General features: G+C 37.8%; 1 long non-coding RNA gene across 1 annotated transcript; it reads right to left on the bottom strand.

Annotated features, from left to right (window-relative positions):
* Positions 1-28,793: 28,793 nt before the first annotated feature.
* LOC128089337 (uncharacterized) lies at positions 28,794-70,768 on the bottom strand. The gene is made up of 3 exons (XR_008210491.1): positions 70,584-70,768; positions 29,937-30,027; positions 28,794-28,856 (listed from the first exon to the last, which is right to left on the bottom strand). It is a non-coding gene; the product is annotated as an uncharacterized LOC128089337 (long non-coding RNA).
* Positions 70,769-72,089: the final 1,321 nt, after the last annotated feature.

Below are 72,089 nucleotides of genomic sequence, written 5' to 3'. Positions count from 1 at the left end.
CTTAAACAATTTAAATAGCAGTCAAAATGTATTTTAATCCATCTTCATGCTGTTAACAGTGTGCAAACAGAAATATGAACTATGATCAGTGAATACATCATTTGTAACAAGTACTTGTTCAGCTCCAGCATATTGTTAGAAATGATGGGTATGTGATAGCCGTAAAAACATGAGTCAGACCCAGGGAATTAAAATCTCCACTAATACTAAATCTACACAGAAAATTGGACTTAGTCAATACCATTTGTAACACAAAATAAATGTATGCTCATCTCATGAAGGAGCAGGAATGCAAGACTGCTGGTGTATACCTGGTTCCATTACAACCTCATCTCCAGCTTATACTCCAGATGGGTACAGGAAAATGCACAAGTAAAGCAAACAAAAGTTTTGGGGTCAGGGTTTCTTTGACATGACGTGGGAAGTTAATAATATTAATGTGGCACATTACTGGGTTCGCACTCTCCCCATAAGAAGCATTTGTCTCATCCAAGAAAGGCCTTCAAGTTTATAATGCTTATCATAAAAATTTCATTAGATATCTTGCTTGGTTAAATAGCTCAGCATGGGGATCAGGCTTTCCAAAGCTGCAGGTTCTCAAAATGAAATCTCATTTTGTCTCATAAATCTCATAAATATATCACAAAGAAACAAAAATCTTAACACCAGGTTCAGTATCTCTAAAATGCTATAGTTACTCAAAAACATCAATACCAGAGCAGAATATCCAGGATTCTGGAAAAACTTTCCTACTAGGCTTTGCATTTTCTGTGTCAAGGCTACATCATTCCATTGCTTCAACCACTGTTAGTTTATGCAGAAGGTGAGAATAACAATGATTTATCAAAGGAATGGTGCTGTGATATAGAAGACTTTTTCATATGTGGCTTCATAGTCATGAGGACTAGAGTCCTTGAAATCTAACTTATTCTCTTCAGTGTCAGACAGTGAGTAGGTGCAACAACATTTTGTAAACACTGTGTTGAAAACTTGATTTGGAGAGGAAAGAAAAGACTTGAGAGAGTCCACGGTTAACCTTGCATGAGAACATTTTATTAGCCAGGCTCAGCTGGCTCCTTATCAACTGTTACTGTGTGAGGAGTCTGATTCTACCCGCTGAGCAATCCCCGAAGCTCAATATAAAGAAAAGCCTTTATGTTTCTATTGTACCCACATGCTTTGAGAATGCGTATCCTCATAATATCTTTTCTTATTTTATTTTTCTCACTAGTTGTTCTAGTATATATTTATGCCATGCAGGTATGTTCCTTACTGTATTAGCAGAAGTCTATGGATTCCACAGTTTCCAATTTCTTTTTATTATCCATTTGCCATTTTACTTGCATAAGTGCGGAAAGAAAAATAACAGGGAAAAAATGCCCGAGAACTCAGTATTATACAGTGAAAGGAAGACCTGGAAATGTAAGGCTTGCTAACAGAGTATGCACTCTCTACTAATACACTCAGTTAAATATTAAGACTGCAGCCACGGTAGCTAATACTGACCAAAACAATTAGTATAGATTGCTTTCTATTTGAAAACAAAATACCCTTCAGGTTCAAAGGCTGCTGTAAATGCAAATATCTCTACTGAAAACAAGAACATTTATTTGTTTTTAAAGATTTTTTGTTGTTGTTGTTTATTTGTTTTTTAAAGAACTTATCTCCATGCACAAAATCTCTTTTGGGTTTGTATGTGCACAACTGACAGCTCCAGTGATAACAAAATATAGATTTTTTTGCTTGTTAGTTTAAATAGGAATCTGTGGTCTACATGTACTTATGTGGACAGCTGTATGACTTAAACCTATGGCTGCTATTGAGGACAGCACGAAAATAAAGAGGAAAGATTTGAGACAACAAATGAAATTGCTGTGCGTGTGTACACATACATGCACTACTATATCAAAACAAATCCTTTTCTTTGGTTTCACAGTGTTATGTCTCTTGCTCTTTTATATTTTCTATTAAATTCTTCATAGCAGAGAGTGCTTTCAGTTGAAATCTTTTCATTACTGAACACATCCTCAGAGCTCCATAAGTAGTCTATGATGCTGTGGGGATTTTTGGCTCACTGAGTGGGAAGTTCAGAATGGAAGTTTACAGAGGAATATGAAAAAATGTTCAGACACAGAAAAGGCTGCAGGATGGGGATGTGGGCAGGATTGTACTCTTCATTTAGGTTTAGGGGACGCAGTAGCTTCTGATCTGAAGGCGTGCAGCATATGCACCTGTTGAACAAAGTTTACAAATAGCTTTCTGGGAATATGTAGAAAATGTCAATGATTTCTTCGTGTACTGAGAAATGTTAAAATGCTGAAATGGAAGCTTAATGAGCATAAGTTAGATAACAATTCTTACCAGATTATTTCTAATACTGTACATTGCATGAGAAGGACGGGTGCAATCCCTTTCCCTTGCTAAGCAGAATACTTTTCCCATATATTTCTAGCTTTTCAGTGGGGATTTGTCCCCATATCTCTTGTCTTCAAAGGACTGTAGTCAAAAACTTCATACCTGGGAAATAATGGCAACAGAGTTGTAAAATTAGACAAGTTCAACTCCCCAAAACAAAAAGCAGAACAGATTCTATCTGAATCTGCTTTAATCCTGAAGATATCAGTCAATCTCTGCATGTACATCCCTCCTAAAGGAAAACTAGTGAGAAACATCAAAGAAGCAAAGCATATTTTGTTCCTCTGTCAGCCTTAAGACAGGAAAGAAAAAACAGAACAGAGCAAAAAAAAAATACATTTCGTGAAGAAAATTGGAACCAGCTGCAAAGATGTAAAACATTCCTTTTGTGTGTTTTTAGTTCATTCAGACTTGAACTATGTCATCCAGCTTGGCAGCTTTGCACAAATGAAAATAGAGTATTTCTCTTCATCCCTCATGCCTCAATCTGATCTAAAAAGTTCTTTGCACACAAATCAAAACCAAGATCAAACAAAACAAAACCTCCCAGGAAGGATTCTTGGAGAGATCATCCAGTGATTGATGGTGCTGTATAACTTTATTATGATATCATTATCACAATAAGCATGGAAGTAAAGGCACAATCAGGGACCGGCACTGTGAAATCAGGGTTATCTCTTATCTACACTCTCCTCTGCACATGTAGTAACTGGCTGAGGTTGATACCTCAGAAGACAGGAATCTCTGCAGTTCACTCCTGATGTCACTGTCTCACCTGACTTCAAATACTGTCAGTCGCCAGCCTTCAGAATTCAATATATAAGTAGATGGCTGATGTAGAAATGCAAAGAATAAATATGTGACTGGATGGACAGAAGTTTAAGGTGGGAGCTCTCAGGTTTGGTGTAGTAGTTCTCTGCTTTGTTACTGGAAAGAAAGCAGGACAGGACTGGTGTGCTGAGAAAAGTAATTTGAGATATAAAAGTTGCTCAGTTCATTTGAACACCAGCATTATAAATTTAACAATACTTTTATAGTTAGAGTGATATGAATCCCTCAGAAGTGAATCTGTCACACACATTTAGTGTTCTTAATTTCATGTTCACTGCTTGGAGAAAGCACTGTCTTTTTCTTATCTGATTCAAGAGAGAGCCTCAGCGTTTATAAACTCTCTATAATGCAGGCACATCACTGTATTTCAGATATGCCTATGTTTTGTAATTGCTGTGTTCAGCAACAGTTGCAATGGGAACTTCTGAGGAACACAATGCTCATTACGGTAGTTGAGAAAGCGTTTGCAGATAGGTGTGAGATTAGCATTTTCCATGTCAATCAGAGAGCTGTTTCATATTTGAAGGATAAATATTCTTTTTGCCTCTACCTCAGGGCTTCGAAGCATATCATAAAGGTATAATGTCCTGTCAATGTCTAGTCATTCTGAACTGGGTGGTAAACACACATTTTACATCTAACACTGTCTGATGAGAATTCAGCAAAGCATCTATGTTGTTTCAGAAAGTGAAAGGGGAGAGGAAAGGGAAAGGGAATGGGAAAGGGAAAGGGAACAGGAGGGGGAGGAGAGGGGAAGAAGGGGAAGCACTGCTGATACCTGATAGACATTCAGTGCCCTTATCTGATCTGGATATATGAAACTGTGTTTTGCCTCCAGATTTTATTTTCTCCTGTCTGTCATTTTCTCTACTGTTACTATGTATGATATGACATGCTGTGCACTGATAGATATTGGCAGATCCTGATTAAAATTCACTTTACATTGCCTGCATTCTTCAAAGGAACAAAAGCCCTTTTTTTTAATTTCTAAGAATAGAAAACCGAAGTTTTCTTTGAGATGCTGAGTGTGAAGACTATGTTTTCATTTTATAAGCAACATCTGATGATTTGTCTCTTTTCAACTCAACAACTGGTCACTATAGAGAACCTGAAAATACTAGGTTTGGTGTTCTCAACTCCAGGTGTTGCTGACAGCTTACAAGCTGCTATTTGACAAGTCCTTATCTTCACCAGTTTCTTAAGGTGAAATACACAGGGAGATACCACAGCTTGAGACACAGAATTTTTCCAGCTGGCTCTTAATGGAATCTGCTTCATTTAAATGCAATTCTGTTCAAATCAAGGCCATAAATTGGTAGTTAAATCCTGTTCCCATTCCACTCTGCTCACAAGTAACATCTTCCTTTCCCTGTCTCTAAATAAGTTTAAGCCAATGTTGTGTTACTTATCACCTAAATGAAGGTAAATTAGTAAAAATCTGAAACTGGACATTGTGCCACATAAACCTAAATCAAATACTTTGCTTGCAATTATTCTGTGATTTCAATAAATTTTCCTTGATTTCCAAGTAGAAGAATCCTAACTCCTGTCACCAGGATGATCTCATGGGTTTATCCACCATGGACATATGCAACCTAAGAGTTTAGACTCTTAGATCTTGCCTTTCCCTTTAACTAGCACTCTATGACTGAATGCTGGCACTGAGGATACAGTGTAATTGAAAACTAAGATAAGAAAGACTTATTTAAATAATATAGTGAGTTTAGAAGAGATTTGAATCCCATATTTGAAGGTCTGTCAAGGAATTATAGTGGAATTCCAACACAATATTTCGCTTTAATAAATGTATTCCTTTGGCCACACTGAAAGCATTCAGCAAGCTGGTTGAAAATCTGAAATCTGAGCAACAGAACCTCGGCTTAATAGCTGAGACCTGCCTTCAGCAAAAAGTCCTCCAGGCTGCCAATCTTTCCTGGCACTCAGCCACTGAAGACAACTGTTTTTGGCACAAAAGCTTATGGGGAACAAAGCAGTCTTCCATTACTATCCCCTAGTCACTATTTAGATGGTCTGTGAAGGCTGCTTGCTGCACCCTACAGCACAAGAGGCATCTGCCAGGATGATCTCCCCTATAAAAATGGTGCTTCCTCTTGCAATGAGATTCAGGGAAGCCCAGGTCCCAGAAAGTGTTATGTTTCCCATTAGGGAAAACATTAAAAAAAAAGTTGTCTGCACTTTGGATCCATCAGTAGCCGGGGTCAGATCCTCAGTGCTTAGTGCAGGCTGGAACATGCCACTAATGATATTGTAGGGAGGTGAAAAAAAAACCAAAAAACAACAACACAGTCCTAGGTGAACTCATAATTAAGGCCTATTAGGAAAACAAATAGTCAAAAAAACACAGTCAAGTCTAGTTTAAAGCCCTGGTGATGAGCCACACCAGTTTGCTGCCTGGTATATTCATCATAAGGTACAGCAGGTTGAGGGCCCCTGTTAGCACCTTGTCCCTCTAACTTATCTATTCTATCCTACATATCCTTGTCATGAGCATGCTCATTGTCACCCTCTTTCCTCTTCAAAACTAATTTAAAGCCATGTCAATGAGCCCACACAGCTCCTGGGCTGCAATTATTTCCCCCCTACGTGGAATCTAATAATTTTCCCCCTAAGTGGACCCCATCAGCAGCCACTAGGACAGCTCCTAAACAGGTAGCAATTAAAAAGGCATGATTTCATAGGGCTAACTTTAATAAACAGTCAGCATTTCCTTTGTCTTCATAAAAGAGTGGAATCACCACTCTTGTGGTGCAGTTTTTAGAATAACATTTATTATCTAGGAGAGATTTAACCTGCAAATATCATAATCATGCCACCATAATTACCAAGGAAATGCTGCAGTCCTCCTGTACTTACTACCATTCTAGTGCAGGCATACACAGGTATACTGGCAAAGGCCGCAAACTCATGACACCTTAGTTCAGTAGAAGACGAGGCAGAAAGCGACTGTGTAGAAGCACAATAGTGGCTGCAAATTTACTGTTCTTTTACTACAAAATTTGCCCTTTATGAAATACTGAATATCTCACAAAGCAATCTTGAACTTTTTTCCAACACATTCAGTATCCAGCAACAAATCCTCTTCAGTCACTGGTTTCCAGGTTACAGGTTATTCCTTGTCCCACAGTGTTACAATTATCACAGAAAGGCTTAGGAAGGGAACTTAAAGCCCATCCAGATCTGAACCCCTGCCATGGTGTGGTTGCCACCCACCAGATCAGGCTGCAGAAGGCCCCATCCAGGTCTGGCCCATGAGATCAGCTTGCACAGATGACAGCCATCTCTGCTGTCTTTCCTATCATTGTAAGTCATTTTCTTTTGCCCTCAACTTGTACAAGACCTTTAGAGTGTCCTGTAGACAAAAGACTCTTTACCTCTTGCAGGAGATAAACACCTACCCTACAACCCCACTTCATCTTAATTCTAATAACGCTACTTATCAGAAGCAGGCTCCAAGTAAATGCTATCCAAGTGATAACAACAAGGCACTCTGGGAGACCAGCAGCAGGCATGGCAGATCAGGGAAAAGAGGGATCAAGAGGAAAAAGACAGGGTATTAATAGTTAAGATCTGCCAGTTGACCAGATCCTGTTGCTGAGTGGCAAATATTCTACTAATCAGCAGCCAGGGTAAGAGTCATTTGAGGTGGCTGAGATGTATTTTATTTGCCAGAGTAACCACATTAACAAGGGTCAATAGTCACAACACCTCTAATGTCCAGCACATAAACCATTATCTAACTGCCTGACTTACTTATCACCATCTGTCCCTTGAAGAGATCTTATTTGAACTCGACTACTGCCAGTTTCTCATAAGCGTATTTTTATAATTATATCCTTAAATTACATGGAAAAAAAAAAAATAATAAGATTTCTGCAGGATTTTTAGTTTGGTGATGATTCACAAAAAGGTGGTACTTTTGCTGGCTGCTTTAGTGTAACCCTTTTAATCATCAAAAACAAAGTTAGGAAAATCTATGCTAACATCTACGCTAACAGCTTTGAACAAAATGCTGATTATTGTAGTTGTATTTGCATCTCAGTGCCTCACAATCTGTGTAATACTTGAAACCAAAAACCTACATATAAAATAAATAACAGCATGCACTTAAACATGCTTACAGAATTATGAGGTTCTGAAAAATGACACGGCATTCTGTTAGAAGCTATAAAAAATCCCAGCTGTTTGATACTGTGAGTGAAATATATTGGTTTTACATTTTATAATTTCAAACCCTGTTGTCAGCAGGCAACTTATGTTACTTTATATTCCACTCACCGCAACCAACCATAATTCTTTCTGGCACAGCCAAGTAAAATATATCCCTGTGTGCTGACACTACTTATTGTTTCTTGTCTCCTATAAATGATTTGTGGCTGTATTTTGAATTTTTGTAAGAGAATTTCCAGAAGATTTTAAAAGAAACAGTATATTCAGCAGAGCAGACATACCAATATTTCAATACATGGGGGAAAACCTTCAGTTCGTTGTATGTCCCTGCTTCATTTTCCTCCTTCTGCCTCTTGCCAGAGTCCCTCTGGCCCTTCTTTTTGCTCAGACTCATCAAGTAGTCATGGAATCTATTAAACTGATTGCTTCGGGCTATATGAGCATGTTAGTGCTGCTCACTCCAGCCCATAAGTCATATATTGAAATGAATCGAGAATCACTTTTTCTTTTTCTGTATAATGAAGTATTGGTTAGGTGCACCTATGTTCCATCCACAGGGGAAGGAAATACTACACACAATGAAAGCAGACAGACATATGAACAGGGCTGCCTTTCATCTTGGCACCTTTAGCTAATTAAGAGAATACTAGCAGTTCCTAGTTTCAATCATTTTCAAGCACGTTATTTGTTACTAAAACATTCATCCTGAATTTCAGACCCCCACTTGGGTTTGGCAAGTCTGGCAGACAGATAAAATGTCTTTTTACTCATCAACAAGGCCCACAAGATTTAAAGCCTGGAAATATATTTTTTCAATGGCTTCTGAGGCTACATTACTTTTTAATTTTTTTATTTTTTTTTTTCTCAAATGCCCTCATTTTCGTGCTTCCATTGTTCCTGTGATGAAAGCACAGCATCCATTTTGCACCTCCTGCACTACAAAAGAGTTGCACAGTTTTCTTGATTTTTCCATGCCAAGATATTGGAAACGAGAAGTCAGAACAATATCCACAACAAAAACAAATATCTTCAGTTATCCCAGGAGTTTTATTTTCATTAGTTTTAACATAAGACATAGTGGAGATGGGACGATTGGCTGATTTAAACGCCGTCAATATCTGTATAATTAGACTAATATTTACAGAACTAATATTTCAATATTAGCAGAAGGTTTCACTACCAAAGTGGAAAAAAAAAAAAAAAAAAAAAAGTATTACCTCCACAGCTGATAGATTCATGCAACTATTTTACCAACCACACTAGACATATTACCAGTGTTATGATCTTTAGCCTTTGATACTTTCAGGGCTTGTCCCTCGGGAAATCTTCTGGAATGTTAATCTGTTGCTTCTCTGACCTACTACACATGTACCACATTATTATTACATCCCACATGCTTCCCTTTTCATGCTGTCATTCTGACAATGGGGTCAATGAGCAATTCATCTCCAGACCAGATATTTGGAACAAAGTGCTTACCAGTAAATCAGACTGGAAAAAGATATTTTTTATATCACAGTAAAACTTCTTTTCTGACAGAGATCCAGCTTTCTAATTACATATTAAGCTAGGTAATAGTTAAGTGGCACATACATAACAATGATTCAAAGACAATTCATGGAATTGTCACAGGTCTAGCATTTCTTTCAAGCTTTTCACAGAGTTTTCTTAAAACACAAATTTCCCTCTGACTAGATTGTGGGAATACGTATCACCAGAATTTTCCTAGCCCACATCATAATTTTCCCACTTGTCAGGTATTCGTTTCATCCTCCAAGTTTAGCAGAAGAATGCCTACATCTTGATGGGCCTTAAAAATAAAAACAACAATAAGAAGGTAATTAGCAACAATAACAGCAATAAGAGTTACTGATGACCAGAGAGTTGTTTTTTAATTTATTTTATTTGTGCTTGCAGCAACAATATGCTGTTAGAACTTCTTTGTGATGATCCCTTGTACAGAAGCATACATTCTCCAGTGTAGTGGGAGAATAAAACATACAGTTTTTACCACATACCCATCAACCCTCAGAGGAGGAAAGAGGAACAGGGGAAACGTTTTTATCACTTTGAAGTCCCTGTGAAAATTATTCTGAGCTCCTCTGACCCCAAATTTCCTTGCTCCTTGAATTTCACCTTTGCCCATGATTTGCTATATCAGTCACTATAGTGACTAATGACTGAAATATAGTTGGAAGGGACAATTGGAGGCCATCAAGTCTAACCCCCTGCTAAAGCAGAGTCCTTACAGCAAGTTGCATGGAAAATAATCAAGGAGAAACTTGAATATGTCTCTAGAGGAGACTCCACTGCCTCTCTGGGCAGCCTTGTTCCAGTGCTCTGTCACTCTCACATTAAAGAAGCTCTTCTTTGTGTTATCATGGAACTTCTTGCATTCCAGTTTCCACCTGCTGCCTCTGCCCACTCCCTATCCACTTTACTCCCATCTTTTAGATATTAATACACAGTGATGAGATCACCTCTCAGCTTTCTCCAGGCTGAGCAAACCCAATTACTTAGTCTTTCCTCATACAGGAGATGCTCCAGGCCCCTTTGTGGCCCTCCACTGGACTCAATAGATGTCCTTCCCTGGACACTTTTTTGAACTGTGGAGCCCAGGAATGGAAACAGTATTCTAAATGTGGACTTACCAGGGCAGAGGAGAATGGGGGATAGCTTCACTCACTCTGCTGGCCGTGCTCTTCTTCATACACTTCAGGAAATCATTGGCCTTCCTGGCCACAAGGGCACACTGCGGGATAATGGCCGAAAATACCCAAATATTTTTGTGTTTAGATCTGTTAACCTCATATTGGTTGGGAGACTAAATATTTTGATTCTATTTTATCCAACAGATATCCACTTCAAAAATCTTTCCTTATACTACCAATTCTTGAAAAACTGTATGAAAATATCCTTTATAACATAATCAAATTATGTAGATTATTCTGAATTTATGCATTCTTATTTTGAATTGTAGATTGCTAACCCAGATTAAAGGGTTTCTTTCAGTATGTTTTCTTTCTCCTCTCATGCCTAAGGGAGGTTTAGTGGTTTAGTCCTCAAAGCTGTATAGCAGTTTTTTGGGTTTTTTTTTTGTAATCATCATGATAATTTTATTCAGCACATATAATATTAATGTTAGATTCACCTTCTGTTAAACAGACAAAAACTTTACACAATAAAAAAAAAAATCAAAATAGAGTTCATATCTTGGCTGCCTGGAGCGGCATGAGCATTATAAATAATTTCCTGGCATTCTTTTCCCTCCAAAATAGAAACTAAGATGTTTCCTAAGTCCTAACTAAAATAATCTTTTGAGGCTTTTTATTTTGAGATCACAGAGGTGAAGAAAAAAGGCTTCTCAAGAAAAAAAATGGAGGATTAAAGGGTAACAGAAGACAGAGTTCAAATTACATAGCATGGACAAAAAAAAAAAAAAAAAAAAGATGTTGCAGGAGAATGACAAAAATTCCAGGCTTTTGTCCCACTTTCTAAGAAAAATTTCAAATAAATGCACTTCTATTATAACTATAATATATTTGGAAGACCTTCTAAATTATTAAGAATGTAGTCTTAAGTTTGGGGGCCTGAACTTACAAACCAACATTTCAGCACTTTTGAAAATTTCTCTAATCTTCCTTTTAGGGAAAGTAATAGCAAATCTTGTTGTCTCATCCCACTCAGTGGGTTGTGAGGAGGGATATTTTGAATCCCCTGATAAGGGCATTCCCTGGTCAGCAGAGGTTTTGCAGTAATGGAGTCAGGCAGTGACACAGAGGAACAAACCAAAATATGTTGAGCGCTCCACCACAACTGGTCAACTGCCTTGAGGTAAAATTAGGCAACTTTCTAACAACCAACATTGTGGGTGATGGATACTTTAGCATAGATATTACTCCACTAGAAGAGCCACTAAAGAAAATGACTGAAAAAGATCATGAAGAAAAAGGAGAAGAGGATGGAAAGAAAGAGAAAATGAAAGAGATTTTTAACCTCATCCTCAGATCCAGCAATGTCTTGAGCTGGGGTCTTGGTCTGCTGGTGGCAGATTGACTCAAAGCCAAAATGTATGTGTTCAGTTAATCTATTGGTTTGGACCATCCTCAAGGTGGCAATTCCCCCACATCTCTGCAGATAGCAGTCCAGAAGGTTCAGGAGCTTTTCCTGAGGGTCTCTGGTGGTTGTGCACACTCTCATCACTAAGTTGCCATCAGAGGAAGTGGCAAAATGGCTCACTGCTTCATTTCTGCAGGACCTGGTCCACTTCCACCACTTTCTCTCTTGAACTTAAATTGCTGAATCAAGTTTTCCATTGGTCACCCAGACTTTGTAAATAGTCAAAGATGTATATCTGGTACAAAATTGGTGGCAAAGCTCCAGATCAAATTTAATAATGTTTTATCACTGATTAGGGGATGAAATCTTTTGGCTGAGTTAGCATGAAATTGTAAAAAGAGCATAAAAGTAAGAAATGTTCTTCTAACACTGTTCCATGAAATTGAATGAAACCACAGGAAACATTTGCAAAGATTGCTCCAAAAGTAATGCCTCCTATTTTGTTATGTTGGCCCATGACATCAGAGGTGGATGTTGTGGTATGCAGGTAGAGGCTGAACTTCCCACCAATTCTCAATTACATTTTGTTGCCATTCAACAGTAAAGTTGTGGCTTTACTGCCTTTACATGGCAGTAAAGGAGCAGTCTGACAGAATGATGTCTGACAGAGATGCAGATGAAGTAAAGGTGTGGAATTGAATTCTTGTATGTCAAACACAAGGAATCTACTGACATTCATTGATGCTTGCTGAACATTTGTGGGGACCAAACAGTGGCTGTGAGCACAGTGAGGCAGTGGGTGGGCATTTCAGCAGCGGTGACAGCAGCAGATGCTAACCTCTTCTGGTACAGATTTTTATGAGCATGGCACTCAGGCTGATGAAAACACACAGTTAATGGTGATGACCTTGTTGAAAAAGAGTGTTCTGTAGCTGAGAATTTGCTGTATCAAAAAGTGCTATTGTGCTCCTTGTATATGTTGTAGCTTCCATTGAAATGAATAGGAGGCACTACTTTCAGGGCAATCTGCACTAATGAGAACATTAGAATTGCAAAATGACCCTGCAAATGGTGACAGATAGTGAAAAATGGAAAATTAAATAGAAACCGTTTGAGAAATACATTTGGAAAGAGGAAGTTTTAAAGCTGTTGGTCTTCTAGGTCAGAAATTACAAGTAGAAGAATTTGTTAAAGCAGATCTTAAAACTAGAAATAATTTTTTTCCTGTCCACACTTTACTGTAAAAGATAAGGAAATCCCTGGCTACAGATTACCAGATAAACTAGAGGTTCTTGCCTTGAAAAATATTTAAGTCACAGGGAAGAAAATTACTGACAAATGTGAGAAACTGAAGTCATTTGACATTTCTAAAAAGAACAGCATTAAACCATGGAGACATTGGCAAGCATACATCATGTGCTGCTGCTTCCACAGAAACAGCAGTAAGTACTCACAGAAAATGGAAAATTATTAATCAGGGACTTTTTTTGATACTGTAACAAAGGGTGTCATAGAAACTACAAAGTCATAAGATAAATCCATGTATTCTGGAAAAAAAAAAAAAAAAAAAAACTAAAAAAAAAAACCAACAAAACGGCTGACAGCCTACCTAAGGATAAATCATACAAGAGCAGAAGAAGAATAATTCTTGAAGGTCAAATAAGCATAGTCCAGAAGTGAAATCACATTCGTATCCTTCTGAGATAAATCTTTTTGTCTGTACTGTAACAGAATTAACAGCAGTAACAGGGGGGCTGGCATTCATTTGGAATTTCTGAAGGCATTTGAAAAGTGTCTCAAAAACAGATGATTAAGGAGTGTAAAACCAATGAAAGTGATCATATAATATTGTAGGCAAAGTATATTAGATTAGAAGGAAAGTTATAATGAGTAAGCCATATCAAACTTAAGTCTCTCATCATAGATAATACACATAAGTCTCCTCATCACCAGACAATGAATACAAATGAATAAAGACACAATTTACAGCAGAGAACAATCTAGCCATCTTTTCAAAGAATCATAAATCAAGCCATGTGAAGCATCAGATGGTTTTACAAGTTTTTATACCTTGAAAAATCATAAAAAATGTTTATTTACTTAACTTCTGGTTTTGGGTCCTTTAAAATTGAATGTTTTTTGGCTTGGTTGTCTTTAGGAAAGTCAGAAGTGCTGTACTAGTGTGTAGAGATAGAATTAGGAAAGCCAAGGCGCAGGTGGAGCTGAAATTGGCAAGGGATGTGAAAGAAAACAAGAGGGAATTCTACAGGTAGATAGGCATGAGGAGACAGGCCAAGGAGAGTGTTCTCTTTCTGATGAAAAGTAATAGGGAACTGGCTTCCTCAGACATAGAAAAAGCTGAGGTACTCAATGAGTGCTTTGCCTCAGTCTTCACAGGTTGTCAGGCTTCCTGTGTCTGCCAGGACTGTGAGCCTATAGGTGAGAGTGTGGGGAGTGGTTTCAGTCCACTGTAACAGTGGAACAAGTCCAAGACCTCCTCATGAAATTGAACATGTTTAAGTCCATGGACCCAGATGATATCCCTCCTAGGGTTTTGAATAAGATGGCTGATGTGGTTGCTGAGCTACTCTCCATCATATTTGAAAAATCATGGCCATCTGATGAAGTCCCAGGTGACTGGAAAAAGGGAAATATTACTCCTATTTTTAAGAAAGGGGGAAGGGAAGATCATGGAGCAGATCCTCCTAGAAGCTATGTTAAGGCACATGCAAAAGACATGATTCAAGATAGTCATCATGGTTTCACCAAGGGCAGATCATACCTGACCAATCTGGAGGCCTTCTATGATGTGATGGGTGATGGCTTCAGTGGAGGGGGAAAGGCGGTGGATGTTATCTATCTGGACTTGTGCAAGGCCTTTGACATAGTTCCTCACCACATCCTTCTCTCTAAATTGGAAAGGTGTGGATTTGAAGGACAAACTATTCAATGAATTAAGAATTGGTTGGCCGGTTGCAGCCAAAGGATTGTGGTCAGTGGTTCTGTGTCAGGGTGGAGGCTGGTCACAAGCGGTGTCCCTCAGGTCTTGGGACCAGTGCTCTTCAACATCTTCATCAATGACGTAGATGATGGCATCAAATGCACTGCTCAGCAAGTTTGTAGATGACACCAAGCTGAACGGTGCAGTTGATACATTGAAAAGATTCATCCAGAAGCTGGGAAGTACCAGGCAGTATGAGATCTACAATACAGAAGTGCTATTCATTTGGAAAATAGATGATAGTGGACAAAGAAAATCTGAATGACATCTACTGAGGTGGACAGCAGAAGGCAAAGTAAATTATAAGATATGCCTTTTAGACCAGAAAAGACTTCCTAAAAGACCCCTGCAACACTGCTGTGCAATCACAGGCTGTTTTCCAGGCTGTTGCAGACAACACTTGTGTTTGGCTGTGCCTCTTAAATAGTAGATATTCATCAGTCAAATTTGTGTGTCTTCCCTAAAGGTCATGCCCGATCCTGCCCTTGATTTCAACCTCCTTTTGGGAAGATGCTCCTAGAGAAGAGCACCAGGACTCTGCCAGAAAGTCCTCAGTGTGTGACTTAAGAACAACCTATAACACCTTTTCAGTGTCCTGTTACTTTTCCTGTGATACACAACAGTATAACCATGCTGTTATTTCCATCTGAACTAGTCAAGATACTTCTTCTTAGTGAGATATTTAGCTGCTACCATACATAGCCAAACCTTTTCAACAGTCTAATTGAACAGCCTATTTGCTGCCTGGTGTCTCTGCTCATCTATTCATCTCAGGATTTCAGTTGCATTAATACCATTGTGTGGGTTCTGTATTTCCATTGTGCACATTTTGTTCTTGCAAAAAACAGCATTTATTTTTGTCCACGAAAAAGGTCATAATTTGTGAAACACAGGAATAATTAAGAGAAATTGAAGTATTTTTCCTATTGCACAGATGGTAAGGTCTCCAAACTGATTAAACATTAACATAAAATATGATGCCTGAGAACTGCTCATAAACCTTTTTTTTTTTTTTTTCCTATTTATTTCAAGAGAAGTATTTGTTAATATATATTAAGATATTAACTGAGTATTAACTGAGTGTATTAACATATATTAACTGAGAACTATTGGTGATTGGTGGATGATTGGACTGGATGATCTTATAGGTCTTTTCCAACCTTACCGATTCTGTGATTCTGTGATTAAAAATGTCATATATATATATATATGTATATACTTGTCATATATATATATATATATATACTTGTGTGGAGAGCCTTAAAAATAGTTTTATTCCTTTGCAATTTGAGTTTTGTTTCTCAGGTTGCCTTTCTTTAATGCCAGAAAGCAAAGTTGAAAGACCAGGTAGTAATGGTTTGAAATATAAATATGTTTCAACCAAAGTGCATTCACATTTCAAAGTAAAGCTTTAAGAGAGATACTGACATCAGTTCAAACAAAATACCAAAAGTGATTGTGTGGCAACAATCTTAAAATATTCTCGTCAACAGATGAGAACATACCTCAAAGTATAAAATGGAGCTGAGATGAAAGCAAAATGAGTAACATTTTAGGAGGAAAAAAATCAACATAGGAAGCTTACCATTTCCACTGTGCATGACTGTGAAAATTATGTCATAATATCTATTGCATTCATAATGAGTTTGACATAATTATTTTTGGGGCCAGATCCATGAAAACAAAAGCAATTGTTCTCTGATTTGAAGTGAAACAAATGCTAAACCATTTTGCTGGAGTAAACCTGTTATGTTAATATCACTTTCAACAGTACCAGCAGAAACTTTCCATTTTACTTGGCGGGTAAGTAGCTTTGTTCTCTCTGCTCACTGCCACCTCTTAGGCAAGCAGACGTTTTTCAGGTGCTGGCGTATTTTATTACTACGCACCCTGTACCTATGTTACTATATTGTCCTTTATGTGAAACGTTTTGCCAAAAGGCTTAGATAAAATGAAAACTCATAGAAACAAATTGTTTTCCCACCCTACCTCTGAAGAGGTCCTTAAGCTGCATTCCTGCTAAGAGTGACAAGAATATACTCTGTATTTTTGTATCTGAATCCTGCAGCTTAGACAACATGGAAAACATTGAAGATGAAGTCCTTGGACCTAAATTGATCTACAGAAAGTTTTAGACCAGGTTTTTTAATCCCTGTACACAGTTGAATGATGACCAGAACAAATCCAAGCTATTTATAAGCTAAATTGGAATTTGCAGGGTTAAAAAGTTGTACCTGTTATTTCTAGTTCTGTCCTTTCTTTATTCTCTAAGCCAACAGGTGATAAATAATGGATTTGTACTTTCCATATTATCTGTCTCCTATAAGTAATGTAAGTAAGTAAGTAAGTAAGTAAATAAATAAATAAATAAATAAAATCAAGTTGTGGTACAGTTGATTTTCTGAAACAAACAGCTTTTACCCAACAAACATAATATGACTTCTGTAGGAATGACCTCTAAAGCTTAGAAGCAAGATCTCGTCTCATCTCACATTGAAGTTTTATAGCAAAATAATCATGTAACAAGTGTTTTAAACGTGTTTTCCTGTAAATGTTGGTTTTTAAATTTTAAAATGCTACATTATTCTAAGTAGGTAATATTCTTCATGAGCAGTCCTCTATATCTGTACAAAAACTCTTCTTACAAAAGTACATACTCTTTCATTTGTGGGTTTAGATATTCTTCAAAGAGAACAAACTTATTACCTTCTCAAGTCAGAACATTCTGAAAGTATCTCACAGAAGTATTTGATAAGGATCTAAAGACAGAGCAAATCCTTTGATGTATAATAAAATAATTTTGGATCATCCATCCACACACAAAAGCAAGACAATGTATCTTTTTAAAGAAGCATATTTTACTTGGCACATAGCATCTGTATAGAAATTCTTCTTCCTATTTGCAGCTGGGCTGAAGGAATTGAAGAGAACTGGCATTCATTCACAAAAGCAAATACTGCTCATTAAAAGAAAAATGATTCATTATCACTTTTTAGAAAGAAAAATGGTAGAACTACAGAATTTTATCAAGAAACGTTAACATGGCCAAAAAATTGGGAAAAAAATAAGCCAATAGGAGCATTATATCAATATGCCATTTGTGAAATTGGAAGAACTAATAAAAAATGAGTTTACATGAAGCTTTGTTTAAAACTGACATTTTTCTACATGCTTTTATTGATGAACAGATGGCTGGAGGGATAGCTGACTGAGAAATTTGAAGAACAGAGCAGAAGATCATAAAGGAATTACTTTAGCTCACTAAAAGTAGTGTGGAAGGATGGGGAGGAATTTATATTTAATTACACCATGAATTCTCTAATAGTCCATGCAGAGTGACTGTGTGAGCACCTGTGTTCTTTTTTATAAAGGGAACCTGTACCTTTATTATTGCTTTGTTATACAAATTTAAGACAAATATTTATTATGTACATATTCTACCTCAAGATTCTTCATTTATAAGTTGTTTTCTTCTTGTTCTTCTAATTTGCTCTTTCCTTTTGCAAACTTTCCTGTAAACCTCAGACCTCTTACTCATCTATATTTCTTTTGATACAAATTCTTTCCCCAGTAAAAAATGGGATTTCCAAGCTATTTTTTTCTATTTGCACCTTACCATTGCTAGGATAATCTGAAAAGTACATGATGGTTGCAAATGAACCTCCAACACTGAATTCAGTACCAAATTTCCAATGTTTTTCCCTGAGAAGCCACCTTCAATAACTACTCTCTACATCACCAGCTTGCTTTAGACTACCACTGAATACTTGAGTGCATTAAATTCAAGCACACACTGTTGCTAACATTGATTCTTATAAAACAAGAATGATGATGTGCTCAGGGAGACAAAAGGCCTGAAGTTAAGTGCACAATCTAACCTCATTTCTGTTGAATTGCAACAAATATCAGAAGTTTGCTTTTTCTGCTTTTTCAAGCCTGGGTGTTTAATTTGTTTCCAACCTCTTCCCGCCCTCGCTCTCCTTTCCTTTCTCATTTCTCTCCAGCCTCCACTTTTTGCTGACCAGGCATTCTGCTCTGTTCCAAGTGAGATGCCAACAGAGCAACACTGATTAAATCTACTGATTACAGCAGATGAGAATTCCAATTCAGCTTCATCCTAACTTCCTGTAAAAACTAGCCACGACTAAAGAAAAGCAGAAAATTCCACTGATCGCCGGTGACTTTACAAGTTTGAAACTACACATTTGTATTTAAAGCAAAGAAACAAGCAAACAAAACAAAGCACACTTCATTTGGAAATTCAATAATTTCTTCTTGTTAAATTCTGTGCTTCCTCACATCAATTTAAACACAGTGAATGGCAGATTCCTAAGTCAGTGCAGGTGCCTCTTCCAAAAAAATCTCACTTGGCAGTGACATGTAGGTTTTCTGCAGATTTCCTGTAGTATATAATAGGTACATATCTAGTTTAACATTGACTTCAACATTGACATCGCTTTGTTTTCAAACCTGATGAGGTATAGGTATGAAATACCTTCTTCAAAGATACTTCTAAGTGGAATTTTGAATTGTGCAAGAAGCTCAAAGATTTTCAGCTCATCAGCCTTTGTTAGGCCTTCTCTTGCAGCTCAGAAGGCCAATGCCATCCTGGGTTCCATCAGAAGAAGGAACGTCCCTTTCTACTCTGCCCTTGTGAGGCCCCATCTGGAATACTGTGTAAAGGTCTGTGGCCTGCAATGCAGGAAAGATATGGAGCTGTTGGAGAGGGTCCAGAGGTGGAGGAAAAAGATGATCAGAGGACTGGAGCACCTCCCCTATGAAGAGAGGCTGATGCAGCTGGACGTGTTCAGCCTGGAGAAGTGAAGGCTGTGAAGAGAACTCATTGCTCTACTCTACTGAAGGGTAGACAGTGCTAGGACAAGGGGGAATGGCCATAAGGGAAGGTTTGGATTGGATGTCAGGGGAAAGTTCCTTGCAAAGACAGGGGTGATGTGCTGGAACAGGCTGTCCAGAGAGAGGACAGAGGCTGTGGATGCCCCATCACTAGAGGTGTTCAAGAACAGATTGGATGGGGCCTGGGCAACCTGGTCTAGTATCAGATCAGGAGACTTAGGCCCCTGCCTGTGAAGATGTTTTGGAACTTGATGATCCTTGGGGTCCCTTTCAACCCAACACATTCTAGGATTCTGTGATTCTATGATTCTCCTTCATATATCAGGGCTTCAGTAGTTAGTTCTTCTCCTCTGTAATGGCATAACTTTATAGGCCAAACTGTTGAAGTATGTGAACTTCTTTTCCCCTCTCATTCTCTCTTTCAGCTAGATCTAAATATTTCAGTTTCCATGTCTTCCTGGAGCCTAAGCAATTTTGTATAGAATCATAGAGTCATAGAATCATAGAATTACTCAGGTTGGAAGGGACCTCAAGGATCATCAAGTCCAACTGCAGCCTAACTGTAGTACCCTAACTCTAACAACCTTCTGCTAAATCGTATCTCCGAACACCACATCCAAACAGCTCTTAAACGCATCCAGGGGCAGCGACTCAACCACCTCCCTGGGGAGCCTATTCCAGTGTTTAACCACTCTTTCTGTAAAGAAGTGTTTCCTAACGCCCAACCTGTAATGACTGGATTTGTTTGCTTGATCATTGGTGCTAGAGAGGGAGGTGATTGTCCCCATCTACTCGGCTCTTGTGAGGCCCCATCTGCAGTACTGCATCCAGGCCTGGGGCTTCCAGTACAGGAAGGACATGGAGCTTTTGGAGCAGGTCCACAGGAGGGCACCAAGATGATCAGAGGGCTGGAACACCTCTCCTGTGAGAAAAGGTTGAGGAAACTGGGCTTAAGGAAGTTTTTCACCCAGAGGGTGGTTATGCACTGGAACAGGTTGCCCAAGGAGGTTGTGGATGCCCCATCCCTGGAGGCATTCAAGGCCAGGCTGGATGTGGCTCTGGGCAGCCTGGTCTGGTGGTTGGCAACCCTGAACACAGCAGGGAGATGAAACAAGATGATTACCGTGGTCCTTTTCAACCCAGGCCTTCCAATGACTCTCTGATAGACAATAGCAAAAATCTCCCATAACTATGTAAGACTATAAACTCGTAAGCTGCATTATCAGCTTTTTTTAGGGAACTTTAAAGGATATCCATATTAGAACTGCAATCACGGCTAAACACATTCCAGAGTCTCCATAACCTCAGAAAGTGTTGCTTGGAGTTTGCTAGTGAAAATAAAATAGCATGCCTTTGATAGCACAGCCTAGTTCAGTACTTTGTTTCACTCAGTATTGTTCCTCCCTACATGTGGATGATGGCCATTAATGAAGTTCCCCATTGTGCCATGAAGTGCCTTCAGTTTTTCTGTGCTTTTACCAGGATATCCTGGATAATGCTTACATGAAATCATATTATGAACCATCTTATCACAAGACATTATGGAAGGGGTCAGGTGCATGATCAAGTTGCAATAGCATGATGAATTCTCTATCAGGTGTATTAGTGTGCTAAGCTGTGTGTTGGCTCTCATCCCACTGCAAAAGTGAGGAAATTTAATTCTCTTTTGTTCAAGTTTAAGAAAAGGTCTTTCACCTCACTTTTTCAACAGTTAGGAGCAAGCACACAGTCTGTTGCCGCAACTTAGCTGATATGCAGCAACTCGATGCTTTGCTTGAATTTGAGAAGTCAGTGAACAATTTATCTGACATTTATCATGCACAGGAAGGATGTGCTCACTTATCTGTGCATACTCAAAAGTAGCATATTATGGTGATCCAGAAGATAGTGGTTCATTCCCAGTGACTGTACTGTATTAAGGAAAGAGTGAGTCCTGCACACATCCATTCAGCTACAGGGATACAGCACTGAAACCCTTAAACCTTCAGGTCTCCCCAGCTTCATCCAAGGAGGAGAAAGTCATCCCTCCAGGCAGTAGGAAGGGAAAAGCAAAAAAAGCCTGGCAATATAAGTTACAATTTGTCCTAGAAACGTTGCTAAAACAAAACATTAACTGTATTAAAAAATCTTGCTGGTTTTACAAACCATGCACAGTACCATATGGTCTCAGGGCAGTACTGAGATAAATATTTCAACAGCTCCATTCATCTTCTGATTTTTTGTACATCCTTCTTATTTCTTTCTTTTCTACATTTTCTTTCACTTCTGTACACTAAAAGGACCCAATTATTAGGTGATTCCAAAGAAGGCAGCTTTTCTAACTAATGGAATTTTCCAACTCCAACTTTCACAGAATCACAGAATCACAGAATGGCCAGAGTTGGAAGGGACGTTAAGGATCACGAATCTCCAATCCCCCTGCCACATGCAGGGCCACCAACCTCCACGTTTAATGCTAAACCAGGCTGCCCAGGGCCCCATCCAACCTGGCCTTGAACACCTCCAAGGACAGGGCATCCACAGGGCAGCCTGTTCCAGCACTTCACCACTTTCTGGGTAAATAGCTTTTCAGCTATGAAGAAATTTCTTCAGTTTACTGTAAGTTATTATACACGCTGTGCCATTGCAAACTCTGTTTCTTGAACCTCTCAGAGTATTTCTCATTCTCTGTCATTAAGAATTAGGAAAATGAGCAACAATAAATGGAACCAAACTAAAATAATTATAATAATAGCAACAATTGCAACAGTAACAACAAACCACAGAAGAGAGGTTTATTAAACTCCAGCCAGATTGCACATTTAAAAAATAATAACTAAAAAAAAAAAAAAAAAAAAGCATATATCTTGCTTACTATCTTCCCTCAAAATTCAGTTTTTCTGTTAAAGTCTTAAGGTCTTCACCACCTGGCCTCACAGATGGTACAGAAAACGCAGCACAGGAATAAAACAGAATCATAAAAAGACAAGTAGCCTTTGGAGAAAGAAGTGGATTTAGAAGTGGTCCAAGGCCATGCTGAACTTCGCCTCCAGTACCTCAACCCCATTGTGAAGCATCATTCAGCTATTTCAGATGTCCATTCCTCAAAGAAATTCATGAATTGCAAATACACTTGTACTGAAAGATTAAACCTCCTGTACACCAGAAGTCAGTGTTCTGGTAAAGAAGAAAAGAACTTCTGGACTACCAGGGGAATGTAGATACCTGCTGTTTTTCCACCTCATTATACTCTCTGCAGGTTTGTGTTGCTAGTTTAAATGTGCCTACTGTTGGGTATGAAGCTGTTCATCTTTGCCAACTTTTGCAATCATTTCCTTTTTTTTTTTTCTTAGCAAACCTTTCAGTGGTACATTGTAAGTGTAAGTCATCTGAAAGGACTTGGAAGGAAGTCTGAAAGGAAATGGAAGGATAAGAAGCAGTGAGGAATCATGTGAAAGATTACAGAAGAAAGAGCTAGAAAAGACTAGTACGGTAGAAAAAAGCTCTCTCAATATGGTAAATAATAATCACCACAATGTCTTGGAAAGAACAAGCAAATGCTGAGTTTCAGGGTGTGTAGCACAGAAGGAGAAAAATGTTAGAGAGAACAGTGCACATAGGAAAGAGAACATCAGCAACAGAAGAATTTTTTAAAAAGGTGAACAAGGAACTGAACAGAAGAGATAAGCAGAGTAAGAAGGAACTTGATGGGAGGTGAAAGAGAAGGGACATCTTGGAAATTTTACACTTAGATAATTTATTCCAGTCATTTTCTGATCTGAATCTCTGGGTTGCCACACTATGATGCCTCGAAGAAAGACAGTGATCTTTAAATGGAAAAGAAAGAGAGAAATCAAATTATTTGCAGAGCACAGAAAAACCCAAGGCAGCTGTCTTGCAGCTTTGACAGCTATACAGGCTTTATCTCAGACTATATTGCCTATAAGGGATGTTGTGCTTTAAAATACACAGAGTTCTGACAAGGGAGGCCACATGTTCCTTTATATACTGTGCATCGCTTACCAACTAGATGAAAACCTATCCTTCCTTGCCTTTGGGACCACAGTAGAGATTTTGTACTTCCATTTCAGGATGCACAGAGTACTGAACACCCAGGCTTAGCTGTCATATTATAAATATAAATGTAGTAACTCAAGTATCAAACAATGCTTGCTTGCTTGCTCCAAATCCACAGGGTCTTCTCAAAACAGCAAAAGACCTATATACGTGGTATGCAAAAACCTTTATATCTTAAGCTCTCTAATATAACTGAAGCACAGTTACAGTCTAAGTCGGTAGAAAAGATTATCTTTAATTTGGGCTTGCTGAGTTCTAAAACATTCATACCCTTTTTTTCAATCACATTCGATGTTCTGTCTGCACTGTACTTTGTTACTGTGTGCCTGTGCTGTCCTTTAGAAGGAGAATAACCAATCAGTTTACATCTAGCTTGCACACTGTTCAAATTATCTCATCATTATTATTTTTATTCTCTTGGCTGATCATATATTTGCTTTGGATTAGGACATCAAAAACACTTTCACCCTCTCTTCCTCCTCTTCTCTCCCTCTCCTTCTCCTCAGACACATTTGTACTGTTTTCTAAGGGTGACTTTGATTTGTTTTCCCACATAAAAGTAGTCAGAGTTAAGCAAGCTGTGATAACACATATAGAACTCACCATATATACTTACAGGGATTACTTCTCTGATTGCTCCATTGAAATTTGCATAATCTTCTCAGTGGCTGTGGCCACTTATGTGTATTTAAAGTAACTGCACAAACCTGCAGAGAGTATAATTAGGTGAAAACCAGCAGGAATCTAGATTTCCCCATGTGGTCTAGAAATTCTTTGTTTGCAAAAATCATCAGTTGATTTCTGATACTCTTCCCACCAAGGCTGACAGGCACAGTATCTTTGAAAACAATATTAAAATGCCTTCAAGTTCCAAACCTTGCTTTGAAGTACAGCAGTGGGAGGATGGTTGAGTAAATGAAAGAACACAGATACAACCCTTGTGGACAAAGTGAGCAAAGACTTTCTTTTTAAACCAGAATTCTTCAAGAATGACTGCTCTTCCAAGAGGTAAGAAAGAAAATGGACTAAACTCCACGATGTTCCATCTACCATCTGTGTAATTTAAGTTGTTAAAAGACTTCTGATTTGCTTCTTATTTGCAGTTAATAGCATCACTTCTGTAACAAACTTTCTCAGTTTTTAGTCTTTTTCCCCACCTCTATTTCAATAGTTAGAACATGGTATTTTTCCTTTACACTGAGATAAGGTAATGTTGCAATTCAAGCAATGTTATGATACTTCTTTGTAGATTAATGCAGTCTGTCTCCTACACCATAACAACATTGAATTAAATAAGTGAAATACAATAAGCTTCATGTTTTGTTAATTCAGCCCACATAATCATTCTTTCCTTAAGCAAAACTTTTCTATTCTCCTCTGTTGCATCAGTTTTGTCAGAGGCAGATGTTTAATTTACCTTCAGTGTGTTCACAGAATCACAGAAACACCAAGGTTGAAAAAGACCTACAGGATCATCCAGTCCCACCATCCACCTATCACCAATAATTCTCACTAAACCATGTCCCTCAACACAACATCCAAACGTTCCTTGAATGTTGTTACCATCTCTTTCCTCTCTCCATAACTCTTCTCTCCACGAGTCCAGTGCTTGTACACAAAGAGGAAACATAAGAGAAAGAAACTCTTAAAAGATATGTGTTATTGTTCTTACATCAGAATTCACTTGCTGTAGAAGGGAATATGTGACAACCTGCAGTCATTCCTGTTCTTAGGTCAATATGTTGGCAAAAGTATACAGTCCTCAAAAGTGAGGCTACAACCAGGGTCTGAGAAGCTATGGCATGAGCTCTTCTCCTTACCTTTTCTGAAGTAGCAAGCACTACTAGATTGCCAGAGCTGATACAAAAGGAGGGGACAACCTTAGTACCCACAGCAAAATTTATGAAAGCTCTGAAGAACTGTGGTCAGCAGAAGTTTATTTCATCTAGATGTCTTCTGAGAACTTTTTTTGCTTACTTCAAGGTAGTTCATGCACTGTATTTTTTATAAGGTCAGCAGAATCACATCTTCAAAGAAGGCGTCATTCCCACTTAGTTAGAAAACACAGAGTTGTTTATTGCTTGATTTTACTGCCCAGAAGAGGCCTTAGAGTGTTCAAAGCTGGGGCCTGTGATGAAGGGGATAAAATTAATTACTTCTTTACCTCAAAGAGTGTGAGTAGCCTCAATTAACTTGCACTTAAAAGCGCTTTGAAACTCTCACATACAAGTAACAGCGTTCCTCATTAGCAATTCCACATCAGGTATTTCAGTTCAATGGTATTTTTTTTCTTCTGCATGTCTTCTATAAAAAGAACAGCTAATGAAAGGAATACCACCCATTTCACATAGTAAAAAATTTTGCTAAATTTCCTGTATATAATAGATGGTAAATAAAACATGAAAACAAATAAGCAAAATATTGAAGAAAGGGCAAAAATTTAGGAATGTATTATGGAACCAGTCTTCTAGAAAACCCAAAAGTCATGATTAAGATTAAAAAAAAAAAAAAAAAAAAAAAAAGAGTAGGTGACAAATACTTTGCAAACACTGATATGTTTTGTATAATTACAAAACTAAGCAGAACATCCAACTAACAAAGATTTTCTCATAACATTGAATAATTACATAGAATCATACAATCCCCAGATATTTCTGGTGAAATTTTAAAACATTGGAAGGGTATTTTAGCATTACCAATCAGATAAACCAACTGTAGTTTTACAAAATAGTCAATTGACAAACAAGTTATAAAGGTAATATTTTTAATAATGATGATGTTAAAAAGGTTGTTCTAAGTAATACTGTAACTTTCGTCCACTGGCAGAAAAATTATCTGTTTCAAAATCTGATTCAAATAATCTGGTTCAAAATCAGCAAAGAAAGAATGTGCACTGTTTGTGTCCTTCAATTCAAGTGTAATACCAACAATTCTGAGTTTGCTTTTTTTGTTTTTTAACTTTAGTTAAATGGCCATCAATGCTTAAATACTGTTTATACCACTAAAAAATTGGAGAAGATCCTGATAAAGGTAACACATAATTCCAAACTTTCTTGGAAGATATATATGACAGATTTTGATGTCTTTTTTTTGAATACCTCTCAGGAAATAGAGGATCATGTGTCTGCTTATCACCCATCATGTGCAAATACAGATACAAGCAGAGAAATACATATTAAATCTTTTTAAAAAGAGGTGGAGAATCACATATATTTTGCCTTGGAATCCTGGTTCACAGGAAACAGTAGCCTACAGAGAACATCAAAGCAGTAAACAGATCAGAGCACTCCCACGGAACGTTTAGCTTAGCTGCACTTTCAATCGCCTTTCTAAGGACCAAGTTGAGAGAAAGAATTAACTGCAGAGATCAAAAAGACAAGGTATATCTTTGAAATCCCTTCATAGTCCAGTATTTTATTTATGACCAAAGCCCCTGAGTTGAATGTGAAAGTTGGTTTCCATGGATATTTAAATAACACTTTTATCAGGCATATCAGAATGACACACTTTGATATTTTGAAGTCTTGCAAGATCACCTCTCAGCCATCTCTGAATTCATTTGCGTCTAGCAATCACCATTTCTTAAAAGGAACAAGCAGTGGTTGTGGCTTGTCAGTGTAACCTCATTGCAAAAGAGCTATAAATGCAGAGTACTGAAGCAGAGAAGATTAACCACACCAACAACCTGTGACAGAAAAACCAAACCACTTGTTATTTGTTCTTTTGTTCCAGGGGAGGTTCAGGTTGAATATTAGGAAAAATTTCTTCTCCAAAGGAGTGGTCAGGCACTGGAACGGGCTGCCCACGGAGGTGGTGGAGTCACTGTCCCTGGAGTTGTTCAAGAAACATTCAGGTGTTCTATTGATGGACATGGTTTAGTGGGAAATACTAGTGGTAGGTGGACTGGATGATCTTGGAGGTCTTTTTCAGCCTTGGTGATTCTATGATTTTACAATGCTTTCCCTTGCCTCCTGTTTCCATTCACTGCTCGGTGTGTCTGTGCTGTAGGACAGGCCATGTGTAATTCTGTGCTGTGAGCAGAAATCTCTGTAAACTGCAGCACTGAGTTCAGCCATGTTCATCTGCCTTCCCTTCTGTAATGGTCCCACAGAAAGAAATAGAAATGCTCACTTAGCAAGCCAGACGTTTTTGAGTCTTGCATTGGTATGTGACATATTTTAAGAAAGGACCATTTAAGGCTGGAAAAGCATGATATCTTGGTCCTCCAGTGCAAATTTTCTGTCATCACCTACTAAAAATAAAATTAGATTAAATTAAAAAAAAAAAAAAATCAGCAATAGTAAAATTTGAAATAAAATTATTGGAAAGAAATTAGCCGCATGCTTTTCAAAGCAAATGCTTTGATTTTGAAACAGCTATTATACACATTTGTGATTTCTGTGGCTTGCAGTTAAATTTTAAAAATAGCACTTAAATATGCACGTTAATAACATCCAGAAGGCATATCTTTCAAGGCTGTCCGGGCTACTGAAGGGTTTAATTTAACCACAGTATTCATTTATGTCTAGCAGTTAGAATTTTCTTTTAAGCTCAAAGGAGCCCAGAGTTGTAACTATGATCTAATTGGTAAGCAATGAAGAATGTTTTTCATGTTTTATAGACAACATGAATCCTGATCATTTTACAGCAGTAAATTATAGAGTGCTCTGTTCACCATGTCTCCCTCTGGAAATACGGGCCTATATCTCATTAAACTATAAAAATAACTTCCTGTGTTTGGTGGCTCCTTGAAAGCTATCCTGCCAAGGTATGTTATTTTTATATTACTAATGCATGTTAGCTCGTCAGTCCAGAGAAAGTTAGGTTCTTTATGGCCTCAAACTAAATTAATTTAAAGCTGTATCCACATGTCAGGGGGGACTCATGAGGAACCTAAACTGCTATAGAAAACGATAATTTATTATTGATTTTGAGCTCCTTTTTAAAAGCAGCTACAAGTCATTGGTTACTCTGTTCCTTCTGTGCTTCAAATGATCTACATCTACACAATGCTGGCAACTTAACAAAGGAGCTCCTGTGGGTAAGGCAAAGGACATAAAAGTCAGGTGTGCTTTACTTCTTCTTGGCTTAAGACAAATGATTCATCACTTTATTATGGGGAAAAAAAAAAAAAAATCAGACATATGATGTAATTAATTTTTGTTTGGTTGGTTGGTTGGTTTTGGTTTTCTGATTTATTGCTTTTACAGGTTGTATGGTCGGACAAAATATCTCCTTTAAATTAATTACAGCCTTTAAAATAAAACCTACCTTTTTACTTGTTTTTGAAGCTATATAATTTTCATATGGTTGAGAAGTTTAGCTGTAGCCAGTAAAGTCAGCATACTACCACTGACAAATTGCAGGTCTTTAATCCTACTGTAATGTTTGTTACAGAAGAGCTGCTGCTGCTGAAGGCTAGGTTGGCAACACCTCTAGGAAAGGGAGTTCACTGTAAAAAAAAAAACAAAAAAGTGCCCCCAGAACCAGTATAGGAACTACTCCAGGATGAGGAACACTCTTCAAGGACCAGACGAATAAGAGCAATAGTTTTTTTTCTTTTCTCATGAGAGCAAAGCAGTGAACTACAAACATCTCCTTTTTTAGCAAAATAGTTTTAAGGAAGTCAAATGATATCCACCTTAATTGTACACAGTGAGAGATTTTGGGCATGGAAGAAGAAATAAAAATTATAATAGCCATTTTAAATCCTAGATTCAAACAGAGGTCTTTTTGCATTTAACTTCTTCTATGGAGGATTCAGTTAAAGTTTTAGCCCTTGCTACTTCTCTTTGATGATTCTTTGCTGCTAGTGCCATAGTTCCATAACCAAATGGCCTCAGGTCCAAACCCCTCTCCCCAGAATAGGCCACAGTCCTTGTCTAAACAGATTTTCTCTTCAGGGAGCCAGAAAGCAGCCCTCCAGGTAGAGAGGCCTGGTACATTATCACAGACACACTGTGAGCTTCCTGAGCTCTGCTCCTTGCAGCTGTCAGCCTCCAGCTGAGTGCCAGGATGCTGGCTGCAGTGGTGTGTCTGGTGCCACTGCAATCCCCAGCTAAGGGCCACAACAGCTAGCAAAGCCTGCTTGCCTTTCATTTCTAGCTCATGCACACCAACAGCAAAAAGAGGGGAAGGTCATCCAAATATGCTGGGTATGGAGTTAGATTGAAAGTTGGATTTAAACTTAGAATTCTCTTCAATTTGTTCTGCTGTATGAATGAGCTAGGCAACTCTGCAGTCATGAGTCACGTTGTCTGCAAGTTGTTTCTGAAACAACGTGGTTGAGAGGACATCACCAAATACAACCGACTTCTGAAGGCAAAGAGGTTCAAAAGTGGTAGCAGCATGTGAGGAAAAAATTGATGAGATCCAAAGGAACAGTGTATAGATTGTGCCTTGAAGACTCAGTGTGCCTTGCACTGTGAGCCAAGTGCTGGAGCCTTCACTGGCTGTGGGGAAGAGAATTGCTCCAAATAGTTCTCACACTGTGGGGTTTCACACACAGGTTCTGGGACAAGGTTTACATTACCTTCAATTCAAAGGAATGGAAAGGAGATGAGAGGAGTGACTCAGTATAAGGAAAATTTTTCCACCTAGATCCCATCTACCTTCAATGCATCCTGAAAAGCAGAAATTGAAACATTCATTGCAAAATGACAGGAATGAGAAAATTGTTACAGAAATATTTATACACATAAGAGCAGTAGAAGCATGGAAACAGAACCAGAGAGGATGCTATACATCAAAGATCCTGATTTATGAAGGATTATATCCAATCAATTATTACCATCAAACCTATGTTAGTAAAGAGCAGCAGTAAATTCTAACAGCCACATCACAAATATTAGAAAAGGGCTGGGATCACTATAAGAAGTGGATCTTCTTGCAAAAACAGAGAAGTGCTGGGGATAAAGATACAACCATAGAGAATCACTACTGTGGAAATGGTCATGGACCCAACTTCTACCCAGGCAGTATGCTGGAAACTAACACTACCCATCCTGCTGGGGGAAACAAAAAATGAAAACCAACACCAGCTCTACTTATCTCTCCAGCTTTCACTGCCATGAAGCACTTGGGAATCTCAGTTCCTCATTTACTTTTATCTATGAAATGAAGACAACTAAGGCTATCAAGAAAGAAAATAAAAACAAACAAAAAAACATACTGGCAAAGAAGGAGGATGTGGAAACATGCTGGAAGCTGATTGCAAATGCAATCTTTTGATCACATGATGCCAGCAAGAAATTAGTTCAAAGTACAAGAATTTTCAGGATAGAAGAAGAGAATGTCATTAGGAGAATGGGACAAGGATAATGCAAGGGTTCCAAGAGGCCACTACATCATCTGTTAGCATAGATCCAAATTAAAAGTGATGAATTCCTCAGGATAGAGCTCAGACCAGCTCACAGAAATATACAGCAGATGTACAAAAGCATTATATCTTAAAGCCAAGTTTCAGCCTACTAACTAACATTGATGTCTTCTGCATTACTTAGATCTGCAAAACAAAACAAAACAAAAATTATAAAATTAGCTCCTTTTTCTATTATCATCAATACAAAAATATTAATCCTGCGCTACAGCCTTCAGAAGTGCAATAGGAAGAAGCCTCATTAGAATTGTAGATGTTTTCCTTAAACAGAATTTGAGGTAAAAGTGCAAAATGTATCATTCAGTTAAGGAAGATGAAATGAAAACCACAGTGCAGAAGTTTGGAACCTAAACGTACAGATATTTATAGGAGGGCATTGCACCACTTACAAAAACTATAGAGAACTGTAATTACACAAAATATCTAAATACCAACAAAAGACTGGAGAAACTACACACAAATTTAGGGAAATTTAATTAATATTTGCACAGCATTACAGAGTGATGGTCAAGAATGAATCAAAATAATTATGGCTTGGAAAATTGTAATTTACTCAGTTTTGAAAAAGAAGATATGAAAATATACAGATACTTCCGCTCAAATACTTTCAGTGATGTAGTTATTAAAGTATTTTGTATTTAAGTCCATGTATTTGTAATCTATCTAAAAATTCACCGTGAATGAGTCTGAAAAAACTTCTGTTCCAACTGAGCTAAATGTCTGTTGAATATTAATGAAACAGTCTGTTTTAATGTGTTTTTGTACAAACTGATTACATTAAAACATGCAGTAGTTGAATTATATGGTAAGCTACAGTTTAGAATTCCTTATTGCATTATTAGCCCAAGATTCCTACATAAACATTGCAATTTCTAAATATTTTAAATAACATCATTCAGATTAGAAATAGGTTGCCTATTTTATACTTGATCTGTTTATATTATTTAAAAATGCGAATGTAAGTAATTTTTAGATTTTTTCCCCCCAATATTCCTTTTTCATTTTCATGAATTTTCATTTCCTTTTTCATTTTCCTTTTATTCAGTTTAGACAGATCTTGTTCTCTGAAAAAGAAACAGGGCCGAGACCTCTGAAAGTCATCTCAGTCAAAAATAAACTGTTATTTTTACATTCATTATCATTATTAGAGATCATTCTTTCACAGCTCTGAAATTCTCCCCAGTGGGCAGTAGTCCATCTTACTAAACTACCTACCCATAATTCAACCCAATTTCATGCCATTGTCTGTCTGGGCTCATGAAAGTCCAGCTTTGAACTACAATGGGGACTATTTTCCAGTGCCTCCAGGGAAGGAGCTAATTCTGTTGGCTGCCTCCTTTCCATTCATCTTCTCATGAATAAAGCAGGGCTTGACTTTTCCCTAACGCTGCCCATTTTCAGAAACGCAAACTTCATTGCAGTGAAAAGCACTAAATTAGTACAAAACCTGAAATGCCTTTAAAAAAAGCTACTCATTCTCTCGCAAATACAGAAACAGTTTTCAAGGTCCTGTGAAAAAAATGTCCATGGCCAGGGTCAAACTGAACTAATGTGTCACGCAACTCATCTTTTCTTATGCATAATCTGAAAAGTAATTGGTAAAACTGAAAATCAGAACAGGGGACTGTCTTTGTTTAGTCTTTAATACTTGATATTTCATTCTGCACAAAACAGGAAATTCTTCCCATTCAGCTTACTCCTGATCAAGCAGCAGCAGGGGATCCTGCCGTGGAAAGAGCATCTATCTAAATGCATTGATTCAGATTCCTAAATTCTTATTCCATTCTCACTAGTTTGATATAAAAAGTTTTGACCTATAGTGAGTGGTAGGAGGAAAACAAGTCATTAATTTAAAGGAACTAATTTGCTGTATTAATGAGTTGTGCTTTTTATTTAAAAAAAAAAAATAAAAATCAACAAATACAAAATGAACTTTCTCAAACACAGAAGAATCTACAGACAAGTTGAGTGAATGTGATATCATTTTGCTTACATGAAGAAATCATTTACAACATTCTTTTGACCCTTATTCAGTCATGGGTCGTAAGAGATCTAATTTTAAAATGTTATATGCTGCCTTATTTCCATATACATTAATGGAGCAGACAAAGATTCTTGTTTAGAAGGATGGTAAATTTAAATACTGCAGAGAGAAATGCTTTGCTATTGTGTAAACAATGAAAAATTGCAGCAACTACTTATCAAGTGAATGAAACTAGCTTCTGTGTGATGGTATAAAAAAGAGACAATTTCATACATAAACAGGAAAAAAAAGGTTTTTTTTTATGGAACTTACAGAGTTCATTCCAACATTTTTCTCCAAAGACTGTGAGTTAGTGCTCCAAAAGTTCTGTTTTCCATTACTCTTTTTGCAGATGATGGAAGCTCAGAACAGCAAGGTTTTGCTACTTCATCCACCTTGTATTTACTAGAAATAAAAAAAGTGTCATTGGTAAGGAACACAAATAACACTGCGTCCATGCAAGTTTAGCCAAGCAGAATCACTATAGAGGTGTGATCAGTGTTGTAAGCTCTTTCAGGTGTGTGTTGCCCAAATCAGTACGCTTGAGATCACAATTCATGCCCTTTTCTACTAGCAGGGAAGAAATAAGGAACACCTTCCTGTACATGCATAGATCTGTCAGGAATGCATATGCACTTTCCCATGCATTACATCAATAAGTTGTACATTCCATTACACTCTGCTCATTTCCTCTACGTCAAAATGGCTACAATAATTATTGAAAACACCTAACAATGTACCCTGTACTGTGAAATGAAGAGTTGACTTCAGTGTTCACCATTGTCTCTAATGCAACCATTCCCAAAACTGTACCTAAAGGGATAGGCAGTACATGAGGTTTGATCTCTGATAGAGGGCTTGCTGTATGTTATCCTTCAGAACAGGTTGCAAAATCAAGCATCCTTCACTGAAATTCTTCCCCTGCAGTTCCTTTGCATTTATAACTGTGAGAAATCTGCTCCACCACCTGAGCTGTTCTCAGCTGCCATGGTGCCCCACAAAGATATATGGGATCACTTACAGAGGTACAATAGGGAGCACTCTTCTGCTCTGCTTTCATCTTGCTCCCTGGTCGCAGATCAAAGCAGGGAGGCAAGCAGAGTAAGGGCATGTCTACACAGAGACATTCCATCAATCTAGTTTATTCTCTCACAGTGCGAAATTTAAATGTAACTCATTGAAAGGCTTTTGCACTGGTCTATCATGACAGCTTAAAATACTTTCCTTATTAATTGTAACACCCAAACAGCTCTGTACTTGTCTGAACTAACTACCCTAGCTTCTCAACCAACATTTCACAGAGTAGCGTTTGCAACTGATTTTTCCTGTGCTGTAGGAAGGCCCACTTGAAACTAAGGAATTTGTAGTTGGGGTAACAAGACAGTCAAATTCACTCCTTAAAATCTTTTCACAGAATCACAGCATGATAGAATGGCCTGGATTGAAATAGACCTCCAAGATCATTTAGTTTAAAACCACCTGCTATGGGCAGGGTCACCAACCAACAGGTTATGCTGCCCAGAGACACATCCATCCTGGATACAGTACCCAGGTTTCCTGGTATCCATTAACATAAACAGTAGCATTACTCATCTGCTGTCATACAACATAAAAACCTATTACTCAACACCATAATTATTATGATATAAGCCAAAAAAAAAAACAGTGGGCATATTTTCCAAGTTCACTGGTAGCAGAGTTTCAGCATGGGAAGACCTGCTTTCCTCATGGGATAAAATGAACAGAGATGATCTGTTCAAGAAGCTGCAGCTGGTAAACACCACCATGAAGACTCTCCTTGGGTCACAGGAACATTGTGCTGCCCAAAAGTGCAGGTCAATACCCATTGTCATCATGAAACACAAACTAAATCATTTGATGTTGGCAGATCAGCAGTCAGGAGCTGTTGTAGAGCTTTGCAGTTTCACCTAGAGAGTGTTGCTTGGTCTGATGCCATGCCATCCTCTTTTTGGCAGCTAGCATTTAGTTCTGATCCTTAAAGGCCTATCAGATCACAATGGAAGAACCATAAATGACAGAAAAGGGTGTTTCAGAGAAGTACCTGATCTTAAAATATTTAGAAACTGAAATCTGCTTGAATGCAGGAAAATGAATTCCTCAACTATTGAGAACTCAACTGAAACTGCTCCTCATGTCACTCCAAGGTGGCAGAATACTTAAACTCTAACAGATGGAAATTTCCAAGGCCAGTCAGTTTCATGAGGCAAATTCTAGTTATATCCACGACAATAAGCATCTGTTCCTGAAAAATAATAATTTCAGGACAGCATTGTGGACTGGGAATGAAGAAATGTCCAGGAGAAATTTAAATTTTCAGTATAAGGCAAACATTATATATTTTTCATCTCTGCTAATGAACTCATCAGAATAAAAAGCTGTAAGAGTTTTAAGTAATCTCAGTATATGTTTTACATCACTAAATTTTCCTATAGGCTTTAAACACTTCATCTCAGCTATACAAGGCACTCAGTGTGCTCGAGTAAAAAGAATTCATCCTGCTCACTGATCAAAAGAGCAATAAGTTTCTGAAGATCTATTGCTGAAAACACATTGTAGCGACAGCCATTCTCTGAAACTTCACTGTTACATTTGGAAATCAATAGTCATTCACAAGGTCAAAAATATTAGTAAATGATGCATGAAATGACCCCAAAGAGAGCAGCAAATAAATTCAAGTCACTTATTAGCATTAATTTATTTTCTGTTTCTCTCTCCAGTCTTGTTTTCCGTGGATAAGTAAGTCTCAAATGTCATAAATATTCCATTATTTTTTCTCCACTGTGAACCTACATTCCATGTCTCCACATTTATGACAGTGTGAACAATAGCTGATGTGGTGCCAAACGGATACAGTTTTTTTCCAGATATTTAGTAATAGGAATATATTTGTTGGCTGCTTCCAACTGAGACACTGAGTCTCCCAAAATGTCTTTTTTGTCAAACATAAATACACACACAAGCTTCCATAATATTTCATGAAATACCTCAGTGATAATTTCAAAGAAACAAACTAAGTGGTTAGGGAAAACACTTATTACATTGTAAAGCTGATGAAAAAGAAAAGATCCTTGAGATAAAAAAGTTAGAAAATTATATTCAATTAGAACTCTGTTTTCCTCTGCTGTCATAACTCATGCTTTATAGCTCTTTGACATTCAGAAATAGCTGAAACTTGACCACAGAGAAGAATGCTTATGTAACAAATAAGTTCTTACAATTTAATGCTAATGATGTCAGCTATACTTTTTATGCATTCCCAGTCCTGCCAATTAGTAAGTAAATACACGAGCAAAAGGAGCATTAAAAATAAATAAATAAATAATAAAAAAAAAATGCCAGCAGTCATTTGAACTTCCTTCTCTTCTCCTACAATTGGGAACATAATTAGGTCAGTCGTATGTGCAGTAGCACACTTATAAACCAAGAAAACCAAAGGTGTTATACAAGAAGCAACAGGCATACAAGAAAGATTTGCAAATGTTTCATTGGATTAACTCATGTCACATCCTTGGATACAACCTAATCTCACACATAAAAAGCTTGTAATGAGGACTGCACTTGTTAAAAGCAACATTGTGGAAAGTGGGAAGGATGTGACAAAGAACAGGCTGACAGAAATAGATTTGTGGAGAACTGCAGTGTATTTGTGAAGGAAACAATCTCTTAGTGATTCAGCCTACACCGTCCCTCTGACAAAGTATGGGGAAGACACATAGAGTTCCCCCTGTCTTACTCAGAACTCTAATTAGCCTTCATTGCATACGAATATTGTACCATTACTACAGCTCCTAAATACAGAATCACATTTTCTGGTCAACAGAATATTAAGTTTTATTCTATAACACACATAAACACTGGAGAGTATGGCAAACTCTCAAAGTAGTAAATAATCTCCATTACAACTTTCAGAAGGTTTGGCTGCATTTTATCTTCACATGGAGCTGAACCACATAACATTTTTTGTTAAATAATCTTAAATTATTAGCTTATTTAGCTTAAAATATTTTTAACATTTTTTATCAGAGTCTTCTCTCCACACAGACAGAAAAACAGAGGACAGACACCTTAAACACTAATGTATCTATAACAAAAACATTTGCAAATGCAAGAAGATGAAAGGAAAAAAAAACAATGGAATACAGACAAGCCAGACAGATAACCCAAACACAAAGATTATTTCCTTACAAATATGAATGAGCTGCCAAGTAATGCAGTGCTCAGATCCTTAGAATGAAATAACATTACAGCTTCTACAAATGGACTGTGCAACAGTGGGTATGTCATTCACATGTTAAAATTGTATGTTATGAAATCGCAATATAAGTTAGCCTAACAGCTGTACACAGTTTCAGTGGCAGGAAAAGAAGAAATCTGCCTAGAAATACAAGTCTGTAAGTTTATTCAACTGCCTTAAGATCATACAATTATCAAACTGTTCTAATTCAAACTCATTTCGGTGGCAGAGTTGCATAATATATTTGCAGAGTCCACGTTTGGAACTTTTTCACTTCATATGTGATAGAAGCAGTATGTTCTTGGGCATCTTTAAATCTTAATATTTGGAAGACATGGCTTAAAAATCAATCTGCATAGCATGCATTTTACCAATACCAATAGCTAAAAAATGCATGGTAAAACTGTTCTTAAAGCAGTGGCCTTCAAATTCAAATAGGCAATGATAGTAGCCCTCATATTACAGAAGTGATTTCACGTCACTGAAATCCCTAAGAGAGAATCTATTTTCAATTTCTTTAGGATTAGAAATTACTTTCTCAGCAATTGCTTTGAAGTTGTAGCTTATGTGCAATTAGCAAACCATTCAGATCTGCAAAATGCAAATATGATACAAAGAAGATACTAATTATAATGATTTGTTAACCTTTCCTTTTCAAAATGTGTGAGGTGACTTGGAAATAACCCTGTGTCTTCTTAAATTATCTCATGATCACAGCTTTGTTCAAGTCTGACATTTAATATTCTTTTTCACATTATCACAATTATGCCAAACACTCATCATGGTTAGTCAGAGGGTGTTGATCTCCTGCATTTCTAAGTCATGCCCAGATTTTTTATTTCTTGTCAGGGTACATTTTAGGACCAGAAGGTAATGATAAATAAGGCTCAGTAGATAATTATTGTCAAAAAATATTATTTGAGAGGCTTTTTCGGGCTTTGGGAATCTCTTTTTACTGAGTTTGGCATATTCATTTCCTCAACATCTATCAGAATCATTAAAGAAAAAAGGAACACAGCATCAGTCTTAGATGAAATGCTTTGAGGATAGATTTACCAAAAACATCCTCAAAAATTCAGTCTAGAGTTGAAAACAACAACAACAACAACAACAACAAAATTGTTTTCTTCAGTTACATTTGATTTATTAAATAATTGCATTTAGACAGAAGTTACCTGAGTCCAGCAAACATTCATTTACTGCTGGCAACAATAAAAATAATAGCATAACAGTGTAACACTGCGCAGAAACAAAGCATAGAACAAAGCATAGAATGCTTTTCACAAAATACTTACAAAAAACACACATTAGAAAAAGAATCAATGGATTATTTCCTCAGTAGATTAAAAAAAAAAAAAAAAGGCAATTCTATTGAGAATTAAATTGGAACTGGTGGCCTGTCATTGTTGTGTATGCTTCTTTAACTTAAGCAATATGATGGTACTGCTTTTTACATCAAGTCAGGATTAACTCTCCCAAACAAAAACAGTAATTACTCCAGGTCTAGAGGTCTGCAATAGGGCCATAAAATGTACTCCATTTGTGCTCAAAGCCTCACAACTTAGTAGCTAAATGATTTATTATTAAAATACACTAGCGCATCAAGGTGGATCTATGCACTCTTATTTTTAAAGATCATTTTTATTCTTGGAGCTTATTCTTGCTAAAAAAGTTATTACTGTAAATTAATTTTACAACATCACATTTTATAGTTACTGTTTCCATATAGATGGCAATCCAAAACATGATAGAGAATATGATACCATGAGAGCAAAACCTCAAGATGTTGCTTTATGCAACTCAGATTTCATTCATCAGATCAAATTTGTCATGAGAAAATTATGTCAAGTATCAAGTCACCGTTATTTTTTTGGTTCTTGTCTCTAGGAAACATTGTAAAAGTCTTCTGTGTGTTTTAGTCTTTCAACTGAGTCAGGTCTGCGATCACCTCTGCAAAGGACAAGCATGCTTCTGCCACAATAAATTAATTCCATTAAGACAACAAACAGGCTTAGTAACACTAATTTCTTCAGCACAGCTTTTCATGCCCCAGCTTCCGCTGTTGAATACAAGAGTGATCTTAAAAGCAAATATGTGTATAACATATGTTAAAATATTAATGTGTCATTTATCTTCTTTTTTTTTTTTCCCTTTAATTTGCTTCTGCTAAACGTATGTATTGGTCTAGGTCTCCATTTAAACATAGCAGCACAGATCATTTTGATTATTTTGCAGGGAGAAAAAATTGTGATTACTTTCCACTCATAGGGGGAAAAAAAGATCAAATAAATCAGATCTGATGTTACTCCCACAGATATCTCTACTCTGAATTCTCTAGTGACAACATTGTTAGCATGAGTTACATGTCCAATATTAAATACTAAGGAAAAGGTGGTGAACTGGAAAGTAATGTCATTTGTACCAATGAAATAGCACTGTGAATACAATTATAATCAGCACAAAACCAGGATAGGTGAAGATGTAAAAGTACCAAATACAAATACTGTAATTCTTCAGAAGCTTCATTACTTAAAACCCTATGCACATATACACCTTTTTCTCCCACCTTTAGAAAGCACATCTTTAAGACAGATGAAAGAAAACCTAGTCATTCTTCAAAAACAGTGCAGGCAACAAAACATAAGTTCTACTGTTAAGAAGGAGGACCTGGGAAACTACAGGCTCACCTCGATCCCTGTGGAAGTGATGGAGCAGCTAACCCTGGAAATAATATCCAGCCACATGAAGAGCAAGAAAATCATCAGGAGCGGTCACTGTGGATTCTGTTACGGGAAGTTGGCTTTGATAACTTGATAACCTTCTATGATGAAATGACTGACTTGATTGGGAAGTTAAGAGCAATGCCGAATGAGGTAGGTGCCCTGGTGAGGGAAATGAGAAGGTGGAATTACTGAACACCTTCTTTGCTTTACTCTTTACTGCTAAGACTGGCTCTCAGAAATGCCAGACTATAAAGGTAAGAGAAAGAATCCAGAGAAAGGAAGGCTTCACTTAGGTCAAGGAGAATCTGGTCAAACACAGTCTAGGCAAATTCAACACATAGAAATCCATGGCACTTGGCAAGATGCAACTAAGACCACTGATGGAGCTGGCAAAAGTGACTGCTGAACCACAGTCTGTCACCTGTGAAAGATTATGGAGAACAGGAAATGTGCCAGAAGACTGGAGAAGACCCAGTGTCACTCCAGTCTTCAAGAAGAGCAAGAAGGAGGGTCCAGGAAATTACAGGTCAGTCAGTCTCACCTCTGACACTGGGAAAATGATAGAACAATTCATTCTGAACATCATCTCCAAGCAAGTGGTTATCAGGAGAAGTCAACATAGATTCACCAAGAGGAAATTATGCTTGACCAATCTGGCAACCTTCTATGTTGTTATGACTGCCTGGTTAGGTTCAGGGAGAGCAGTAGATTTTGTCTTCCTTGACTTTGTAGAATCATAGAATCCTTCGAGTTGGAAGGGACCTCTGAGGGCCATCTAATCCAATTCCCCTGCAATGAACATTTATTTTAGGTTGTCCAGGGCCCTACCCAGCCTTGCCTTGAAAGTTTCCAGAGATGGAGCATCAACCACACTACGTAGCCAGTTCCAATGCCTCATCACCTTCACTGTAAAAGATGTTTTCTTTATATCTAACTTAAATCTACCCTCCCTGAGCTTGAAGCCATTTCCTTTTTAGACCTCACCAACACAGAAAGGCATTTGACACCATCTCCCATTACATCCTCAAAGATGAGGTTAAGAAATGTGGGACTAATAAACAGACAGTGATGTGGATTAAGAACTGGCTGATTGTCAGGGGGTTGTGATCAGTGGCAAAGTCTAGTAAGAGACCTGTAGCTAGCTTTGTTCCCCAGAAGCTGGTTTTGTATTCCATACTGTTTAGTATCTTCATAAATGACCTTGAGGAAGAAATAGAGTGCACTCTCAGCAAGTCTGCTAACTATGGAAAGCTGGGAGGAGTGGCTGAACAAGGGGAAATGTTGAGGCCTGTATCTGGGGAGAAATAATCACATACATCAGTACAGGGACTGACCTGCTGGAGAGGAGCTCTGTGGAGAAGGACCTGAATGTTCTGGAGGACAACAGATTGGGATAGAGCCAGCAGAGTGCCCTTGTGGCTTAAAAGGTCAACGGTATCCTCGAGTGCCTTGAAAAGAATCATCAAGGGTGATGATTCCCCCTCTTCTAGTCTACAGTGGTGAGGCCACATCTGTACTGCCCAGAACCAGTGCTCTGATCCCCAGTTCAGGAAGGACTGGGAATTTCTAGAGAGAATCCAGCGTAGGGACAGAAAGACAGGTCCTGGAGCATCTCTTTTCTGAGGAAAGACTGAGAGACCTGAGATTGTTCAGTCTGGAGTAATCTGAGGGGAAATCTTACCAATACTTATAAATATCTAAACTGCAGGAGTCCAGAGGATGTGGCCAGGATCTTGGTGGTGGTGGCCTGAACAGGCAAGGAGCAATGGGCAAAAACACAGGAAATTTCATATGAACATGAGAAAGAACATCTTTACTTTGAGAGCAGCAGAGCATTGGAACAGGCTATGCAGAGAAGATGTGGAGTACCCTTCTCTAAACCCACCTGGACACCTTCCTGTGCAATCTACTGTAGAGAATCTGCTTTAGCTTATATGATTTTAGGGTTTTAGACTAGATGATCTCTGTAGGTCTCTTCCAACCTCTATGATACAGTGATTCTGTAATTCTGTGATACTATCTGCCTGCTTCATTAAGACCTTCAGTATTGCCACAGGATCCTCACAGATAATGTATTAATACACAGGCTCACTGGGAAGACAGTGAAAACAGAACGAATGTCTAGGCCCACCAGGCAGTGATCAGTGAAGCAAAGTCTAACTGGAAGCCAGCTTTCAACAGCATATCCCAGGGGTCAGCATTTGGTGTGAACCTCCTTAAAATCTTCACTAATTATCTGATGGAAGGGAACATACCTTCAGCAAGTGTGCTGATGGCACAAAACTGTACTAGTCAGTATATCAGGAGGTCATGTTGTCATCCAGAAACACTTCAGCAAGCTAGAGAAATGTACTGAAGGAATCTCATGAAGTTGCACAAGGGGAATTGCAAAGTCCGCCCAGGGAGGAAGGACCTTAGGCACCAGGATACGCTGTGGCTACCCAGCTGGAAAACTTCTTGGCAGAAAAGAACCTGAGGGGTCCAGGTGGACAAAAGTTGAATATGAGCCAGCAGTGTGCCTTTGGCACTAAGAAGACCAATGGTAACCTGGTCTGTATTAGGCAAAGTATTGCCAGTAGGTCAAGGAAGATGAATCTTCCCCTCTACTCAGCACTGGTGAGGCTACATGCATTCCATTTCTGTTCTCTCCAGCACAAGAGATACAGACATATTGGAGAGAGTCCAGCAAAGAGCCACCAAGATGATAAAGGAGGAACATCTATCCTATGGAAAAGCCTGAGAGCTCACAGTTCAGCTGTGAGAAAGAAAGGCTCAGAGAGGATGTGAAAAGAATGAAGACTGGTTCTTTCCAGTGGTGCCCAGTGACAGGATGGGAGGCAACAGGCACAATCTGAAGGAACACAATAAGTTTAACATGAATATTAGGATGCACTTCTTTATTGTCTGGGTGAGTACTGGTACAGATTGTCCAGAGAAGTTGTGGAGTTACTCTCCTTCAATATCTTCAAAAGCCTGGACATGGTCCTGAGCAACTCATCTTCAAGTGCATCTGCCAGAGCAGGGGGTTGGACCACATGGACTCCAAAGGATCCTTCCAACGTCAGCCATTCTGTCATTATGTGATACTGTGAAATATTTGGGTCTGTGAAGGAGATAATTTTTTAATGACAAACTGAATTCACATAGAGTCCAACATGCATAGCACTTTAAAAGCATTTTCCACTAAAACCTGATGCAAGTCAATCTTCTGTAAGGTTTTTCACCACAGTAATGGCCTGATGCACTCAGCACACACACACACACACACCTAAATAATTACAAGAGCCCGACTTTCTATCACCATACTCCAAAGCAGCTGGAAAAAACTCTTGATTGAATTAGATAATTAGTTTATTTTGCTTTTTAATTTTTTAATTGGCAATACTGAATAAAGGGGATGTAATAACAACACTTCTTTTCATACCCACCATTATTGTTATCTCAGGTAACACATGAGATCTGGTAATGTTTTTTCCCTAACCTATCTCGAGCCCAGACGACTATTCTGATTAATCAGTTGATATAGATACAAGTTATTTTTAAACTCTGTTACTTCTTCCATCTTTCAAACAATATAATATATTAATCTTAGCATTCGTGACAATGAAGAAAGTTGTCTGTTTGGCATTTAAGGCTGCATTCAATGTGGATAAGGTTTGTTTGGGAATGCAGAAATTTTTACTGAAGACAATCACTGAAGACAGAACCTTAATTTAACCTCAAGCCTGTAGTATTTCCCTTGGGGCATGGATGACTGATAACACATCAGAGGGCAAGGAAAGCACAAAATTATTGAGAAATAGATACAGCAAATCAGAGTATTCATTTTCTTCCTCTCAATTATTGTTTATAAGGATAGTTGTAGATGCTTGATTGAGTCTGGAGACACTAAGAAGCTTCTTAAAAGAGTAGTTTAAAAATGTACTGACAGTGAGTGATTCTAAAAGTCATTTCCAAAGCATATGAAGTACAGTTGTCATATCATCATCTTAAAATAAAATATCATTACAGCATCAAAAAATGTAATTGCTCACAGTATGCTAACACAAGGCTGGTCAGCAGTTGCTAATATAAATGAAGTAAGTCCTTCACTGAGAGCTTGATAATATTTCCCATGGGAACATAAGAAAATCGTGATAATTAGCATTATTAAAACCTGCTTCTGTAATCAAACAGATCTTTATTAGCTAAGGTTGTACGTGTTTTCCTGTGTTATAGCTCTAAAAGGGCAGCACAGAGAGAATTTAGGTTTAAAAGGAAAGGATCTTTTTTCTCTTTTCCAAGCTAAAAATAAGATTGTCAGGGTTAAAGGTGAAATAACTCTCTTATTTTCAAATGATAAATTTAATTGCCTGAGGCAAAACTGAACATAAGCTGATGTATGTGTTGTGTTGTGTTGTGATGTGTTGTGTTGTGTTGTGTTTCTTTCTACGGGGGTAAAACAAACATCCTTAGTAAAAACAGTTAGAAAAAAAAGCTGTCCTGGGTTCAGAATTATTGCTTTCAGAAAAGAAAAATTTATTCCCTTAAAACAGCATACATATCTGAATATACTTTACCAGACAAAAAGAAGAAAAAAATGTCCTATCAAATACAAGAAAAAAAAAAAATCAATTTTCTTGCAACTTCAAGTGCAGATTATCTCTTAACCACTAATTCCTTGTTGGAGAGGGGGGGAAAAAAAACAACAGACAATGATTTATCTTTTTTTCTGTCAACCAGAAAGCATCCAAAAACCTGTGGGGGGAGAGGGAAGGTGAGGTGGGCAGGGGAGTGGGGGGGGGGGGGAAAGAAATGAGAAGCACTGTGTTAAATGTGCTATCAAGTTTTAGGGAGAAAATTTATACCAAACAATCACTGAGATGAAAGAGTAGACTGTTGATAAAAATCAATTATGTGCAGTCCAAGAAGCACCTGTATTCTATCATCAGAGATCACTTCCGTTTGTTTCTTGATAATAAAAAGCAAAATGAAAACTCAACACCTTCAGCTGGTATTTTACATTATCTGAATATTTGCAGAGAAAATAGAGGCAGCATTTTGGTAAGACTCTTAGCTCAGCAGAAGGGCAGAGCAAAATGTAACCCTGTGTTTCTTAGCCATGTCCAAAATCAGAAACTGTAATTACACCATAATAATGGTATGAATAGTCATGCACTTTACACAGTTATTAGCAGTGTTTTAAGCAGCAGTTCTACTACAAATATTTCAATTTTTAAATGGGACAGGAAAGAATAATTTCTCTCAGATAGAGAAGAAAGCCATATTTTTCCCTTCGTCACTTTTTCATAGTGCAACCAAGAAGAGAAAAAGGATATGATAATCGAATTAAAAATTGACCAGGAATGTAAAATTGTCAGAAATTATTCATTAAAAAATATCTTCTAATAGGAATCAATGACTGTGGTCTGTCCATCTAGTTATTCCTTAATGAAATAATAGTTAGCCATCATTTCTCATCCAAAGATTTATTGCTAAACTGAATACATTTATCTCACCCAATAACCTGATGCTTTTCTTTCAACCTAAGCTTTTAGTCTTTGTCTTGCCTCTTACCTTGCCGTCAAACAAATCCCTCACTCCCAAGACAGCTTTATATTGTACCAGGACATGAAACACTGATTTCTGTCTCAAAGTCCACGTACAAGAAAATTTTCTTTGTCCACCAAAGAACTCCATAAATTTCAGTGAGATTTTGACATGAGCAAACATTCACAAAGAATGGTCCTTGGTGAGAATGAACAAAGAACTTTTTTGCTCTTGTGCTTTTCTGCACTATACAAACAGCTTTATAGTTCACCAATAACTAATCTTGACAACATGCTCCAATTTAAGAGTTTATAAGCATATGTTTCTCCCTCTTTAATTCTTTTGCAGGAAAAATTGCTTTTGTTACTCAGGTAGTATACATTACTATACGAATAAACGTGATCTTGCACAACAGAAACAACATCAACCAAGTTAAAGCTCACTCTCAAATAGAAAATGTGAATATCTCTCTTTGGTACAGCATGCCTTTCACTGAAGCAGATCTTAGTAGCATTATCTGATGTTTATACTAGCTCTGTTTATAATAGAGCTGCTCCAAAAGTAATGCCTCCTATCTTATTATCTTTGCCCATTTTGCCCGAGGTGGACGTTGATGGTATGGCAGTAGAGGCTAAACTTTCTCAAAAGTACTCCATTACACTTTGTTACCGTGTGAGAGAAGGCAGCGGAGTGCAACTGACAAAATGGGATCTGACATAGAAGTGCAGATGAAACCAAGTTGTGGAATTAAATTCCTGCATGTGGAAAACGCAGCACTCACTGACATTTTTCAGTGCTTTGTGGAAACCAAACAGTGGATGTCAACATGGTGGTAGGTGATGAAAATCAGCAATAGCAATAGTGATGTGAATGGCATTCCAGCACATTTTTATGAGAGCAGCATTCAGACTTCTGTTCATCACCAGCAAAAACGCACAGCCAGTAGTAATGACTATGTTGAAAAATAGTATTTTGTAGCTGAATGCTTGCTTTATCAACTAGTTATTGTGCTCTATGTACCTGTTGTTATTTCCAAGGAAATAAACAGAAGGAATTACTTGCAGAGCAACATATATAGAAAAACTGGATAGGGAAATCTATTTTTTGTGTCAGGTTTTAGGAATCCAAATATAAAGCATGCTTAAATTTTCCTCCATATTAATGACTTGAAGATGTCTTCTTTCCATATCCCATTATTTTACTTGAGGTGCCATTTAGAATTGATTTTTTATAAATTCAGGCTGCTGTTTCAATGACTACTGCATAGGTACAGTAGCTTTAAATATTTATGTTGTGCTGCTGGTGATAATTATTATTCCAGCTCAGTGTACTTGTAACACATTTAAGAGTCAGTGTTTCTCAGTTTAATTCATCATTCATCCATTCAGATGCTTGCATACCAATATTCAGCTCGCAACTCCAAGGACCTGGAAAGACCTATTCATATTTTAGCAGCTGTGAGAAAGTGAGGACAGATTTCCTTTACATTCCTAACTGTAAACATTAATTAGTTGCTTGACACTCATTAAAGATTAAAAAACTCTTTGTAAAATAATCCATCATAATTCTTTTATTGCTATGCCAACCCAAGGAACTATTTCATTGTACCGTTTTGATGGGAAAGTTAAAAAACAATCAAGATAAAGTTAATTTATTTACTCTTTCTTTCTGCATGGGGAAAAAAAACAATGGTTTTGCTGCAATATCCAACAGATCTCTGAATACAAGAATATCCTGCTTTACTGTCTGTCTGTATGCATTTGTTGAAAAACTTACACATTTTCCTATACACTCCTGTTTTCTTAAGCTTAGCCACTACAGCAGTATGGAATCAAGAAAACAAGAACTGGAGCATTTTCCTCTGGTCTCCAAAAGACTATTAATGAAACACTGAAAGTTATCACCATAAATAAATAAATAAATAAATCCCTTCTGCAGACATGGCTGGAATGCATTTAACCTTGGCTTTCTGAGCAGCACTCTTTGACAATTGTTTGCTTAAGCAAAGCACAGAAGAGAGGAACGCTGCCTTCCCTAACAAATGATTTCCAAGGTCAGGCACATGCACAAAGAAAACAGCTCGTCACTCTGTGTACTCTTACAGCATCTCTCCTGCTACCACAGACACTGCCTCTACTCAGTCCTCCTAAAAGGCATGCAGACTGCCATGCAAAACAGGTCCAGAACTGTCCAAAAAATGAGACGGAAGCTGCACTTGTCAGCACATCGCTAACTGTGCAGAGAATCCCTCCACTGATTTCCATGGTGTGACTCCACACCGGCTGTTTTCTCAGCCTAATGCTGCATTGCCAGAATGTGTAATAGTAATTGACCAGAACAGAGTGTCAGGATTAATTAATGTACTCTCATTATTGGTGAGAGCTCTGGTTTTCAAAGAATGTCCTAGCTGTTATTTATGGCATTTAATTAAGGTGCAATCTTATCTAAATAATCAGTGTGCTGTAAAATACCAGAGTCAAACTACATAGCTGCAATAAGCCAAACATAGGATATACAACCACATTTGCTCTGAACACTGAGACATTTTTGCAAGTCATGAGAAATTTAGGAAATTAGTAGGGTTTTTAGCTTTTACAAGGCATGTGAAAGCATTCTCTGCCTCCTAAATGGTTTTACTCTAACTGCCTAATTCATTATGCTAAAACCATGAAGCAATTTCCTGTTCAAAGCTCAGCTCATAGGCTCTCTGTTGTCAAGTATTTGAATTTCAGATTAGAAATGTGTTCATTTGGATAGCATGAAAGGAAAGCTTTGTTGTCAGCTTTACTTTATGTTCTGCCAGGAGCCAAATCCCTCTTCTTCAGCAGTAACCAGCAAAATACCAGACCTCCACTCTGATCCCAACTATCTTGAAACAAACAGAAATGCCGTTGGCCTTTATGGCCTGAGCAAGAGTCTGAGGTTTGCTGTTCTCCCCATTCCCTTCGTGTTTTTTCAGGGATTATTTCTGACAGATGGTATCAGTGTGCATTTAGGTTACACAGACTCTTTCTCATCCCTAAAGAAGGAAAGGGTCAGGAGGGGGAAGGCATTTCCACAATAGGAGAGAAGAGCCATAACATCCCATTCTGCTAGAAGTGCTGTGGTTTGCTATGGAACACCAAGCAAGCTGAAATGAATGCAACCCTTTCACCCCCAGCGTGCTTCTCCTTATCATCTGTGCTAAATTTCAACTATGCTGCTGCTCTCTTGTTAGCAGCTATTTCTTTGCAGGCTAGAGAGCTCACAAAAGGCAGAGGCTCTATTTCACACAGATAAAGTTACCTAAAGCAGACAGAAGCGAGGGGGAAAAAGGGGGAAAGGAGGGAGGGAGATATGGGAACAGCAACACCAACATTTCTAACTTCAGTTAATATTATGTAAGTTAAGGAATATAGACGTTTCTCACAGGAATAATCTTCTCAGAACTCTTCTGTAAGCTATTTCCACTAGACTTAAGGTTTGCGCTCCAGAAGGACAAGGCCAGCACACTCTCCTAGTAATTAAAAGCAAACATTCACACAAGGAATGTTATAACCTAAACATGAACTTTAATGGTTGTAAAATAGCTGGAAGCAAAAATAATTACTAGCAGCTACAAAAGACACTGAGATATTTGTAATCCCTTTGCTTTTGAATACAAAAAGCCCTATGTAGTCATAATAAGCTCTTCAGTATAGGAAATGGTAATGGAAGATTTGTCTCCTGATACTGTGGCTGTGCAAATAATTGATTTCTCAGCTGAACTGGAGGGAGAAAAAAAAGTTAAATCCAAAATGAATTTAAATGTTCTCCTTTTGCTTTCATTAATGAAAGAAGCGTCCTATAGGTTACCTGTACTGCTATCTCAGCACCAGGACAGAGGATGGTGCTGCCTCCAACTACAGCACTATCTTACTGGCATACACATGTCCTTTGTGGGATTCATGCTCTCTTTTTTTCTTCTCTGTAATCCACACTCGAATCCTCTGCCTGACAAACCTGGTCATGGGAACCCCAAGTCCACACCACTTTTCCTCCAGGAGTAGGCAGATGCCTAAGTCAACACACTCTCCTTGTTTACACTTCCCCCTGGCATAAAGAACTATATGAGCAACTGGAGGTGATCAGTTTAGACACCCTACGAGTCATTTAATGAGTCCTCAGTCTCCATGCAAAGTGGAGCAGACCTATAGAAAGAATAGAAAGAGTCCCAACCCACTGAGGCCAAAGATGTCTGGGAGACCTCATCCCAGTTCTTTAAATTTGGAGGTCTTCCTCCAAATCCTGTCCAAAATCAAGTATGAAGCAGGTTTCTCTTCCCATTTCTCATGCCCAGGAGAACACTGAGCATCTCAGCTCTAAATAATGCACTGTTCCAACGTATGTTTCCTAGTGTTAAAAGATCTGGGCAGTACATGAGAAGAACAGAGTCTAGCAAAGAGCCATCAAAATAGTAATAAGACTGGAGCACCACTCTTGTGAGAAAGGCTGAGAAAGCTAGGACTGTACAACCCAGAGAAGAGAAAGCTGAAGGGAGATCTCATCAATGGGTACAAATACCTGAAAGGAGGGTCCAAGGAAGATGGAGCCTGGTTCCTTTCAGCGGTGCCCAGGGATGGAATAAGAGGCACTGAGCACAAGCTGGATCACAGGATGTTCCCTCTGAGCATCAGGCTGTGCTTTACTGTGCAGATAACCATGCACTGGTACAGATTGCTCAGAGAGGTGAAGTCTCCATCTGTGAAGCTCTTCAAAAGTCTATTAGACATGGTCTTGGGCAAGCAGTTCAAGATGGTTCTTCTTTATCAGAGGGACAAGATGATCTCCAGAGGTCTGTAGCACCATCAGCTCTCTGCATTGCCTGGACTACGCTTTCATCCACTCTTCAAACATTATTGTTTGGAGAACAGGACAAACTCCTGGCAAATCTTGTTGCATGGAGAGCACTTCATTCAGTGGTTAATGTCAAAGACAGGACAAATAGTATAAATAGTATTACAAAAAGCAGACTGGTGAGCAGCCATAAAATACTCCTGTAGTATTTGTTTATTGAAAACAAAGAATAAACTTCAATTTTACTCTGCTTAATTGTCTGTTTCTCTGTTATGCCTCTCTTTGCAGTTCTGAAAGTGCATTTAGTGGCTGCATCAGCAGTATAACTAATGAATAAAAAATTGCATTCAAATACTTTCTAATACAAAGAAACAGTTTTAGCCTGACAGTGAACATAAACCTACATGCCTTGATCATTTAAAAGATAATCAAACTCTCCTTTATAGGAAAGGCAATCTTTTCAACTTTATGCAAGGGACGTATTTTCTACTACTGCCCTGTTCCAGATAAAAGGAAATGATTGTTTCTTTATGTGATTTACCTTTTGATATCTTCTGCCGTAAACTCCTTCCTTACAGAATTCCTGATCCAAACCTGTTTTCTCCTTTAGCAAATCACATTAACCACTCAGTGCTTTGTCCATACCAGCACAGTCTTCCCAAAAGACCAAAACTAGACTCGTTATGTAGTCTCAGGCACATAGCTTGCCATGGAAATCTCAGCTCCTATGCTAAAGGACAGTTTAATCATTCTACAGGATCACTGAAAATTATCTCAAGATGCAATCAAGTGTGGAGTGGACTTGAGGGACTCATCTTGCCTCAATCCATAGTGAGACATTACAGTACAGCTTACAGTGGCTTTAGAAACAAAATGAGGTACAATAGCACAGTTTGTCTACCTTACTGGGCTTTTGATACTGTATTTCATGAACATGCAACAAATGTCAGACTATTTCAACATCTGCAAAACGCAAGTCCTGCCAGTTGTCTTACCAATTTATACATTCATTATTCCTGTCCGTTCCCTCCGGCTCACTGAAGAAAATCACATGATTTACTGGTTAAAAATAAGTGAGTCACAATACAATAGGGACAGCTGAAACATTAAATAAAGAAATTACTATATAAACATCAGACTGCCCTGCATTCTCTTCTGTAGTGAATGAAGGCAAAAAAAAAGTAGTCTCTAGGTAGAGAAGATCTATTCAGAAGAAATTGCTAGCACACTGAAAGCCAAGTGTTCAAGATACAGAATACACAGTCAATATGTAGCGAAGAGTCATGGGAGTGGGATTAAAAAAAATATTTTGACAAGGATACATATCTCTCTTTAGGCATACATTTAGAAATACTTGAGGCTTGCAAATCTTGCTCACATAGCAAAGCATGCTGGAAGTACCACAGAAAAGAGATCAAAGCAATACCGAGTTCAATTAAACAAACTGGCGAAGTAACATACTGTGCCACAGGATGGATTTTTTAACCCAGGTGCACAGCTTGCAAAAACAGAAAATACTCCACATACTGCATTTGTGAAAAAAACCTATTCAGATGCCAAACATGCTATTTATGCAGCTCTAAGTTGCCTCAAACTAGTGAGACAGAGTTCTGTTGATTTCCTAATAGGAATTCTGCCAACATGCAAGGAGAACCATTATGTTTCAGAACAAGAACTCAGACACTTCCACAGCACTATAGATTTGAATGGCTATTTGGAGGAATAGCTAAACTTTCCAAACAACCACAGTAGACTTTTTCTTTCAGTTCTCAACTCTTAACTACATCCACATCCTAACATAAAAACAAAAATTTAAATAAATAAAAACAAACAAACAAACAAACAAACTAATTAATTAATTAAAACAAAAATTGAAGAGTTCATTGTTTAGGAGGAATTCGGTAAGGGGAAGCTTGCTGAGAAAAATAAATATATATATATATAATCAGCAGAAGTAGTATGAGTCTAGGGAAAGGATGTGATAACAACCAGCAGAATGGAGGGATGGTTGAGAACAAGTTCATTGGATTCCAAAACAGACATTAGTCCTCAAAAATTAGCATGTGAACTTTGGAAGTCTTGCAACTACAGAGTCAAATTGAGAAGTCCTTCACTGTCCCTGCTGCTGTACTTTCAGCCCAGAGAAGAAGACGTGAGGATCAGGGAAGGAGCAGCTTGCTTCCCAGGGCTCTTGCACAACTGGGCCTGCATCTCACATTGGCAGCAGCACAAAACACACTCTTTTAGTCAGTTGTCATCACCAGGCAACCAATTGTTTTGCCGTGCAGACTCTGTCAGCACGGATTAGCTTGCATTCCTGTTAACTCAAGAGCTTTGCAATTAAAACACTGTATGGGAAGTTGAGAGCCAGCAGGTCTTGAACACAGCAGGCCTTGTCCCTCTGCCTGAGCACAGTATCACCCAGGACCAACCATGACCCTTGTTCTGCAAGCAATGGCAAAGACTGTGCCTCTCAACCTAGTGAATGAGAGATGAGGAAAAGGATAATAACCATGATGAAGGAATGTGAATTATTCATAACAAATTAATGCAAGCCACTAGGGGCTATCAGAGAGTTTTGTTTTGTACGTAGGATGGGTAGCTGCTTAGCTCCAGTTTAGTGGTATCTCATCCATACCATTCACAAGATGACAATTTTACATCATAAGAGGTCCCTTGATGGTATGTATTAATTTATAACAGACGCAAAAGGAACAGAGTATTTTTGTGTATCATGCCAGTAAAATACATGAACTACTCCCTCAAGGCACATATATACATACATTAAAGCATTAGCAATGGCGCTAGAGTTAATAAGAGCTATGACATACAGTACATCCATTCACCCATTTCCCAGTAACCCAAAGGCAACACTTGCTCTCACAGTACTCTTTAAGACATGAAATTGCGCCACTCAAGAGTAAACAGGAAAAAATCAAACTGCTGAATGCCTGGCAAATACTCTTAAAACACTAAAGTAAACAGTACGACCTTGTCCAACCGAACACCCATTCAGAAGGATAAGACCTCATGTAAGAAGGGCTGTGTATTTGCTAGTATATCAAGGTGTTGCCTACTTTAGTACAGAGATGTAATTATGTCAGCATGGAGTATTATAAATGCAGATAGATTTAGCTGACTCTAGAATCTGGATGAAAAATAGTTCTATTTTTTGCAAGAGAGTATTATTACATCTTTCTTTGTTCCTTCAAATTAAATTCATTTCTGTTGACATTTAACCTAATGTAAATAAGATACCTGTTAGAGTCTGGCTCTCCTCCCACTCCTTGCTTCTCTTGCCTCATGGAATAGTAATGAAAAATCAAATGCTTGCAAAGTTGAAGACAGAGAGTGCTTGGAACTAGAAGACGACACAGATAATTTCAGGAAAAATAAGCAAAAAGTCAAGTCCCCTGGAGGTCTACAAACTGATAACTACTCCAGGATGGTACTGTCTTTCAGAAAAACCACACTGAATTACTGCATTATCAGTACAACAAGTAAATAAACAAAATAAACTTTTTTTTAATTAAAACCAAGTTAAGACTATGACAGGAATGACAGTAAATGTAAATTAGAATGTTTGAACTTATATTTCTCCTAGTTGTACTGTAGTTGCTAAATCACGGACTGTTCATTTCTGTCTTGATATAACTCAGGCAGTTTGCAGCTAGTAAAAAAAGTGATGAATAATGCTAAAAGATATTTACTGCCACAACTCTTGACAGAAAAGAAAAAGAGCATTAACAAAAATTAATGCACAAGCGAGAAGATTGGTCTTTCAACGTATATTCTTAAACTTTTCCTTATTTCCTATTTCCGTATTTCATCTTTTTGTTTTTGTTTGTTTCTTTTTTTTATTGTCATTTTTCCCAGGTACTTTGTCCCTTTAAGCTTAAAATGGAGCAGCTGGTTATTGCTAAGACACAGACGTGGACCATGAAGCACAGAAAACACAAAACTTCTGTTGTAGATCATCTCAGACACACAAGCTGATATTTTGTGATATGTCACACTTTCTATCCCAGTCAAATACAAAAGTACTTCATTTTAATTCAATATACATATTAATGAATATGTTTTTCCCAGGAGAATGTCATTTATCTTCCTTTTCTTTCCAAAGCAATATATATCAAAGGAAAGAGCAAATAATCTACCTATTAAACTTTAGTTGGCATGGAGCAAGCGAAAAGAAAAGAAAAGAAAAGAAAAGAAAAGAAAAGAAAAGAAAAGAAAAGAAAAGAAAAGAAAAGAAAAGAAAAGAAAAGAAAAGAAAAGAAAAGAAAAGAAAAGAAAAGAAAAGAAAAGAAAAGAAAAGAAAAGAAAAGAAAAGAAAAGAAAAGAAAAGAAAAGAAAAGAAAAGAAAAGAAAAGAAAAGAAAAGAAAAGAAAAGAAAAGAAAAGAAAGAAAGAAAAAGAAAAGAAAAGAAAAGAAAAGAAAAAGAAGGGAAGGGAAGGGAAGGGAAGGGAAGGGAAGGGAAGGGAAGGGAAGGGAAGGGAAGGGAAGGGAAGGGAAGGGAAGGGAAGGGAAGGGAAGGGAAGGGAAGGGAAGGGAAGGGAAGGGAAGGGAAGGGAAGGGAAGGGAAGGGAAGGGAAGGGAAGGGAAGGGAAGGGAAGGGAAGGGAAGGGAAGGGAAGGGAAGGGAAGGGAAAGGGAAGGGAAGGGAAGGGAAGGGAAGGGAAGGGAAGGGAAGGGAAGGGAAGGGAAGGGAAGGGAAGGGAAGGGAAGGGAAGGGAAGGGAAGGGAAGGGAAGAGAAAAGAAAAGAAAAGAAAAGAAAAGAAAAGAAAAGAAAAGAAAAGAAAAGAAAAGAAAAAGAAAAGAAAAGAAAAGAAAAGAAAAGAAAAGAAAAGAAAAGAAAAGAAAAGAAAAGAAAAGAAAAGAAAAGAAAAGAAAAGAAAAGAAAAGAAACATTTGAGTCATAGAATCAAAGAATGGTAAAATGGCTTGGATTGAAAGAGACTTCAGAGATTATTCATTTCCAACTCCATGACATAGGCAACTCCATTGCTATGCACCAGATCTGGCTGCTCAGGATCAATCCAACTTGGACTTGAATGCCTCCAGAGGAACACTCTCCTCCCTTCCCTGCTGCCACTCCCCTGCTGATGCAGCCCAGGATACAGCCATATGGGCTGCAGGCACACACTGCTGCCTCATGCCCAGCTTTCCGCACACCAGGAGTCCAAGTCCTTCTCCGCGGGTTTGCTCTCAAGTTGTTTATCTTCCAGATTGTAGACATATCTGGGATTACCCTGATCCAGGTTCAATACCACGCACTTAGACTTGTTAAACATAATTAAGTTCTTGTGTGATCACTTTACAAGTGTGTCTAGGCCCCTCTTGATGTCACTCCTTCCTTCTGTTATGACAACTGCATCCCTCAGCTTGGTGTCATCAGCAGCCTTAGTGAGGGTGCCCTTGATTGCATCATATATGTCACTGATAAAGACATTGATAAAGATTAATGAGTACTTGTCCCAAGACAGGCCCCTGGAGGACACCACTCATCACCAACCTCAACCTGCATGTAGAGCCACTGACAACAATCCTCTGGCCACCATCACTTCCATTATAGATGGACACTGTCAGGTACCTTTGGTGAAGCCATGCTGGCTGTCTCAGATCACCTGCTCATCTTGTATGTGCCTTGACATCTTTTTCAGGAGGATATGTCCCATGATCTTCTCAGGCACAGATGTGAGGCTCACCAGCCCGTAGTTCCCCAGGTCTTTCTTTGTCCCTCTCCTAAAAATGGGAGTGGTGTTTCCCTTTTTCTAGATACTGGGTGCTTTGCCTGATAGTAATGACCTTTCAAACATGGAGAGTGGCTTGGTAACCACATCAGCCACTTCCTTCAAGATGCTGGGATGCCTGTCGCCGGGCCCCATCAGCTTAAACAGGTCTCATATGATTCACTCTTCTTTTGCAGCGGGAGGGATTTTACTCACCCAGCCATCACTTAGAGGTTTAGAAATGTTAGTTTCAAGAAAAACTAAAAACAATTAAAAAAAAAAAAAAGATATAATGGAAGGTGTTAATAAAGGGAATGCAGATGCAAAAGAAGCTGCAAGTGTTATCTATAGGCAGGAACTTAGTCATAATCTGTGGTGGCCCTAAATTAAATTCTGGCTCCAATGCTGACCATTTTCCTGCAGTTTTGAGATTAAAATAAATGCAAATTCTTCCAAAGAAAAGAACCTTTTCACTGCCATTCACTGCTATCTTTTTCGTTGTTGTTATATAGGCTACTTCTGAAAAAAACATCCAGAACATCATTAGTTTCTTGATTGCTCTGATTTCCAGTCTTGGCAATTTTTATTTCAGAGTATCAACATATATGGATATAAAAGGGCAAACATTTCTAATGATGACTTGCTTGACTCATCAAATCAGTTTGTTTTCTTAATATAAATAGTGCAAGGGTTCTACAAGGTGCGTGACAGTTCTTCATGCACTTTGAACCAAAGTAAAGCCCATGGGGTTGTGATTGCTGTTCGTATTTAAGACAGCAAATGTACCAAACCAATAGATGGTTTTGTTGAACACTTTTGTTGAATTTAAAAAAAACAGATTTGGCAGCACAGGAGGATCCTGTGCCTAGATTTGAGATACAAAATCTAGATTCTCACTAATAACCACATGGCTCTGCTTTAAGTGAATTACATTTTTCTGCTTGGATAATGCCTGGCTGAAGTTCAGTAACACAGTACTTCTCTTTCTCTTTTCACTTGTATTGAAACTTGTATGGATCCTCTGCTCGCTGATTGGAGGACTTTGAGAATTTTGTCAACCAAACTGGTTGACATTATCTGACAAAAAACAGTGGATGAGAAAAGCACTAAAACTGAAACTGGGGACTGTGACAGAGAAAGTATATATATATATATATATATATATTTGTAATTTTGAATATAAGAAAGAGGAAAAACAGTAATAGCATTTGCCATCTCAGATTTCCTCAGCATTGCACCAGTGTAATATTATATGCCTTAAGTCTGTATATCTTGAGATGTTTTAATAGAAAGTCTCCTTTTACAGTTGAATATTAAAAGCTATCTAGATATACGTGTTCATATAACTGTATATCTGACTACAGACACAAAGTGTATCTTTAGGCACATCCTTGGGTTAATTTGATAAAGCATCTTGATTTTGGCATATGCAACTTGATCAGCATTTTGCTACCAATTGCATAACCTGATGATACTTATTTTCATATTACTTTGAACCCAATTCTTTTAATTCTAGTATTTCTGTCACACGTGGTTGAAGTCCCATTTTCATTTGGAGAAGCCATGAAAAGAGATCAGATATAGTAAAATATCAGATATAATCAGATATAGTCATTTGCTGCTGAGAGTAGCTTCTGAGCAGGTAAGTCTGCGCTGGCAAGGGACCGGGAGTAAAAAAGCCAAACAAAAAGCTCTTTTTAAGGCTTTTTTTAAGGCTTTTTTGAGGCTAGCAACAGCACTGTGCTTGTGCTGGGGAGCTGGCAGCTGTGTCATCAGGGGTGGAGCAGGCACATTAGTGGGACCTGCCACTTAAACACCTTAAACACCTACCCTTAACCTTCACACCTGATAATAAGCTTTAAATAACTTCGATTACACAAAACATATGAGGTGAGTAACCATCGTTTCTGCTCACTGAGAAAGGGGAGGTTCAGAGAGTGAGAACAGCTCATGCTTCCTATAGGGTGCTACATCTGTGCACATGGGATGTGAGTCTAGTGAGAATTGTAAGCTTCGGTCCCTCCTTAATCAGTAGACCAGCTTTCCTTGGCAGTCTCTGAGATTACAGGCCAAAATATGGTCTCCACTAGACAGCGGGCTTATTCTAAGACCGTGGCAACCCAGATGGAGAGCTTGCAGAGAAATGTCGCTGTTCAGGTCTCTGGCTGCAGGGAGTGCCTGAGCCTGCTGCTGCCCGGGGAGAGTGGCAGGTATTCCACCTGTGTGAGGTGTGAGCAGGTGGACGAGCTGCTCAGTCTGGTGGTGGAACTCAAGGATGAGGTGCAGAGACTTAGGACCATTAGGGAATGTGAGTGGGAGACTGACTGGTGGAGTGATTCGCTGGCTTACCAGAGGGAAAGGTTCTGGGAATATACCCCCAGAAAGGTGGGAGGCCCCCTGCCATGTCACAGTCTGACAGACCTGACTGATGAGGAAGGTAGGAAGAGAGTTCCTACTCGGTGTCACAAGAAACACCCCCGCCTGCCTAGCACACTTCCCCAGCTCCCTCTAAGCAACAGGTTTCAGTTGCTGGAAGTTGAAGGGGAGATTAATGAAGAGGTGATGGAGGATTTGCCTAGGAGAGAGCCTACTGAGAGGCGGTCACCCCCACACCTTGAGACTGCCTCTGACAGGAAAGAAAGAAGGGTGGTTGTACCACTTCCTGAAGGGAGGTTGTGGTGAAGAGGGGTTTGGCCTCTTCTCCCAGGCAACAAACAGGACCCGAGGAAATGGCTGCAAGTTGTACCAGAGGAGGTTTAGGTCAGACATGAGGAAAACTTCTTCTCTCAGAGGGTGGTCAGGCACTGGAATGGCTGCCCAGGGAGGTGGTGGAATCGCTGTCCCTGGCAGTGTTCAAGAGGCGCCTGGATGAGGAGCTGCAAGATATGGTTTAGTAGCTTGTAGTAGCAGTGGCAATGAGGAGATGGTTGGACTGGCTGATCTTATAGGTCATTTCCAACCTTGTGATTCTATGTTCTATGAAAAAAAAAAAAAAAAAATCCTGCAATTTTGCATTTTGTAACATGATTCATATTGGTAGCCTGTTTTTTAGAGAGAAGAGATGAACACCACAGAAAATCTTTTTCAAAACCACTGGTAAACACTTCAAAGCAGTTTAGAAAAGCAAATCTGTAAAAATATGACTTAAAATATTTGACTGAGAAAGGTAATTCCTAGCATTATCTTTTCTCCTTGTGTTAAATTACTGAACTTCCATAGATTAAGAAAGTATTAAATATTGCAATTCAAATTTCATTCCTAATTCTTAATACTCTTTAAAATTACAGTCTAAAAATTCAGCCCATAATCCTACCTTTACAACTTGACTCCCAGAATGAGATTCCCTAATAACAGTTAATCACTGACAAGCTTCTTACTTTGAAGCTGTTCAAGAACTTGAAATTTCAATGTATAGTTGTACGTTTCCCACCCTCATATAGATAAACATGCATACAGATAGGTACATATGCACACATACATAAACACAAGAAGTAAAATTTGAATAAAACACCTTTTCTTGCCTCATGTCAAATTACCAGTCATATACACCAGTTTAGACTCACACCCTGAGTTAGTGGTTGTAACCAATTAGTTACTGGTGCAAATGATATTCCTTTCATGTAGCAGCTAATTTTCATGCTTTAAGTATAAAGAGGTCAAATTAGCCATATGTGAACCTACAAATGAAATGTATTTAGGAATGGGATGGATGGAAAAAAAAAACCATTCTTTAACTTACACTTTCTGGGCTTCAATATTAGGTGCTGAACCCCTTCCACTCTCTTCCAGCTGCAACCCAACTTTTGCATTACCTCTGGTTCTGTCCCAAAGCACAAGATCAGAGATTCACTACTTCAGACCATTTCTGAAAATTCTTCTCCAAGCACATGAAACTAATCAATTACAACAATTATTTTTAAAAGATATTAAAGAGAATCTGCAGTATCTCCATGTGCATGAGCATCCCATCTCTTAAGTAGAAAAGAGACAACTTAGGATGTAGCAAGAATGGAAAATGACTGCAATTTTAAGTTACCAGAGAAATCTGGAGTATTTATTTATTCTGTGGGGTTTTTTTTGTTTGTTTGTTTGTTTTTGGTATCTCTTTCAATTATCCTTAGCTCAGAGTTGTTGCTGATGGCTCTTTCTACACACATGACATTTCAGAGTATCTGGAAGATCCAATTCTTTCAAGACTCTTCAAATAGAATTTGTGTTTGCTTGTTTGTTGACTTTGGAAGAAAGCAGTAGAGAGGGAATTAATTATGTTAAACCATGAATTTATTCTGTTCTGGGTTGTTGTACACCCAGCACTGCAGACAAATGGCAAAGTAACAGTGAACACCCACCTGCATTTTAAATATCTCCTCTTTCTTCTGATTTTGATCATGTTCGTGTTTCCATATCCTTTCTTTATTTTTGAAAATTCTGTTATTTCCCATCTTTTCCACATCTCTAAAGGTACTTTCAAAAATCCTTTTGAAATTCTTTTCAAGTCTGAAGTAAAGTAATTTGAAATAATTCAGTGAATGGGATTGAAAAGAGTTCTTCAGTCTATGATACTTGTACAAGGCTGTATTTAGGAGATACACTGTGAAAAATCTTTCCTCTTCCCTTGACTGTCTCCAAAAATGAGCCCAGATCTTCTTATGCAGAAAACAAATGCATGGTGGGAGTAGAGTAAAAATAGACAGCACTTTTTACTCGTATTTTCATTTTATTACCCCAATTAACTATTGTACAAAAACTCATCAGGACAGCTCTTGAGAAGCATTTTTGTGCACAGTTTGAACATTTAACAGGCCATACGAACTGTACCTGTGCTTGCTACACCCTCATAATCATATATTTCTTTTTTCTCTAACAGCTTACGGCAGTCCCCATATGTCTTTAACTTTCTTAACAGCTCTTTCCTGGCTGAAATTTGATTTTTCTGCTGTTTTCTGAAACACATAACTAAGAGAAGGTTCATTTTTCCCCCATCTGCTTTTTAGTGATTTCTTTTGCTCACTTCCTGACATGCAGCTCGTTATCCTGCAGTGCACACCCAATTTCTTCATTGGTGGTCTTTCACAGACGGAAATACTTAGTTACACCTGAAGAGCAGGTACACTTTATTCTCTGCCATTTGTAAAATCCCAATCTTATTCACTGCCATACAATTATTTGAGAGCTTGTCATAAGATCTGTACTCTCTTTCAGTGATGCTCAACTTTGACAGATAAGCTGTTATTAACATAATTAATAATGGCTTATATTTTCTCTCTGCTGTGATGTGTTTGAAAAACTGCAGAATCCATTTTCTTATTTCAAGTCAGGCACAGACTGTGGATGAAAATCATAGAATCATAGAATGGGCTGGGTTGAAAAGGACCACAATGATCATCTAGTTCCAACCCCTACTATGTGCAGTGTCATCAACCACCAGACCGGGCTGCCCAGAGCCACATCCAGCCTGGCCTTGAATGCCTCCAGGGATGGGGAAATGCTTATGCACATTGCATCCTCCTTTAGCAAACTGAATTCCATATTTAAAGCCCAGTTTCAGCAGAACATGCACTACACATCAAGCAGTCCATGTTCCACAAAGCATGACAGAGAAGCATCTGCAGATGAGGTACGTCATATAATCATAGAATCACAATGTTGGAAATTACCTGTACGATCATCTAGTCGAACTGTCTCCTCATCACCATTGCCACCACAAGCTACTAAACTACTTATTGAGAAAGGTGCTTGAGATTGTCTGATCTTGGATACATCACCTGGGATGGCAGAAAAAAACTTGTATAGAGCTTCAGCCTGGAACCTCTAAGTTGCCACATGCTATAAGGTGCCATATTTAATCTGGCAAATACATTTAGGTCATATTTCCCTGACCCAATTTGTCCATTCTGCCACAGATATCTATGGCAAGTAAAAACCCCAATTCAGGCAGAATTCAAGCAATTGATTTCCTCACATTCAAAAGTAGAAAGAAACTAGATATAAAATAAATGTGGGGGAAATAGTATTTGTTTTCTGAACTTTATTCTCAGAACAAAAGGCATGAGAAAATGCAGTCCCAATTCAAAGGATCAACTTAGGCAGACACTAGCATGTAAGAAACACATAATGCTATACCAGAAGACACCACAAGTCTTGGGCTCTTTGGCTCTCCTACAAAAATTTTATGACTGTTAACTGAAGAACTTCAAACAATGTTCAGAAAACAGTAGCTCTGATAATGTCATTATCAGAGTCATAATGTCTGCATAATCAATGTCATAATGTCATAATGCATAATGTCATAATGTCATAATGCAAAATCTGCTCTCGCCAGCATACCTCCACACATTCTGATCTTACTAAGCAGCAAATAATTCTGCTTAGTGTCATATCTCTGAAAACTGACTGACTGCAGCAAAGCTTACCAGAAGAAAAAAAAAGAAAAATCAAAACAAAAACTGCCATCACCACCACCAACAACAAAAAAAATAACAATAAAAACCACAGAAGATGAGAACCAACATATCTCTGTAGCTACGGTATCTCTCAAATTCTACTCATCAGATTTTTCCATTTTCATCTTGAACTGAATTACACAGTAATCTTATACAGCACTGCTGTTCCCTGACAGCTGCTTCACTTCTAAACACAAGCAAAACATCCTTCAGGTAATAAACTATAAAATTAATACTAAACTTCTAGTCTATCTGTGAATATCAGTTCTATCTGTGAATATCAGTGGGTGGCCATTCCACCCACTGAAAAAGCTTCCTATTCCATTTAAAATACCTCTCCTAGAAATATTGAATACTTAGTCATTTCACTTATCCGTATGCCTCTACTTCTGATTCATAACTAAATAAACATTTATTTTCCTAAATGTTATTTACAAGCTTTCCTATATGAAGACCTAACATACAAACCAGGAGAAAAGACTTAAAAAAAAAAAAAAAAAAAAAAAAAAAACCAAAACAAAGCAAAACAACAAAAAAAACAACAGAAACTAAATACAGAACATTGAACACTACCAGTCCAATGAATATTAAAATCACCTTCTGTTGTATAGTTTTGTACACACAAATGAGGGTATTTTAATGTAACCGAAGACAATTAAAAAAAAAAAACACATTATGCAAACGCTATAACAAATGTAAAATGATAAATTAGTGAGCAACTATTCAATCATTACTGTGACTAATTCCTGTATATGATGCCATAGCAAATGAACCTGAACTTGTTCTGGTTGACTGCAGTGTACTGTTGAAACATTTCCATTTGGTTTGTTTGCTGCTTATGTAGACCACTGAAGTAGATAGCATCTGTTTAATGAGCTCCCACTTCATTAGAGAGCTGCACTACTCACTGAGTCATACTCTTTAAGCATGCAGGCTGTGTAATCTGGTGTTGTTTTAAAGCAAATACTAATTTATGATTACCTGTTACATTAGGCCTCTGAAAATTGTACTCACACTGGCTTGTGTGAGCAGAATGCTAATGGTCTGATTATGGACTGCAGTGATGTCTCATGCTTAGAGTCTATGAACATAAATTCCAATCTCAAGCACATTGGCTGAATAATGCATGCAGCTTAGAAACGAAAAGGGATAAAATACATTCACTTGGAAAACACACAAATTATAGTCTCTAGAGCCATCAAATACAGAAATGCAGGAGATAATCAGAAACATTTCAGTGATTCCATGTTATCTATATAGACTGTTGAATGACAACAGAATTATACATTCAGGTGTTATTGTAATTATGTAATTGTATTATCCGTATGCCTTAATGACAGCTAATCAAGTAATTTTCTGAATAAAAAGATGACAAAGTCTAAAAATCATAGACTCATAGAATGGATTGTGTTGGAAGGGACCTTACAGATCATCTAGCTCCAGATCATAAAAAAACTCTAAAAAACAGACTTCAGCTATAAATGTGATCAAAGTGGTGATAAATAAACATTCTACTATAGCTCTGAATTGGTCTAAAGCACCTTCAGATTATGCCTTAGAACTGGAATGGACAGTGGGTCATTGAGTCTTAGCCCTAGAGTCAGAAGAAACAAGGTGAAAAGCATTTATTTCAGATGTGCTCACACGATATCCTTTCCATATGCTACCTAACAGTTAAGCACAAAAATGTTTCTCCACACATTAAACGCACTCAGTATACCTCTATATTCCACAACACATACCAGGGCAGTAAACAAATATATTGTCCTTCACAGTGCACACACAAACCTTGTCAATCTGACTTGATAGAAAAATCTTTCTTAAAACACAAGATTTTTTTTTTTTTTCAAAATATATTTCACTATATATCTGCTCAGAAAAACCAGTGGAGGGCTTGTTATTATTAAGCATTAGGACCAAGTCCTGAATTTCCCATAGACAATCCATTGAGTAATATTGACCATAACCAATTTAAAGTAATCACCCATCTAAGATAAAATACCGAAACATAAAGTTGTTGACCTAAACTTTAGACAAGAAAGACAACCAAGAATATCCCTGGAGTAAAAAATGATTAGACAAACTCTCCAAAAAAAGGACTAGCCTTCTTAGTCATAAGAACATAAAATCACAGCAGAGACGCATCCTCCTAAACAAAAGTACAAGAAAGTGCAACAGCAGAACAACAATACAGTAAAAAAGTTCATCTGAAAGGCTTTCACAAGACTACCAACGAAGCTTAAGAAGGTGCAAATAGTTCAAATTACTCACATAGAAAAGAGAATAAGACAAAACATATCACAAGTCAGGAAGGATAGAAAAAACTCTAAGAACAACAAAGAAAAAACTATTCAGAGAAATGCATAAGAATTTATTTATTCTGAGATAAAGTTCCAAATGACTATGATGAATTTTGTACACTACCGAAGAGGAAAGTTAACTAAAAATGAAGGTGGCTCTTCAATGAAGGTGAAAGAACTCTCACCAGCAATATTCACTGTTAAGGATGTTAAGAAAATACTTATTTGTTTTATACATAAAATAAGACTTATTGTCTTATTTTAAGAAAATAATTGCGGTGTTTCTTCTGTTACATTGCTACCAAATAGGAATCTCAAACATGAATCCAAGTTCCATCCTTAACTGATATATTCTACTTATAGAAATTTGTAATTTTCTGCTCAAATACATGTAATTGTCAACCTACTTCATTCAAAGAAAGGATGAAATGATAAGCAATACTGCAACCCTCCAAGATACAACAGCAAGCTTGCGTGTCTTATCTGTCACCTACTTTGAAGCACAGTATACCGAAAAATTGAAATATCAATAAAATTGATAGAACTAAAAAGTGAGGGAAGATTGTTTAACCATAAGAGTTATGGTTAATAACTCTTACTTAGTAATATTAATATATAATATATAATAATTAATACTATTAATAATTAATATGGAATATCTAAAAACAGAAGCATAAACATAGACATAAAACAAAGGTTTTCAGATTTGATTCCTTTACCCTTTCAACTTAAACAATTACAAGTTCCACGTGTTTCAGTTTATATTTTCCCAAAGCGTCAGTAGTTCACCTTGACTTAAGTAGCACACCATCTGGTCTTCTGGCCAGCAGACTCTTTATTCATATGAGAAATGGAAAGACAAATAGAAGCATCAATAATCAGTGCTTCTAATTTCCTTATAAAGCTACGCTAAACACACAGTCTCTACCTAGAAAGGATGTTTTGTGTCGCTGCCTCATGGTTTCAATCATCAATCCCTGACAGGATACAAACTTTTCCACAAAATTCATAATTGTTCATCTTTACCTTATATTTTTTCCTATACTCTATTTATTCATTTAAACAAAGAGTTTACTTTCCCAAAGCTCTGAATCCACTTCTAGGTTTTTAGTTCTTTTGTTCTCAGTGCCTGAAGAGATACTGACATAAACCAACTGGAATTGGTTGTTGATTACAAAAATTTCATATCTGGCAACAAAGTATATACACAGAACAAAGGTTTTGAAAGACTCCTAAACTCTGAATAAATTAACTCTGAAAGAAATAAGTGGACACAAGAACCGACAAAAAGGCCAAAAAATGAAACTCATGTAGCTTTGGTACACAGCTAACATGCAATACTTATTAGAGCACAAAAGTGCATTAGCCAGGAGTGGAAGTTAGGAAGAGGGGTAGATTGAGACACTTCTATTTCTAACTGCCAACTCTGAAATTATTAAGCACTTTTCTATTAATTATACAGAGGGAAGTAACCGTGGATCTCTTTCAGACAAAGTACCATTCTCCATAGAGAAACAAGATTGGTTAAGAATATCTTCTAGTTGGGGGGGAAAAAAAGATGTTTTTGAAATATTGAAAAGTATAACCTTTTCTCACTCATTTAAAGACAGAGAGAAAAAATTGTCGTATGAAATCAAACCATGCCTGGGATTTGTAACAAGACAAAACCATCAAAAGAACAAGAATCAGCTCTCTCTACAAATAAGCAGAAGCCATCAAGCACAGAAAGTCACCAGGTCTGTACAGAATGGGCTGTCCTCAAAAAATACAGCTCAAGAGAGAAAAAAAGATGTATAATAAAAAATGTTTTTGAAGAAGAAAGGCTCATGAAATTTAGAATTGAAGTGAAAAAAGAATATGGATGTGATCAAAGATTTTATCAGTTTTGGCAAGGAAGGGAAGGGAAGGGAAGGGAAGGGAAGGGAAGGGAAGGGAAGGGAAGGGAAGGGAAGGGAAGGGAAGGGAAGGGAAGGGAAGGGAAGGGAAGGGAAGGGAAGGGAAGGGAAGGGAAGGGAAGGGAAGGGAAGGGAAGGGAAGGGAAGGGAAGGGAAGGGAAGGGAAGGGAAGGGAAGGGAAGGGAAGGGAAGGGAAGGGAAGGGAAGGGAAGGGAAGGGAAGGGAAGGGAAGGGAAGGGAAGGGAAGGGAAGGGAAGGGAAGGGAAGGGAAGAAAATGTAGAGAAGTTTTGTATATGTGGAAGATGAGAAAAACAAAGATAGTCAACTTTCAAGCAAATTTCTTGAATGTCACTGAGACAATTTCTTCTGGATATCACAGAAGGTTGCTTAAATAAAAACAGGTAAGTTAATGATTTTGAATCACTGATTTTCTATACAGAGTAGTATTAAACAGTCACAGAACAGACAAGACAGTGCTAGACCTTTCACCTTCTCTGCCCTATTTTTGTATTTTTTTTTAGGGAGGAATCAAAATGTGCTTTTGTTTGACTTGGGCACATGGTGGTCAAATGTGGACATGCACAAACCAAAAAAAAATCTTTTTATCTGGTGTATGTTCCAGAAAAAGGGGAGTGCTAACATATTCACTGTTCAAGACAGAATTGACAGGAGTGGAAATAGAGTACATCTTTCTAGCTGAGTGAAAATTCTCATTTGGATAGAGAGGGATAACTTATTTCTGTGGCTTACACTTTGCTCCTGTGTTAGCAAGAGCAGCTTTCATAAATCATGTATAAAGTACTTATTTTGGTGACAATTATGACATAATTTCTTATAGACATGGAAGAGCTAAACACTTAAGTCCCAGTATAAAAGTTCAATTTTTCTCATCTCTCATTACTGAGCTATCCTGCAAAAAGCTTAAATTAAAGACAACACCCAGTTTAAGACATTTTTTTTCCTGCTAGAGAGTTTTTAAATATCCACAAGAGATTATTAATTTATCAGGTGCATTTTCTTCAGCCATATCTGCCACATTCATTAATACTGAAAGGAACTGTCAGTCACAGAGAGAGAGAAAAAGCATCTGCTCCTGGCAAAACTGTGTTGTTTGGTAATCAGAATTCTGCTTATGCAAGGCTGCAATTGTCCTCAATTCCCTGAACAAGGACCTTTGCAGGTCTCCTGTGCTCAGTGACTCTATTTTGTAGATCCTTGTTCCTCATACTTTAACTGACCAGATTTCCCTTACTCTGTTGAAGAAGAAAATTACTGCAACAGAGAGATATTTCTAATCATTTACAAAATAAATTGGGATAAAATATCTGTTAAAGTAAGTAATGTAAAAGAAATGAAAGAAACTTTTTAGTTGCTCCCTGACAAAAACCAAATATAGGAAGTCAAACAAACTTCCTCAGTAGGAAGTGCAAGAGTAATTCTATTTACTGGGCAAATCAACTCTGTCTTTCATTTATTTTCATGAAAAATAGAAACAGGAACTTTAGAAAAAAAAATAAATTGATTAGTTAAACAAAATGTTACTTGGCAGTGATGGGTTTTGTTTTGTTTCAATTTATTTTTGTTTAAGTTTGGTTGTTTGCAATCATCCTTTGACTAATATCAGTGTTACCAAATTTGGAAACATAATGAGAAGGAGAGAGAAAAAGAAATGCCAACTATGCCTTCTGCTTTCAAGTTCACTGAGGTGATAACTAACCTAGCCAGAGTATTCCACAAATAGAGTGACAAGCAAAACTGATTTGAGGTGAGAGCTGCCAAAGGTAAAATCAATAGCCTAATACTTAATTTTACAAGGACTCTTCAAGACAAATCAAGAGTAGCATCACTGTGCATACTTAGAAATATTGTGCTCATAATTTTTTTTTTCATGAGCTATTATTTTGCATGAAGTGATTGCCCAAGTGCCTGAACTGCTACATAAAATCACTCTGCCACATTGTTTGACAATAATAACCGGAATCAACTTTTTGCAGGTAATCTCAAGATAATTTAAAATATACCGGTGATGTTAAAATAAGATATTGAGGCAAAGAAGAACAACAGCAACAAAAAAGAAGTGGAGTGGATCAGGGCAGAGATCAGAATTCAACCACACTACGAACAGCATTACAAAGAAAAGTGAAATGGTTCAATCTATGGCAGATTGTATATCTGATTGTTATTTCCAGACTCAGTTTAAAATTATTCATTATTTTAGTGCATATAAAGTGAAAAATGAAGAAATACATGATTGATAACACATACTGTGTTGCTTCAAAACAAATCTTAATGCGAAATACTTATTTTGCTTAATGTCAGTGTCAATGTAAGAGATGAAATTGAAGTAATTTGTTAAGCGCTTAACAAAATCAGATATTTTAACTATCAAAAGCCAGTATGTTTTTAGGTGGTCATCTCTTTTATTTTTTATTTTTTTTTATTCAAGAACACTAAAATCAATCAATTATACATTGAAGTTTTGAATAAAATCACATATATTCAAATATTTTATATTTTTCAGCTCTTTGAGATTACAGGACAGTGATATAGAGCATGACCAACAGCAATATTTCTGTATATAAGAGCTGCTCCAATAGTAATGCCTCCTATTTTATTATTTTGGCCCATGATGTCAGAGGGGAATGTTGGTGGGATACATAGCCTTCTCACCAATATTCCATCACATGCTGTTGCCACATGGAAGACAAAACGGCGCACGGTTGTGACTGCGTTGATTAGCAGTGTTTTGAAGCTGAGAACTTCCTCTAGAGAACAGCTACTCTGCTCTTTGTAGCTGTTGTATTTCCCAAGGGAGTAAATAGGAGGCATTACTTTTGGAGAAATCAAGGTAACCTGAGCCAGATTATCTGTGATAGATATATGTAGACACAAATAGATTAAAAAAAAATAATAATAAAAACTTAGATTTCCATATTACCTAAGTAAAGCCTTCAACTGGGCTATCTTTATATATTGCCTATATTTTTATACATCACCTATATTTGAGAAAGAACACTGCATCTTGTCATTAACTTTTTTAAGAGTCACCAGTGGCCAGGAAGAAGACAAGGATGCTGAGTTAACAGCCCTGCCCAGCAAGATATGAACTGCAGTACAAATCTTTGCTTGAAGATGACAACTAGAGAGGTTTCCTTTGAAATGTTAAGAACATACTCTCATAAAATAATGCCTATCAAAATCTTCTAAGAAGTTTCTAATTATCCAAGGGATATACTCCAGCAAAGATTAAAAAGTATTCCAGAAGTTTTTAATAGATTCTGTCTGGAAAATAGCAGGCAATTCAATAAGCCAATTTACTGCTGCTCTTCTGCGTCTCAAACTGACAGAAATCTGTTCTGAGGCCCTGGCTTTCTATTTTTAAAGCATTGTTGCCTCCTTAAAAACAAAAACAAAACAAAACAAAAATAATACAATGAATTTACTCTGGGTTAAAATTGCAGTTCTCTCATAACTAGATTAAAATGGTAGCTTCCTTCTGCTCAGATCTGCTTCTCAGGATGTCAAAGCCACGGTGCACAAAATAAAATCACAATGTTATGTAGCTCCACAGCCCACACCTACCAAGAATGCAGGATCTTTTGATTTCCACAGGCTTGGCACATACAGCACATTTTTGGCCCCAGAAGCCCAAAAATAAGGTCATCTGAAAGCTTCAGGTTATTAGACAAAGCACACAGCTTTCAGGACCCGTTACGCTCCTGCTATGTGACAGCTTTGTGCAATAATGACAACGCTTTGATTAGCAAGCTTCTCAGTGCAAAACGGAAACACAGTAGTCAGCAAAGCAGCATTTCTATTTCCATTCCAGCTATGCAGACATGCTGAAGTAATGATCCTGGCAATACGCTAGGAAAACATTAGAAACACTTTAGTAAGCAAATAATTTAATTACAGCCCTCTCCGAGGCACTTTATACTGTGCGACCCCTGACCTTTTATATTGCTGTACCTAAACTCAGCATGGGATTCACACTTCCCATTCCTGTCACAGGATCTCTCCATCTTGTACCATTTAATATAGTGTGCTCCAGGTGTTCTGTGGTGAATGAATAGTTATATTACTACCTGTCAGACACAATCACACTCTATTCATCATCCACGGCTGGCTGCGTGAAGCCCTGTTTCCAGCAGGCTCCCTCTCCATTTCCTTGTTCAAACGTCTGCAGTGCTTTCGGCCCATCTGTCAAGCCTGTCATTTAGAGGGAAAACAGTATCAGTGCTTTAAATATATGGAGTTCTCTATTGAAACAGTGCTGTGATTGAACTGTCAGCATTCTCAGTATCACAGACAGTAATTCATGATTGGTCAGAGCTCCATTTAGGTTGCTATTACTGCATTGACATTGCCGGGTCACACTGAGAGTTTTTTCCCCTCTGCAGTCAGGTCTATAAATAGCACAATTAACCTTTCAAGAATTACAAAACGTTCTCAGTTCCCCTCCTCCACGAATTCACTCACGATCTGTGCCATTTATAATAATCAAGGGGAAAAAAATCTCCAGGAAAGGGCATTTCTCTCTCCCGAAGTATACGTCCTGTGTCAGCAAAGAACAAATACTGTAATGTCCTTTGTCCTGCCATTTCTCCTGCTATGATCAGCAGGCTTGCCTCAAGTTCCACTGCTCCAGGCTCAAGCCTGATCTGTTCAGCCCATATGCTTATGTATTGCTTTGAGCTGAAAACACTATTTAAAAAAAGATTTGAATATTTAACAAAATCCAGAAATAAAGTACTTCTGAAAGACCAAAACAAACAAAACAAAACAAAAAATTAAAAAAAAATGTTTTTTGTCATATACAAACTTTTTTGTTTGTTTGTTTGTTTGTAGGTTTTTTTGTTGTTGTTTTTTTGTTGGGTTTTTTTTTTGTGTTTTTTTTTTTTTATAAAGAACCCTTTAGCTTAAGAGAAACATGAAACAGAGCAATTCTCTGTGGATGAGAGCTCATATATGTTTCCTTCTGGAACAGATGACAATGAGAGAACATGGTTTTTCCATACAGCCACGAGATGAGTCCATCTGGTGAATGCTAATCTCTGTGTAATTTATGTCACCTATTAGCTGATATCTCTCAGGAGCTCAGGGCAACTGAAGCAGCTTGGCTTTCACTCACATCTTTGTAAAACAAAGCAGTGTTGGTAAGCTTACTGAACAGCAGATCAGGTTTTCTCTGTTCCAGTCCCTGAACAATTTACTACAGCGTTGACACAGGTAAACCTGGGCCGAAATCTGTGTTTGCACTCTCACCCACAGCTTATCTCAGCAGCTAGAGCCATCGTCCGGGGACTTGCACATCTCCTTGCACTATCCCAGAATCCCTTTCTGGGGGCAGGAGTGGACAGCAAAACAGGGCAAGAGAGACTGAGCACTCGGGAGATACAGATAGGTTTAGAGAGAAATCAAAGAGGTTAGTTCAAGTCACCAGGGGAGCAGAGCAGTGTGGAGAAGAAAGATGAGCGCCTCAGCTGCCTCCTTCAAGCTAAGAACAAAGTCCTAATTTTGAACACAACTGTGATGTCTCAGAGGACTTGCTGGGTTAAAAGCTTAGGGCTCTAGTCTTGATTACATTTTCA

The sequence above is a fragment of the Tympanuchus pallidicinctus genome, unplaced genomic scaffold (genome assembly GCF_026119805.1).
Source record: "Tympanuchus pallidicinctus isolate F22 unplaced genomic scaffold, pur_lepc_1.0 scaffold4, whole genome shotgun sequence".
Lineage (NCBI taxonomy): Eukaryota > Metazoa > Chordata > Aves > Galliformes > Phasianidae > Tympanuchus > Tympanuchus pallidicinctus.
The sequence above is the reverse complement of the archived record's forward strand: the minus strand, read 5'-3'. Positions and strand labels throughout refer to the sequence as shown.